General features: G+C 42.8%; 1 protein-coding gene and 1 long non-coding RNA gene across 2 annotated transcripts; one reads left to right on the top strand and one right to left on the bottom strand.

Annotated features, from left to right (window-relative positions):
- Nucleotides 1–12,754: 12,754 nt before the first annotated feature.
- Nucleotides 12,755–24,046, bottom strand: CHIA (chitinase acidic). The gene is given in 12 exon segments (XM_040457561.1): nt 12,755–13,130; nt 13,924–14,065; nt 14,152–14,271; nt 15,010–15,195; nt 15,478–15,601; nt 15,783–15,907; nt 18,655–18,820; nt 19,487–19,543; nt 21,300–21,438; nt 21,441–21,499; nt 22,025–22,058; nt 23,512–24,046. Coding segments are annotated over 12 exon segments (1,467 nt in total). The 5' UTR covers nt 23,546–24,046; the 3' UTR covers nt 12,755–12,849.
- On the top strand, nt 20,915–39,688 carry LOC121018708 (uncharacterized). The gene is made up of 5 exons (XR_005785296.1): nt 20,915–20,963; nt 21,311–21,397; nt 23,382–23,475; nt 37,761–37,909; nt 39,375–39,688. It is a non-coding gene; the product is annotated as an uncharacterized LOC121018708 (long non-coding RNA).
- Nucleotides 39,689–69,651: the final 29,963 nt, after the last annotated feature.

Below are 69,651 nucleotides of genomic sequence, written 5' to 3'. Positions count from 1 at the left end.
TTAGATCCAGTATCCCTCTCCTTGAGCTCAAGTGTCAGAAAAATGTTCAACAACAGATTAGGATCCTATACTGAAGACATTTAGACTTGAAATCCAATCACACAAAAGGGTTAAAAGGTAGGAATTCGTTTTTTTTCTTACAAGATGATAGGATGCATATAAACAAAGCTTCTGTAACATCATCTGTGTCAGCCCTGAAGCCCTGTCTTGGTACTAGTTCTTTCTAGAATCATTTTCCACTCTCCCAGGGCTCTGACACACATTTGAGATACTAACATCTGAGTTTTTCAGATATATTTCTTAACAGCCTTGGTCTAAATATTTTTCTTGAATTGCAGGGGATATTTTTTGGGTAACACCCTGTTCTCTCTGGGATGCAAATACATGCAGCAAATATATAACAGCAACATGGGTCACACTAAAATCAAAGCACATTCAGCCATTTCTAACCTTGTTGATTGACTTAAACCTCACAGCTGTCCTGGCGCCAAAAGTATATCCTTTTCTACTGGTTGGGATCCTAGAGAGGTTGTATGCCAATCCATACATCTTCAGGTAGTGTATTAAAAAAGGAAAGAAAGAAAACACATAATGAATATTATAGTCATCAAAACAGAGTGAACTCAAAATGTTCTTATCTGAATCTTCTCTGCAAAAGTTGCTGTTTCTTTTTTACTCCTGTGAGTGAGGACTATAGAAACAATTATATAAAGTAAGGCAGATACATCTGCAAGGAAACGTGGCTGGCTACGAAGAGTAAATGACTTGTGCATTCCAGTGAATCCAATCCTGTGGGCCCCACAGAGCTGAATTTGCCCTAATCCCACCCTTGGTCAGATTACATTATTTCATGACCTAGCAGCACAGCAAGGTACCAAGGTTGGACTAATGGGAGGCATTGGTTCAGAGGCGTTTGGAGGTGGAAATGGAGTGAGTACTACATAAAAGACTATTTATAGAGAGGCTTGTGGTTGGTGGGTGTTGATAGTGGAGACAAGGGTCCTTTAATTTCGACACTGGATCTGACAGCTGGCCTTCGAGGGCGAGGGCACCTTCCTATGCGGCCACCTCAAAGATCACGTGTTTTTCTTCCATGCAACCTGGGTGTCCTCGAATAGGGAGCTGAGACCCACGCAAGGGAAGGTGAATACTCACATCTTCTGCTATGTAACATCCAGGCCCTCTGTGGGGCGCTCCTCGAAGAGGGATAAACTTGTTCCCCAACAAGTTTGGGGGGTAGTATTGAGGAAAGAGCTTCCTCTGTTGACATGTTCCAAAGGAGTAGTTATCCGGCGAATCTGAAGATCAAGAAAGAGGAGAAACTCCACATGAGTTAGGCATCTGGGTCTAAGTGAGCGCTTAGGGAGCGCGTGGGGTGTGTGGAGGCCAAGACCAGGACTGGGCCGGATAGAGATCAAAAATCAGACCGAACCCCGTGGAGGGGAAGAACTGCATCCTCTCGCCCGCCAGCCTCCCCACTCTTCCCTCCTGCCCTCTATCCTTGACTCCTTTACCAGCCTCGCGCACCCGCTTTGCTGAAGCACATCGCGTGCGCAGCCAGACTGGCATTTATGTACAGCGTTGCTAAGAGAACGCAGAGGCGCCGCGAATGCAAGGGGAGCGGCTCCGCGCGCGCCTGCGCTGCTGGGCGGGAGCCGCGTGCGCCTGCGCAGCTGCGCGGGACCCTCCCCCTGCCGCGCCTTCCCGCGCACCCCTGGGTCCCAGAGCAGTGTGAACTCTGCGTTGGGCGCAGGTGCAGGGAAGGGTTGTGGGACTCGCGGCTGCAGGGGCTGTGCAGGTGTGGGATTGAGCCGAAAGGCTTTGGAAGTTGGGCCACCCGGCGGGGATGTGCTGCTGAAGAGGGCTCCCAGGGCCATGCCTACGGCAGGGGAATGGAGGACTAAATGGAGTGTAGCCTAGACAGTTCCCTATTAGGCCCCTTTTAGACCCAGTTTTCCCCGCAGGTTGCCCCCTTCTACCTCTAAGTGGGGCACGCACGAGGCTTTAACACGGTTGGCAGCCTTGTGTGGAGCAGTGGGACTGCAGAGGAATCACAGAAGTGTCTGATGGTTTTAAAATCTTGAGCAGTCACTTCAGTGTTTTAAGTACCCGGTTCCTCATGTCCAAATTGGGAATAAAAACTCTTCCTTACAGGGTTGTTGGCAGGATTGGGAAAACAGGATGAAAGCAATCAGGTCCTGGTACTTGGTAGGTGACAATTGCAAGAGATTATGAAGATAGTTTCCAGCCCCCTCATGAGCGCTCCCATCCTAACCCAAGAAGAAACGTCAGAGTGCTTGTTGCCTTTACCTTTGTCCTGAATGTTTACACTAACCTGTTTTGAGTTTTGGATAGCTTTAGGAGTTATCACATGTGGTTGGTTCGTGCTACCCTTTGGCCTCTAAAGATGACCCTGTAAGCCACACGTATCTCAGGCTAGAATTATCTGCAGGGATGATTTTATACATCTAATGCAGGGTTGTTTTTGGAAACTTGCGGAAGCATTTTGCTTGTTAAAAACTACTGTGGGGATGCTCCTGGTCACTGGACCAGGGAGGCTGGCCACCTCTGCAGTGCATTGCCCAGTCACAAAGTAAATTGTCACATGTCCTACATAATATTCAGATATCTTGCCGGACTTTACAGAAATAATTGGTTGTGCCTGACTTATATATAACAGCACTAAGAAAATTTTTTACAAGTAATAGTGCAGAAAGCCCAATAATAGAGAAGAAGGTTGTGTGAGAAACAAAGCTTATAAATGGAACAACGATATGGTCTCAAAATTATTGTATAATTTACTCTAAGCATTCTGTCTACTCGAAATATAATTGCAGTAACACTGATGATAAATAAAATGTAAAAATATTGGTATTGATTTGATCATTTTCACTTTCATTAATATTTCAAGTAATCTTAATATTTTTTAAAATTTTTTCTTATGTTTATTTATTTTTGAGATAGAGACAGAGTGTGAGCGGGAGGAGCAGAGAGAGAGGGAGACACAGAATCCAAAGCAGGCTCCAGGCTCTGAGCTCTCAGCATAGATCTCAACATGGGGCTGGAACTCACGGACTGTGAGATCATGACCTGAGCCAAAGTTGGACACTCAACCGACGGAGCCACCCAGGCGCCCCATCAGGTAATATTAATATTTTTAGGTACTCACAGTATTTTTGAAATTCGTGTTTACATTATTAGTGATATGAAACATGTCTTGCAAAGTACTTGGATATTTTGGCACCTAGTTTTCTCATTGGTGGACTAGTTTGCTTCAGACGAATACTCCAGCTAAGAACAGGTAGAAAAGCTGGACTAAATAAAAAAGATATATTTGGAGGCATCCATGATACACCAAGGAAGGAAGAATATAAAGGGCCAAGACTGCAAAGACAGGGGGAAGTCCAAAGTGGTGAGCCACAGTTAGTACTGATGTTCCCTTTCAACATGGGCTAATCAAAGAGTGGCCGAGAAGCACAGGGTCTGAGCGGAAATTTGGACATGTGTGTCTCTGAAACCTGGGGACCAAAAATTAGGTTGGCCGTGGAGGATGGGAGACTGGAAAACACCCTGGGCTTTTAGTTGGGACCCTATACAGATAAACCACGGGAATAAGGGTAAATAAGAAATAGACCAGCTCTCAAAAAACCCTGAAATCCAGCTTCATATCTATATAGTCTCCATACTGCTTTAAGGTGATCTGCTTGTACCCTTACTGCATACCAGAAAATAAATAAATAAATAAATAAATAAATAAATAAATAAATAATCTCTGAATAGAAATCATCCAAATCTTCAACTAATTTCTTATGATTTTTTTCATGCAAAATGTTTGGCATTCAACATAAAACAGCCACTCATACAAAAAAAAAAAAAAGAGTAGAAATAAACCCAAAGGAAATCCAGAGATTGGAGTTCTCAAACATGGACTTTAAAGTAACTGTACTTGACTGAGATTTTAGAGTAAGCCTCCAGACTGCAGGGTACACATAGGAAGAAAGAGAAAGCAAGGTAAGAGGCTAAAAGAAAAAGTTGATCAGACACTAAAAACAAAGTCAATAAAGATCTCTTTCTCAAGAAAGAGAAATTTTCCCCATCAATCTTCCTGTTTATGTTACTAATATAACACGCAACTGGGTCCACCAGTTTGCATCCTGATTGATGCAAATTTATCAACTTTTCATTATTGCCAATCCAAACACAATACAATCAAAGATGACCGTCTAAGGTCACCTGGGTGGCTTAGTTAGTTCAGCGTTCGGTTATCGATTTTAGTTCAGGTCATGATCCCAGGACATGGGATCAAGCCCCACATTGGTCTCCACGCTGAGCATGGAACCTGCTTGAGATTCTCCTTCCCCCCCTTCCCCAGCTCCCTCACTCTCCCCTCTTCCCTGCTCACTCTCTATAAATAAATAAATAAATAAATAAATAAATAAATAAATATTACTGTCGATGTGCTACATATATCTCCTGCATAAGCAACGGTGTGATGGTAAAATTGAGAAGTGAAGGTAGAACTTCAGGTAGTTCTGAGGATTATCAAGGATTTGATGTTTGAATGATGATGAAGTGCAAAGGAAGCTTTGCAGGTGGTTATTTAGTACTGAAGAATATTTAGGCAAAGTTTTATATTGTGGCCACTTTTGATGAAGACTTTTAAGAATTCAGCAGTTCCCATCATATACATGTCTAACCATAGTTATAACATCAAAAGGATGCCTAATATTTATGCAGATTGTTCTAGTTTTATGAGACAGTTTATCTACTTTCCTCATTTGGCTATGTATGAGGCCATTATAAGAATTATTATTCTGGGAAACCACCCACTCTGCTGCAGTGGTCTAATTGAATGGGATAAATACATTTGATTTTTGGTATAATGTTTTAAGTAGATTTTTGTCTCATTTAAAAATATATTGCATTAAGTAGTAAATCAGTTCAGCAAAGGGGCTGAAGCTGATAGTTATATTCAAGAAAATTAAATGATAAATTGGAGAATTTTATTTTTTTAATGTTTATTTCTTTATTTTGAGACAGAAGAGAGAGCAAGTGGGGGAAGGGAAGAGAGAGGGGGAGAGAGAATCCTGAGCAGGCAGAGCTGGCTGCAGGGCTCGATCTCAGGAATCGCGAGATCATGACCTGAGCCGATATCAAGAGTTGGACTCTTAACCGACTAAACCACCCAGGCGCCCCAGAGAATTTTAGAAGCAATAAAAAGGAATCAGATAAAAATTGTGGAAATAACAAGTGCCATCTCTGAAAGCAAGAATTCAATGCATGAGTTTAAAAGCAGATTATAAAAGCTGAAAAAACGAAAGAAATAGGAAAATGAATCAGAAGAACATATTCAGACTGGAAGCTTGGTGATGCAAAAGGACAGAAAATACAGGGAAAAAAGTATTAAAGATGAGAAACAATGTAAAGTTTCGCTTCCATGCAGATTTTTTACAGTATAGTACTGTAAATGTATTTTTTCTTCCTTATGATTTTCTTAATAATGTTGTATATTCTCTAGCTTACTTTATTGTAAGAATACATTGTATAATACATATAACATATAAAATACATGTTAATCAGCTCTTTATATTATTTGTAGGGCTTCTAGTCAACAGTAAGCTGTCAGTTACATTTTTGGGCAATCAAAAGTTATATGTGAATGTTCAGCTGCGCAGGGAGTGATCACTCTTAATCTCATGTTTTCAAAGGTCAGCTGGATGTATATGTATATATATATATACGTATATATATATGGAGAGAAAAAGAGAGCGTGCATGTGATAGAGAGAACATTTAACAATTGAAGAACTGGGGTAAAGAGGTAAGAGAATTCTTTGTACTGTCTTTGCAACTTTAGGTTTGAAACTGTTTCAACATAATACTTAATTAAAAAAAAAAAGATACCATTAGAAAAATGAGAAATGAAGCCAAGATATGGAGGAAGATATAAGCACAAAAACATTGAGACCTGCAGTGTCCATCCAATGCAGTAGTCACTACCCGTATTAACTATCAGCACTTGGAATGTGGCTAATTTAAATCGAGAGGTGTGTAAGTGTAAAATACACCTCAGGTTTTAAAGACTTCAAGTGGAAAACAGAGTACAAAATATCTCAATAAATGTTTTATTGGTTGCATATTGAAAGGATAGTATTTTGGATCTGTCAGATTAAATAAAACATAGGAGGGGCGCCTGGGTGGCGCAGTCGGTTAAGCATCCGACTTCAGTCAGGTCACGATCTCGCGGTCCGTGAGTTCGAGCCCCGCGTCGGGCTCTGGGCTGATGGCTCAGAGCCTGGAGCCTGTTTCCGATTCTGTGTCTCCCTCTCTCTCTGCCCCTCCCCCGTTCATGCTCTGTCTCTCTGTGTCCCAAAAATAAATAAACGTTGAAAAAAAAAAATTAAAAAAAAAATAAATAAATAAATAAATAAAACATAGGAAAATAAACTTCACATGTTTCTTTTTACTCTTTTTTTACTGTGGCATTCAAAATGTAAAATTAAACACATTGCTCACATTATATTGCCATTGGATAGTGTTGATCTATGATAGAGTAAGATCAGATTACCAATCAACATGAAATTACAGATCATAAGGAGAACAACTTAATAAAAAATTACAGATCAATAAGAAAAAACAACTTAATAAAAAAAATAGGTAAAATACTTGAATGGGAAGCTCAGAAAGAAGAATATCCAAATAATCAGTAAACATATAACAAGTGCTCAACTTCAGCAGTCATAAATGAATTACAAATTTAAACCACAATGTGCAACCCACAAGATGGCTAAAATTATAAAGACAGGTAACACTTGGTGCTGCTAGGATGTGAAACAACTGGAAATCTTGAATAAGCTTTTAGTGTGAAAGGAGATTGATACAATCACCTTGGAAAACTCTTTGGCAGTTATTTACCAAAGCTGAAATAGACATCTCCACCACCTAAAAACTCCTGCTCCTTGGTGTTTACTCAGCAAGAATGCATACAACTGTGTACCAAAAGACAAGTAAAAGAACATTAAAAGCAACATGATCCGTAATAGTCCCAAATGGAATAACCAAATGTCCATTAATGGTAGAATGGAAAATTCAGTTGTGCAATGCTCATTCGGAGGAATACTATATGGCAACGAAAAGGAACAACACCCTGCACATTCACAGTGGTGAATGAAATAATTTAGACACGAGCATTTACATACTGTATGAGTACACTTACATAAATTCAAAAATAGGCAAAACTAATTTATGTGTTAGAAGTTAGAACGGGGGTACCTTTTAAAGGAGGGTGGAAGGAAAAACAGAAAGGGTATGAAGAGGGCTTTTGGGGTGATAATGGTGTTCCATTTCTTTTTTATTATTTGTTTATTTAATGCTTATTTAATTTTGAGAGAGAGAGAGAGAGAGAGAGCGAGCGCTTTATCAGGGGAAGGGCAGAGAGAGAGGGAGACATGGAATCCAAAGCAGGCTCCGGGATCTGAGCTGTAAGCACAGAACCTGACGCGGGGCTCGAACCCACGAACTGGGAGATCATGACCTGAGCTGAAGTCAGCCGCTTAACCGCCTGAGCCACCCAGGCACCCCAGCGGTGTTCCATTTCTGACCTGAGTACTGCTTATACTGAGGAGTTCACCCTACATATCTCACTAATGCCCAATACGATTTGGGCTTTTTTTGGTATGCATGATAGAACGATAAAATAGTATATTTTAAAAAATCTGGCAATCCCAGAGGAAGCACATTAACATGACTTACTTCTTTCAAAAAATAACATAGGCATACCCCTTTTCCTTTTTTTACTTCAATAGTTTAATTTGTCAAGTATTATCCCTATATTAACTAAAGCTATTCTTATTATTATCAGGAACCAGGAAGTCTAGAGTGTTATCACTTTTCCTAACAAGTTTTTGTTCTGGCATCCACTTACAAATCTGCTTTATTTGTTTTCCTAAACTGCTTGTATGAATGGCATTTAGCCTTCTTTCTTAATTCTAGACTTATTCATTATTTATTATATGGTGCAAGAGTCTGACTACTTCATTGTCTTGTAAAGTAGTTATATCTGGGCATTTATATATTGAAATGCACATGATTTTATTAGAAATTATTTTTTGCCCTTACAATTATGGCATCATGTTATTTCTGAAATTGTGTGTGGTAGGTTGTGTTATTCATGAATTTAATTTTAGGATAATAAAGGGGGTATTACAAAATAATTTGTTACTCAAAGCAGGACTTGGATCCGAATAGAATTGAGATCCCCTGATGCAGTGAATAGGGATTCTGCTGGAGTGTGGGTGTGTCTCCAGAAGGTAGAAGGAAGAGAAGAAAATAGACTTTCTAAATCCACTTTCCAGACTTTCTTAAGCACCAGTCTTTCTTGTCTGGTAGTAGAGGAATGAACATAGGCTTTGAGACTCTCAGAACTGGTTTCTTATAGGTACTGGTATGCCATTTACTGGCTACATGACTTTTGGAAGTTACTTAGCCTTGGTTCGTCTGTAAAATGGCACTAATCATTTCTTGCCTCTTTAGGCTGCCATGAGAACTTAAGAGATAACACGGGACACATCTTCCACAGCAAACGTCTGACTTATAATTGGCATTTAACAGATGTTAATGCACTTCCAATCTACCACCTCCCTGCCCAGGGCTACAGCTAACTCCAGGAGTACCTTTGTGCAAATTAAAAAAAATTAAAATGTTGCCTTTTCATCTGAGTGGGTGCCATCTTTTATCAAGGCTCAGGACTCGATGAGAGGACCACTGCCACAGCCCTGCCTGGATCAGGGCTCTTATATCATCCCACGCATATCCCAGCTCCTTCCAGTTAGATTCCCATACGGAAGGAATGAGTTTTCATACAGTATTAGAGTTTAGGAACATGATTACCATAAGCAAATTTCCAAAGAAATGGCTGGGTGATCCATGATGTGATTTGGTTGTCTTTTATGTTCCCAAATGGATCAGATGGCATAGACTTTGAGTATCTCCAAGAGTATCTGGGCCAGATGTTCCCCTCGGAGGGACTTTCAGCCAGCCTGTCCCTTTCATTTACCAGCTCCATGAGTCACCACTGACACAAATAGACTTTAACCAAGAAAATGAAGGGTGTGACTAAGACTGGCTGCTAGGCAGCAGCCCCACCCTTGAAACCCTCCAGAAGTCATTGTGACATTGCTTTCTGAAGGGCAACATTCTGGTGAGAAGGCTACATAAACATAAAGACCACACTTCGAAAATCAGCTCTGCTAGGGACACCTGGGTGGCTCAGTCAGTTAAGCGTCTAACTTCGGCTTAGGTCATGATATCACAGTTGGTGGGTTCAAGCCCTGCATCAGGCTCTGTGGGTTCTGTGTCTCCCTCTTTCTCTGCCTCTCCCCTGCTCATGCTCTGTCTCTCTCTCTTTCAAGAATAAATAAACATTTAAAAAATCAGTTATGCTAATTATTAATTGCATAATTTAGGGCAAGTTTTTCTCACAAGATCTCGATTTTGTCACTTATAATGTGAGGACAATATTCACCACACAGGAGATAACCTATACGAAGTACCTAGTCTCATGCTTGGAACACTCATCTTGATAGTTCCTGTTTCCCTTCCTGCCCTCATGGATTTGGTTATTCAACAAATACTTATTAAACTCTTGTAATATATGCCAGGCACTGCTCTAGGCAATGGGGACATAGTAGTGTACTGAAATCCTTGTCCTCCTAGAGGTTAATTCTAGCGGAGGAGGCAGACAATAAAAATGGTAAATATATAAAATGTAAGATATTGCAGGTACCAAGAAAAAGCAAAAGAAGCACAGAAGGGGAAAAGAAAAAAGGAGGTTTCAATTTTAGGTTGTGCAGCCAGGAATGGCCTCACTGAGAAGCTGGTTTCAAGGAAGGGCCTGAAGAAAGGGTGGTCCAAAGGCAAATGGAGATCTGGGGAAAGTGCTGTAGCTTGTGCAAAGGCCCTGAAGCAGTAACATACCTGGACTATTTGAGACACAGAAAAGAGGCTGAAATAGTTCCAGGGGCAGGAGTGAGATGAGTCCAAGGAGGTGAGATAAGAACCGTCGTCGTGACTCTAGAGCTGGATTGAGCCTGTCCTCTTCTTGCAAGTAGTAGGTATGCAGTAAACATTCATTTGAATTACTAATTGATATGTAAATGTAGCAGGAAAAAATGGGGGGGGGGGCAGGGCACCATTTTTTTTGGCTGCAGTAATTTCTGCATTCTAGACACGGTGACAGAATCAAAATCTTTATGGGAGGGGCGCCTGGGTGGCTCAGTCGGTTAAGGGTCCAACTTCGGCTCAGGTCATAAACTTGAGTCTCGTGAGTTCAAGCCCCGTGTCGGGCTCTGTGCTGCCGGCTCGGGGCCTGGAGACTGCTTCGGATTTTGTGTCTCCCTCTCTTTCTGCTCCTCCCCTGCTCGCACTCTGTCTCTCTCTCTCTCTCAAAAATAAATACAGATTTTTTTTAAAAATAAAAAAAAATCTTTATGGGAAAATAGTGGCATTGGAAAAAGATATTAGTCTGGGAAACCATTCTAATCTAGCAGCTGGCCACTGTGTTGTTCAAAGATGCTTTTCCTCAGAGTCTATGGCCCCTTTCATGTCCTTCACCAAGACCGGTTCCTTGCATCCTCCTGTCCCCTCAGTGTTATTTGCCATAGCACTGACCTAAATAGAAACTCCTTCCAAAGAGACCGCCCAAATTCCTATGTTCTATTTTACTCTAGACTCTCTTATTCTTTGGTTAGAGATGCGATTACATTAATAATAATACTCAATTTTACTGACTTCTGCTTTCACTTCCTTATTGACGACACTCTCATATTTATGTTTCTGATCTCCAAAGCATGTCATGTAAGCGCTCAGAAGTCAATACATCAGCTATCATCACCCACAAGTGTGATTTTCCCACATTCTATAACCCTATGCCAGCTCTGTCTTCTCAGTGGTGAATTTAGAGCATATCACCACCTCTCCATCCCTGCTATAAACTTCCAATGGCTGCACAGCTCACTTACAATAAAATCCAAACTTCTAACCATGTTGCAAGACCTGGTGTGATCTGACCCCTGCCTATTTCTTTCCTGTGCCCACTACCCTGGCACAACCTCGGTCTTCTTTTTTCTAACGTGCCATGTTCATTTCCACCTCAAGGACTTTGTACTTGCTGCACCTCTGCCTGAAATGCCCTCTTCCCAGATCTCAAAATGCCCAGCTCTTCTTGAATGTCAAGGCTTGTCTCATATGGGACTGCCCCACAGAGGCCTTCCTGTACTGCCCAAACTGAAGTACTTCCCACCCCTTGTCACTTTCTGTCACTGTTACACTTTTTTGCCTAACACTCTCACCGTCAAAATAACAATCGTCATAGGGGTAGAGTCCCTATCTTGTTTACCACTATATTTTTAATACCTAGAACATTACCTGGCACATAATAATCAATAAGTGTTGTGAGCTCATGATTATGTGGTCATTACCCAGAAAGCTATATGTGCCTCATCACTACCACCAAGGTGGCCACCAACTATGTGAACACTGAGGCCTGTATCAAGGGAGGCAATAAAGTATGGTAGTCAGGACTCTGAGCTGCGGAGCCAGCCTGCCGGCTTGGGATCTGGCTCTGCAACTTGGCTGTGTGTTCTTGGGCAGGTGACCTTTGTGCCTCAGTTTCCAGCAATTAATGTTATCTTCCCTCACAAAGTGGCCGGGAGAATTAAATAATAAAATACAGCTAAAACACTTAGAACAGAGTTTAACATACTGTAAGCCTGCCAGAAAAAAGTAGTCATTATATTGTTATTATAGATTCTTTTCGTTGCAATAAAGGAAACAAAGTTAAGCCAGCTTAAGCAGCAAAGAGGAATTTATCATATAGTGACAGGGGTGCTTTACCAGAGTCTGAAGGCAGAAAGGCATCTAAGTCTCAGGAAGGATCTAGAATCAAAAGGTGGAAAGCCATCTGTAAGTGTTCTCCAACTGGCATGGTGGCTTTTCTCTGTAGCTCCCCTTTGGTCTTCTTCTTGCTGTGTGCCCAGGGCAACTTCCCTTCTCTGCAGTCTCTCACTATATAGCTCCTGAGTTTACACATCCCAAAACAAGCCACTCTCAGGGTGTGACAGCCATTCCTTGTCGGTTGCAGACTTCAAGTGTTGATAATCAGATTGGCCCTCTTGAGTCTGATGTCCATCCTAGTCAATCAGCCAAGCCAGGCAAGGAGACCATGCAGTGTAAGCACAGCAGTTGGTGACCACTGCCATGGTTTCAAAGAAGGGGAAAATCTCCTGATCAAGGGACATGGCTGGCCCATGGGGTAGGCAGACATTTCAAAAGGAGTCTATGTCACAGATCTTCCCAAAGCTGCCAATTTAGAAGGTGCCGGGCCAGGTTTGGGATCTTAACAGTTGTGAACACAATGCCCCCTGCTTCTGCTTTTCGAGCAAGCCACACAGGCCTGTGCTCCCTGGTCTCACAGAGTCACTTTGGCTCTTTCCGGAGGACAGTCACCAGGCTACGGACCTATTTTCTTCATGTCCTCATCCCATCCCAGCACCAAACATCCAAACATTTCCTCCCTCATGACAGCCTCCAGCCTTCACACAGATCAACTGAGGCAAACAGAAGACTGTGGGGTTGTCGCTACCCCCCCCCACTTCCTTACACACTCTTTTGCTCTCCAACCCCTGCACAGCCTGTATTTTCACATCTAGAAAGGTTTCCACCCAAATCACTTAAAACCAAGGACACTCATGTTTTGACTGATGGCTTTTATTGCAGAACTCTAGGCAGGAGCAAGATGCACCAAGCAAGGGAGACTGTTCCGAACCCTCGGGAATGGAGGCACAGGTCAGGTTTATGCCCAGTTGCAGCACTCACAGCTGGGGTCAAAGACAAGCCCCACCTGGCAATTCTGCTGGTACGTGACTCCATTCACGTACTTTCTGTGCCAGAAGGCATTTCTGTTATTCACCACGGGGTAGAGGCCGTTGGCTTTGCCAGCACAGAACCCACTACCCACAGAACTGCCTCCAGAGCTGCTTCCGGAGGAGCTGCTCCCGCTTCCACTTCCAGTCCCACTTCCGCCACTGGGAGGAGAGGTTATGGGCTCAACTGGCTTAGCAGGGCCGGTGCAACCCAAAATAGCACAAAGCAGATTAGTGGACCTGGAAGGGGCACCCAGATTGCCTTGAGGTGAGGAGACTAGTGGCCTTGAGGCGAAAGTCTGGAGGTGGAGTGCTGTTAGCTCAGGATCCCTGCCAGCGAGATCACATGATTACTCCATATTCAGGAATTAGGAAGAGCTATAATTTCAAGCCACTCCAGTTTTAAATTGAAAACGTTCTCTCTTCTTTATGATGTCAAAATCATTAAAAAAAAAAAAAAAAATCACTGAGCACCAGTATGTACCAAATACTTTCCTAGGATCTGGGTATATGTGGCAAGCCAATAACCTCTGGGAGAAAAGTCTGGAAAAAAATTAGGGACGTGGTATTTGTCCTGAAGTACAGACTAGAAACATGTGAGCAGTGCTGAAGGCTTTTGTTCAGTCTCCAGGAGGGCTGAGGGAGGGGTTCGTATTAATGACCTCCATATTAATAGGGTCCCCTATTAATGAGGGAGGGGTTCATAGAAAATAAATGCTTATATATTGAAAGTCAGCCTAATTTCTTGAGGCTTTCCTTTAAGACTTAGCCGACCTGGAAAACTCACCCAGGTAGGTCTGGCTTGCCATAAGAGCATAACATGGCTGACCTGGAAGTTCAAGGGTAGGGAAAGAATGCAGCACCTGTGTTTCAGCTGGGCAAGAGCAGTGAGGTGAAATGGGAAGTGACTCCCTGGACAGTGGGGGTGGGCAGATATTAGAGCTGCCTTTTGAGTTACAGAAGGAGCATTTGTCTACCCTGGGCATCCTCCTGTTGTCACTTACTTGCACTCTGCAGTCCAAGGGCTTTCTTCAGGGTATTGATCAGGGGGAACTTGCCCTGGTTGCAGAAAGTGCCTGTGAAGTCATCAAGGTCTATGGCCCAGACCATGGCACCTCCAAAATTGTTCTCCTTAAGCCACTGAGCCTGCTTAAGGATAGAGGACAGCAGAGGTCATTTTACTTCCCTGGACTAAGGCTGGGCCCACAGCATGGCAGAGGGGCTGACCTTACCTTGATATCGAAGCTCTTGACATTATCATAGCCAACCCACTGGTTGCCCTGATAGGCATAAGGAACATCCTGAGGGGTGTCCCATGCCTGAGTGGCTCCATTTTTCAGGAAGGTACAGATCTTTAAAAAATCAAGAGATTCAAATCTTTTAAATGTGACTCCCACGAAAGAAAAAAATAGACACTTGTTTCCTTGTTTTGTTTTTCTCATGTCTCTAATTGGGCGATTTTTCTGTTTTCTAGTTATGGGTTGTTATTTGCAGTAAATAAGATCAAGTTGCTTTTGAAATACTCTCGTTATCCCTACTCTTAATGCTTAATTTTGGGAGCCCACATATGATATGAGAGATATAGTTCTTTCATTCTCTTAGGTGCTAATATAAATGACCTTAAATCTGCAGTCTGATGCTTGAATATTGCACATTATAAGTGCTCTTCGGGCGCCTGGGTGGCTTGGTCGATTAAGCGTCCAACTTCGGCTCAGGTCATGATCTTGAGGTTCATGAGTTTGAGCCCTGCATTGGGCTCTCTGCTGTCAGCACGGAACCCACTTTGGATCCTCTGTCCCCCTCCCTCTGTGACCCTAGCCCGCCTGTGCGTGCGCGCTCTCTCTCTCTCCAAAAACAAATAAACATTTTTTAAAAACTCTAAAAAAAATAAGTGCTCTTCAGACTGGATTAGGTAAGTGAGTTGATTATTTAAACACTTGAAGCATTTAGAGTGATAGCTGTGTTTTAAGTAGATAAGTAGTGGACTGAATGAGCGGTTCAAGCTTTCTGCAGATTCTAGCCCTAAGGCTACCGTTCAGCACAGCCCATGGAATTCACAGAATTTCCATTGTACAGCCCAGTCTGCCTACCTCATAGTAGGCCCAGAACCCAGACTGCCTGGTAGAGGGCCTAGGAGGACCAGCACCAGAGGTGGGGGCACCAATGCCAGTGTTGGAGGGGTCACTCAGGATGAAGGTGTGGCCGTAGGTAGGGAATCCAACGATAAGCTTCTCAGCTGGGGCCCCATTTTCCTTCCAGTAGTTCATGACGTAATCCTGCAATGGCAGTGGGTTAGCCAGAGGCTCCACCCACCTGATGACCCAATGCTTAGTGACATTAGTCCACTGTTCTAACAGGCAAAATTGTACGATGTTAATAACGGATAGGTAATATTTCTTCAAAACATTTTGGTGAAATCATAGTTAACGGGATATGATCAGCCACTAAGGAGCATAGTTATCCAAGTGAGACATTTGCAGAATTTTCTTTGTCCCCGAATCTCCATGTGATTTACAGCCTCATCTCTGGTCTTCATGTGCATGCGTGCAGAGACTTACCACATTGAGGTAGGCGTTGCTGCCCTTGTCAGTAGGGTATTTGTACAGGGGGCTGTTCTCTTCAGTGTAGCCCTCCCAGGAGCCAGGGAGGTCATAGGTCATGACATGGAGGTAGTCTAGGTACCTGGGGTGGGGTAAGGGATTTAAAAACATTTCTGATGGTCATCTTCCACACATATGCAGGCAAGCGATACCACTTCCAAAGCCTCCTAAACAAGGTCCCTGCATAGCAAGTCAGACTAAGGACAAGTCTACCTTGCAAAAGAGAGAGCTACAGGAGTTTGAGGATAGGGTGAATCACTCACTGGGACAGCTGGGGGATCTCATAGCCAGACTGGATGTTGGAGATGCCAGCAGCTACTGCAGCAGTGACCATCAGCCTGGGCCTGTTGATCTGCTTGGCCTCCTGCTCAAAAGCTTCACGCATTTCCTATAGAATAAGCAAGCACTGTAGGTCATCTATGAATCTGATTTTAGCTCCTTGAATAATCATAATAGGTATGTTTGTATAATGCTTTTCTTTTTCAAGATGTTTCCATGTGTTTTATCTTACTTTTTAGTCTTTCAATATCCCGATAATGTACATAGTATTGATGATACCAGTCCATTTGTGGTATCTAAGATGAATAGAAATTAGACATTTTCACCAAAGTCCCACAGCAAGTTAGTAGCCAGGTCATGACCAGAATGCAGGTCCCAGATGACCAGTCAGAGCTCCACTTATATCACTATACTTTGAACTCACAGTTGCTGCAGGAACTCATATCCAGCTTTTAGCGGTATAGATGTTGCTTCCCTTCATCCAGTAAATGAACTACTTTGTAGGACTGACATCCCGTCAAATGAAACGCTGATTTGGCCAGTAAGGGAAGTGGCTACAGCCAGGTGATAGGTTCCCATTCAGCCCTAGCACCTTTATTTTGTATGACTCTAATCTCATTCGGAGGACTGGGTTCAGTTTTTATAACTGTGTTCTTAGGGTGTGCCAGAGTGTGTTCCATGGAAGGGTGGGTCTGAAAACTGTCGTGTGGTACTGGTTAAAGGAAGAAGGATGTTTAAACTGGAAGAAGAGAAATTGTAGGTGAGATGTTGTAGCTCTCTGCAAATATTGAACTGATAGATTACAGAAGGTGTTTTTTTCCTTGGTTACTTTAGTGGGTGGAGCTAGAACCAATGACTGGAAGTTATAAATTATGATTGGAGGCATGTTTCGGCTAAGAATAGAGATGTTCTTTCTGATCTCTCGAGCTGTTCAACAAATAAGTAGGTTGACTTTTCAACTAGTGAGTTACTTAATATTGAAGCCCTTGGAGGCTGGCTGATGATCTGCTGTATGGAATAGTATAGTAAGAATCTCTGCTTGCCTAGGTGGCTCAGTCAGTTGAACATCTATTTGACTCTTGATTTTGGCTCAGGTCATAACCCCAGGGTTGTGGGATCGAGCCCCACGTTGGGGCTCCATGCTAGTGTAGAGTCTGCTTAAGATTCTCTCTCCCTCTGTCCCTCTTTCCTGCTATCATGTTCTCTCTTTCTCTCTCTAAAATAAATAAAATGAAAAAAAAGTTAAAAAAAGAAACTCTCTATTTTGAGAGGGTAAGTTTAAAAATTATCCTTGGATCTTCTTACTCCATTCACTTTTCCTTGGTGATCTCTTAATTATCGTCCTCTTCTGATGACTTCAATACAGTATATCAAGTCAGGTTCTTTGTCCTGAGCTCTAGATTGGTCTTCATTCAGTGACTACTGGGCATTCTTATAGGAGGTCCTATAGACTCCTCTCATTCTTCATGTCCAAAGACAAATTCATGAGTCCTCCTTGTTCCAAATCTACTCTTCTTGTATTTACATTTTAGTTAATAGGACAACAAGCCACTCCTTAAAGTCAGAAACTGGAAGTCCTCTCTTTTCCACTTTCAATCGGTGTCCAAATCCAATTGATTGTACCCTTGCATACTTGCCCTTTCTGTCCTCTGTTCGGTTCCCTTGGCATCTCTTGCTTGACTTACTGCAGTAGCCTAACTGTATCCCTGCCTTCCTACCTCCTTTGAATTTGTCCTCCATGGTTAAGCCAAGAGTTGTCTTTCTAGAACACAAGTTTCATCCTATCTCTCCACTACTTTCAAAGCTGCCCCATAGCCTTGAGAGTAAAGTCCAAATTCCTTAACATAATGTACAAGTCCCACATGGTCTTATTCCTGTGCACGTGTGGCCTCACAATCGTCCCTCTGTCTTCATCTGTGCAGTCCCCATCTTCGCTTCGTTGCTAATACTAGTTGTTTTCAAGACTGAGCTCAAGCGTCCCTTTCTCTAGGAAACTCTTCCTGATCCTGCCCCAGAGCAGAATTAGGTTGCCTCTGTGCTGCTTGATCAAAGCATACTGTGATTGTTGGTTGTTTTCCAACCTTCCACCTCATTTCATGTTCCCTAAAGCCAAGGATTATCTTATTCTTATCTCCAACCTGACACCTCACCCAGTGTCTGGGACAGAGTGAGTAAGTGCTCAGTAAAAGCAGACAGTCTAGTAGTGTAATGGTTAGAAGCAGTGGGCTCTGTAGCCAGACCGCATGGGTAATTATGACACCTGCTAGGCGTGAGATATTAAGCAAGTTACCTAAACCTTAGTTTCCTCTGTAAAATACAGATTATGGTACTTATAGTATCTAGATCATAGAATAGGTGTACAGGTGAAATGAGTTATAATTCTTAGAATAGTAGAATAGGGTAGAATAGTGCCTGGCATGTAGCACACACGTGTTGTTGTTATCCTTATGAAAAGCTTCGAATGGGGGCGCCTGGGTGGCGCAGTCGGTTAAGCGTCCGACTTCAGCCAGGTCACGATCTCGCGGTCCGTGAGTTAGAGCCCCGCGTCAGGCTCTGGGCTGATGGCTCAGAGCCTGGAGCCTGTTTCCGATTCTGTGTCTCCCTCTCTCTCTCTGCCCCTCCCCCGTTCATGCTCTGTCTCTCTCTGTCCCAAAAATAAATAAAAAACGTTGAAAAAAAAAATTAAAAAAAAAAAAAAAAGCTTCGAATGAAGGCATGCTATCTAAGAATCTTTGGGATGCGAAGATTCTGTCATTCTAAATTCCAGTTTAGTTGCACTTGGGAACCACCGGATTATCATTGGAAGGAATAGGTTGTGAATCTTCTTGGGCTGGAGATTGCCACATCTCTCCTCACCTGCACCGGGATGGTGAAGAGATGCTTGTCCTGAGTGGGGCTCGCACAAGAGCCAGGGTACTCCCAATCAAAGTCCAGCCCATCAAACTCATACTGGTGCAGGAATTTGATGACTGAGGCAGTGAAGTTCTGGCCGTTCTCAGGAGTGGAAACCATGGCAGTGAAGCTGCAGGAGACCCAAAGAACAAACACAGGGTGAAGGAATGCCTTGGCGGTCCCAACACCTTGTAGTAAAATCAGACTTTTATATTTCTGCCTCAGAGCTCTTCACGGAGACCCACAGCCCAGATGTACGTATGCTTCTGGCTTTCTCCTGTCCTTTGTAATCAGTATTCCGCCAGCCATGGAATCTCAGCACTCCATTTATTTTGTGATCCACCCGGCTCTGAGCTTTCTCCTAGGTTGCGCTTGTTGCTTCGAACACATGGTTACCCAGCTCACTGTGTTCTCTCTCCAGATAGCCCCCCAAGTTCATATACCTTCAGAAATTGTTTATTTGCTGGCTTTCTCTTCTCTTCCCCCAGGAGGTAAATAGAAGTACTATAACACCCTTTGCAGGGGTTGTGTTTTTGAAATACTCTAAGAAGAGGTGGTTTTGCAATCTCTGTAACTAAACCCCTGTGAATGGAATCTCAGAATATCCATCTAAATGTAAACATATAAAATAAATTGTGTTCTACCTTAATATTGCTATTCTGGTAGAGTAATTCATTCCAGTAGCCTGTTTGTTTAATGTGGATCCTTCATACCCTGTCTTAGATTGTGAAGTCTAAAGAAACACAGCTTGTTTTCAATAGCAAATGAACGCTAGGCTCTCCCACAGAGGACTTACGGGGCAGTTCCAAAGTTCCAGCCTCCGATGGCCAGGAGAGTTTTCAGCTGGCTGTTCCTATAAAGCAAAGGATAGAAAAGAGAAACTTCAAGATCCATGAGTCCTTCTATTTAAAATTACATCGCTTTACTATTGGGTCTGGTCATATACTTTGATGTTGCCTTGGTAAGATATTCTGTAGGATAATTTTCCTTCACTACTGAAGACTTTCTTTATAAAAATTGTGTTGTTATTCAATACTTAGTATAATACTAAGTGAAATAAGTCAGTCAGAGAAAGACAAATGCCATATGATTTCAAACATGTGGAATTTAATCAACAAAACAAATAAACATAGAAAAAAGAGACAAGTAAAAAACCAGACTCATAACTATAGAGAATAAAATGGTGGTTGCCAGAGGGGATGTGGGGGGCTGGTGGGGAAGATGGGTGAAATAGGTAAAGGAGACCAAGAGTACACTGTATCATGATGAGCACTGAGTAATGTATAGAATTGTTGAATCATTATATTGCACACATGAAACCGATATAATTACGTTAATTATATTTCAACGACAAAAAAAATTGTGTTGTTAATCATAAATGCACTCAAGGGATGTCTGGATGTCTCAGTCAGTTGAACATCTGACTTTGGCTCAGGTCATGATCTCACGGTTCATGGGTTCAAGCCCCACATTGGGCTCCATGCTGACAGTGTGGATGGGGCCTGTTTGGGATTCTCTCTCTCCCTCTCTCTCTGCCCCTCCCCTGCTTTTGCTCTTGCTCTCAAAAATAAATAGACATTAAAAAAAATAATAAATGCACTCTGAAATCTTTAGGGAAGTCCGAATTATGGGACTGGATTTTGTAAAATTAGGAATCGAATAGCAATAATATATATAAAACTTAAAAGCATAATTGAATCATATTCTATTCCATCAGATGACATATTGCTTGAGCTTAATTGCTTTCTCAGCCTCCAAGATAATGAATATAAATCAATTGCTTAAAGTTATGTACACTTCCTGGAATAGCAGTTCTCAAACAGTTCATACAAGAATGGAGTGCAAGTGTCAGAATGGGAAAACATTAAAATTCTGAGTTTATAGCCTCTTTCTCAGAGATTCTGATTCGTTTGGATTGGGAGAGGGTTTGGCATATTTATCAGGTGCCCCATGTGATTTTGATTCACAGTCCATGGATCATACCTCAAGAAATACCACTCTAAAGGAGTTTATTTCCTGTTTATCATAACTTAAATTCTAATAGCTACATTCAAGACAATACCACTACTGATTGTAGCAATGGCCTATAGCCTTATTTCTCCTAGAAATAGCTAAATTGAGCAAATCAGAAATTAGGAGATACTAAGGTTATCGTTTCTTTGTTTTGTTTCATTTTTACACAAATAGAACTTTAAAACTACAGTAGACACTTCTGATTTTTTTCAGTTCAGTGATGTCTGATCTTCAGTATCTTCCACCTCCTGCTCTCTGATGTGAGTAGCTAAGATGGCTTGCAGTTTCTTGGGTCATTAAAAAAAAAAAAGATATTGACAGGGAATCAAAGACACAGACCTGATATATTTTGAATATCTTCTAGAGAAGGCAATGTGTTATGTTATCTATATGTCTGCTACTTAAAGTATAGTTCCTGGACCAGAAGTATCAGCATCATCTGGGAGCTTGTTTGAAATGCAGAATCTTGGTCTCCACCTCAGTCTTGCTGTCTCTGAACTCATTTTAAGAAGATCCCACATGAGTTGTTTCCACATTAATGTTTGGGAAGAACTGACCTAGGAGATAACCAAATTAGATATCTCCCTCTCTCTTACTTGTTTCTCAGGCCGTTGAAAGCTTGATAGAAAGTCACATCATCCCATTCAGTGGTGGTGATCTCGTTGTTCCGCATCCCAGCAAAGGCATAGATCAGGTGAGTACAGAGGCAGGGGTCAATGTCATCAGGTTTGAAGCGCCCAGGCCTGGCTGGTACTGGGCCCAGTTAGTGAAGTAGCATGTCAGCTGGTAAGCAGAACTTGAAAGTGGTAAGAAGTGAAAACAATGACCTGATATAGGTGCCACTGAAATGCGCTGTGAATTTTGGCCCTGCCTCTGTTTCCCTCCCTTTGCCTCAATGCCTGATCTCTGTGTGGTGGTGCTGAATGTAAATACCCTTGCAGATGAGTTCAAAGATTCTAGTTTGGAAACTAGTGACTGACTTGGAGTTGGTTATTTTCCACTCCAACAGATTCATTTGGGGATCTTAAGCCTAAGAACCACTTATGAAAATATGTCTGGTAGTCCTGTGAAGCCCGGTGAATACCAATTTATAATGCCCGGTGGTCATGCTAAAGAGAATAGCAGTGACAGCCAATCCAAAACAACAGATTTTCTCAATGTCAAACCCATCTGTCTGTGAAGTAGACAGTAGTTCCCTTTCCCTCATGTGGCCTATCTCTTGATTTGCTTAAAAAAATACATTAATCGACAATTGCATTATGAGTAATTTATAAAGATTTGTGGTTTATGGTAGGAAAAGGTAAAAGACAGAGTTCATGACTTACCTAGCTGAGCATTCAGCAGAAGGGCCAGACCTAGAGTGAAAGAAAACACATGTGCTCTGTACCAATTGTCTATATCCTGTAGAATCTAATTCTGAGGCCTTGGGTGCCGTCTTATGTGCCATAGGTTGTTATAGCCCAGTGACGCTTGTGGATTATGCCGAAGAGTAGGCTTTTCAGTGAAGGCACCAATAGATTGACACTTCCCTCCTCTTAGTCAAAAATGGCCACGGTGCTCTCTTCTTCCACCTTCCATGTCAGTAATAAATGTCACTGAATGCAGAGTTCAAAGTCTACTATCTATGGAAAATGTACTTACTGAAATTACCCAGAATGTACTGTACTCAATGAGTACACATCCATCCATGCTTCACCTCCCTGAACTGGGGAGTACAGCCTTCCATAGACAAGGCTCTAAAGCAGTGAATTCAATATCTCCTGGAGCTTGGATTTTTTTTTTAGAACCACCTTTTAGGAACCCTTACGGTAAAAGAGAAGAACCATGAACTGTGAGGCAAGACTCCAGATGCCTCTCCCCAGATGCCTCTGATTCCACCAGAGCACTTCGGACATCATTGAACTACAGTTTTCATTTAGAAAAGGTCCTGAAACTATAAAAAGTTTGTAAATCACAGCTCTAGAACAACTAATAAACTATGGCTATAGCTTGGCTCTAAGCAATTTACTCACTTAACCCCTTTAAATGACTGAATTTCTAGCTGACATTTTTATGATACATTAGCAACTCAGTAGGATAGTAGGGGAGAAAAGAGAAGTAACCCTCAAAACAGCAGAACAAAGATAACTTGCATAATTCTATCTCCGTTCCTACTAACTTTCATCCCTGGAAAAGTTAGACCAAGGACGCAAGCATGTAAATAAAAATAATAGCAATTAAAATGAGGCGGCGCAGGAAGATGAATGGAGAACAAGAAACCATTGATAAGGGATGAGAAAGTCAGACAAAGCATTGGAAGAAAACAAGCCTTTCTTTTTTTTTATTATTTTTTTTATTTTTTATTTTTATTTATTATTTTTTTTTATTTTTTTTTTCAACGTTTATTTATTTTTGGGACAGAGAGAGACAGAGCATGAACGGGGGAGGGGCAGAGAGAGAGGGAGACACAGAATCGGAAGCAGGCTCCAGGCTCTGAGCCATCAGCCCAGAGCCCGACGTGGGGCTCGAACTCACGGACCGTGAGATCTTGACCTGGCTGAAGTCGGACGCTTAACCGACTGCGCCACCCAGGCGCCCCAAACAAGCCTTTCTTTTAGGAGCATGCCCATGGTATCAATGAGGGTAGAAATGTTACTAGAGTCAACTGAAATTAAGAGAATATGATTTGTGTATGTCAGGATTCTCTTGGAAATTTAAAATGATGAAAGAAGAATGGAAGAGCCTAGGGGCGTAATGCGAAGGCTATCAGATCCAGAGAGAAGAAGAAATCAGGTAAGAGTAAGGCTCTGTCTCTGACTGGAGACTCACCTGTGAGGAGAATAAGCTTTGCCATGGCTGTCATTGGTACTGGTCTGGCAGAGAGAGCCTGGATTTGCTTTTTATACCATCTGAGTCCCAGGTTATCACGAGGGATTCCAAGTGGAGAGCAATGAACTCAGATGTGTATATAGCTAATCAGTAAATCAACAGATCTCCGCTCCTACAGACACTACACCTTAGACCTGCAACCTACGCTCCCCCACAACCACCACTTTCTCTGCTCAGTAACAACAAAGCAATGCTATGACCACTAATAAGGTGGTGGGGACCATCACAATGGAAACCACCAGCTTAATAGCTTTTATGGCAGTTCCCAGGGCTGATAAGCATCTGGTTAAACATTCTGATTACGTTTTTGTGTTGTGGACATTTAGTGCCTGGCATCAAAGCATGTCTTTATTGAAAAGTAAATAATAAAAACCCTTAGAAGTTATTAGCTGTTTTAAAACCTTTTTTCCTCATGGAATTTTTCATGTATAATTTGTACAATCAGTACAAACTTTCCATCTTTAGGTGCTACTTTCTGAACATTTTACCCACACCTGTTCTTAGGAATGACTTTGTCATGACTATATGATAATTTTATCTAAGAAGGTATGGTTTCCAAAATGTCCCCTCTGAAGGTCAGCAAGAACTCACTAATGTTCCATAGTTCCAAATTACATCCAGAAGATATTAAAAAAAATATTTTGTGTTGCCGATGGGTAGAGATGACGGTGATGATATTGAAAGGAATCTCTTTTAATAGAAATATTAACAATTTGACTATGTCTAGAATTTTATGTTTGGAATTAATTCCAATCAACGTTTCTAAACATTATCCACTACCATTTATGACAGGATGGTCATAAATTTCCATTTTAGCCAAAATGGTCTATTTGTTGTCCCCAAACATGTCTTGTGTGCCTTTGCTTATACTGTCTCTCCACTCTTTGCTGTAATGTCTTCTCCTTCTTCTCACTGCCTGCCCACTCTTCCAATTCTTCAAAGCCTAGCTCAGACCCTCTCTTTGAAGCTCAGTGATCTTGTCTTCCTCTGAAATATCTTAGGTACTCTAGTACATATTGTCTGTACCATGTATATGCTACTGTCTTGTACAATACCCGGAATGTAGTTGGTGGGCATATGGGTGCCCATCATGGGATATCAACACCTTAGCCCACTTACTGAGAATGCAGACTGGCTTCTCTATCACACTTGGAAACAAAATTGTGCGTATTCACCCAACGATAATCCGGTCCTGAGTGCTTAGTTTCTCCTTGCAGGACCAGAGAAGGTCTAGTAGAAATGCTGCCATGGGGGTGTTGGTTGTGAAAATAATAATATCAACAAATACTATGTGCCAGAGATTGTTCTGCATGTTTATATCACTAAGAACTTATTTTTGCAAGCGACTAAAACAACTCTAACAAGCACAGATTGGTATATTGGAAAAATACGAAGAAGCTCACAGAATCAAAGATAAGAATGTAGGGCTGCCTCAGAGAAGACAGAAATCAAGCCTTTCTTGGGGGAGTGGAGTGGGAGGAGGCCTTAGAAAAAACCCTAATTTTATTTTTTATCTATGCATCATTCCACACAAGAACCAAAGTCCCAGGAGAAATAGTCTGTGTAGCTTTGAGCTTGTATCTGGCCCTTGATTAGGGAAAAAACAGGGCGCTTGGATTTAAATTTCCATCAGGAATGATCACAAAATGGAATTGTAAAAGAGTGGGGACAGTGAATACTGAGTGACTGAAAAATAATGAATGTTCATCAGAAGGTTCTACTTCATTATTTCATCTAGCCCATAAAAATGATTATTACTGTCACCCCAATTTTGTAGATGAGAAAATTGATCCAACAAATCGTAAGCACCAGATCCAACAATCAGTGCCAAGGTAGTTGCCTCCAGAATGGAAATCTCCTAGTATTTCCACTGCACTGCCTCCTTATAGTAAGTAGGCTAGTTGGTGGTCCAAGTTGAACTGGGAAAGGCATTCCCTCAAGGCACCCAGGAGAATATGGTTGGGATAAAGAGCCAGAATTGTGTCAAATCAAGGTTAAGTTAAGGATTTGCAAAAATAGCAAAGCCAGTAGTTTCGGGGTTATCATGTTTGGCACTATCAGATCTGCTGCTGTTCAGATTTAGTGAGATATTTTCTATTGAATTGGGTGCCTCTTATCCTACATCCGTGACCTGCAGATAAAACACCCCTTCTTACTATCTCCTTAGGAGCTCCAGGTGAGTCCTTATCAAGCTTGCATCCCATCTGAGCACTTGAGTGTTGGCAAGAATTATAAGATTTAGAGAATAATAAAGGTTTGAAAGGGCTGCATTGTGTATCCTTCCATGTTATTCAAAGTTTTTCAATAAGCATTATTTTTAGACTCTCAAATTGTACCATACACATGAGTTTAGATGTTCATTTAAAGAAAACTATTAAAATGAAGACCCTTGTTCCACTGCCCAGCTTAAAAGTGATAATATTGGGGCGCCTGGGTGGCGCAGTCGGTTAAGCGTCCGACTTCAGCCAGGTCATGATCTCGCGGTCCGGGAGTTCGAGCCCCGCGTCGGGCTCTGGGCTGATGGCTCAGAGACTGGAGCCTGTTTCCGATTCTGTGTCTCCCTCTCTCTCTGCCCCTCCCCCGTTCATGCTCTGTCTCTCTCTGTCCCAAAAATAAATAAACGTTGAAAAAAAAAAAGTGATAATATTATCTTTGAGTGTTACTCTGTATGTCCTTGTACAACACTGTACTCAGTGTTTGTCATTCCCCTGAAGCGAGCGACTCTCCTGAATTTTGTGGTAACCATTTCCTTGTTTTATTTATAATTTCACCAAATATACCTATATCCCTAAATAATATATTCAATAGTTTTATAATTTTTATCATATTAATAATATCCTCATTAGTTTTAATATGTTCATTAGTTTTGACTCTGTTTAAGTGAAATAATGCCAAGTGTATTCTTCTATTTCTTGCTTTTTTAGCTTAGCATTAAGTTTTTGAAATACATCCACATTGTTACAAGTAGCAGCTGTTTTCTTATTTTTGTAGCTGTATGGTATTCTATTATGGTATTCTATTAAATGAATATGCCTCGATTCACTTATCCTTTCTGTATAGAGCAACATGTGGGTTGTTTCCAGCTTTTCCCTCTCTATGCTGTTACAGGCATCTCTTAACATGTCTCTTGGTGAATATTTGCAAATTTCTCCAGTGTTTATATTGAATAAGATGGCCGCGTGAAACAGAACATGCATCTTAAAACTTGCTATTTAGCTAGACATCTTTTCTGAAGTATTTGTATCAGTTTGCACTACCAACAGCAATGTAGGAGAATTCCCATTACTCCACATCTTTGCCAAAACTTGGTATCATCAGATTTTAAAATTTGTGTCGTGGTAGATAGTTTTTGTTTTTATCTCTCAAGTGACTAATAGGGTTGAGCATTTTTAAACATTTTAAACATTTATTATCCACTTGTGTTCCTTTTCTGTGAAATGTCCGCTCATGTCTTTTGCCCTTTTTTCTTTTTTTTTTTTTTAATTTTTAAAATTAATTTGAGAGAGACAGAAGGAGACAGAGTGAAAGTAGGGGAGGGATAGAGAGAGAGGGAGACACAGAATCTGAAGCAGGCTCCAGGCTCTGAGCTGTCAGCACAGAGCCTGATGCGGGGCTTGAACTCGTGAACTTCGAGATAATGACCTGAGCCGAAGTCAGATCCTTAACCCACTGAGCCACCCAGGAGCTCCTCTTTTGCCCACTTTTCTGTTCGGTTGCCCACTAATCTATTAATCCTTTATAGGAGTGCTTTATATATTTACAATTGTAGTTATTTCTTCTCCCATCAGGGTCTTGTCTTTTCACTTTCTTCATGATGTCTTATGATTTTAAAAAGTTCTTAATTGTAATGTAGTCAAATATATACAACTTTTCCTTTATGGCTTACTTTTGTGTGTACGTGTATCTTATTAGAAAACAAAAAAATCCCTCCCCACCCTGAGAATATAAATATTCTTTTTTATTTTCTTCTAAACTTCTAAATGTTGCCTTTAAATTTAAGTCCTTAATTCATCAAATTTGTTTTTGTGCATAGTGTATGGACTAATTTTATTTTGTTCTGTATGGGTAACTAGTTGTACCAGCATCATTTATGTATAAGCCATCTTTCTTACACTTATCTGTAATACCACTTCTATCATAACTCAAATCTGTCACATGTATTGTTATCTAGTCACATCTCACCCTACCACCCCCACCTCCTTTTACACACACTGCTCTTATATCATCAGGAATGTCTTAGTCATCATGGCGCTTTATGTTCCCATTTCAATTTTATAATTCACTTGTCAACTTTCATGAGAAACATCATTGGAATTTTGATTAGAATTACATGGAATGACACTGGGGAAAATTGAGATCTTTGTGGTACTGTCTTTCTATCCATGAATATGGGTTGTCTCTCAAACTATTTACACCTTTTGGGGCACCTGGGTGGCTCAGTTGGTTAAGCATTTAACTCTTGATTTTAGCTCAGGTCATGAGCTCACAGTTCGAGGATCGACCCCCACATCAGGCTCTGTGCTGACAGTGCGGAGCCTGCCTGGGATTCTCTCTTCCCCTCCCTCTCTGCCCCTTCCCTGCTCATGCACACACACTCTCTCAAAATAAAATAGATATTTAAAAACGTTTACATCTTTTAAAATGTCTGTTAAAAAGTAATATAGTTTTCTCCATAGTGGTTTTTCACATCATTTGAAAAAGGTGTATTCCAAGGTACTATATATATTCTGTCTCTATTATAAATGGTATCATTTAAACTTCATTTTCTGTTCATTGCTTGTGTATATAAATGCAATTAATTTTTATATACACATTTGAGTCCAGCAACATTATGAAGCATGCTTATTAGTGCTATTAGAAAATAGCATGCTATTTTCTATGCTTTTGTTTTGTTTCCTATGTAGTGACTCATATCATCTGAGAACAATGGCAGTTTTATTTTTTCATTTCTAACATGCATAGCTAAAGAGCTACCACATAAAAAAGCAATGAGAGACTGGCCCATGCAGTCAGTCTAAGTACGAGTGCCAATTTATTCACATACAAAGAGGGACACAACTGGCACAATGGTACGGCCAGTCAATTGCGTAGATCAATTGTGGCATACAGCCACACCTGCCTGGCATAGCGGTTCTCCATGGAACAGAACAGGGTACCAAAGTGGACTCTAGAATCATAGACTGGGTTTCCAACCCTGGTTCTCCTTCTTCCTAGGTGTGTACATTAGACAAGTTATTCCACCTGTTGGCCTCGGTTTCCTCACTCATAACCTCTGGATAATAATAGTTCTTACAGGGTCATTGTGAGGATTAAATGAGATCACCTATGTAACTCACCTTGCACTGTACTTAGCACATCTTAGGTATTTAATACATTTTAGCCATTATTAGTCTTCCCAAACTGAGGATCTGAAATCCTTGGATAGACAAGGCGCAATTATGGTTGCTGGTGGAGTTGGCACACTAGACTTTGTGTATGGATTAATGACATGTTTCAAATATGAATTTGTTAGTTGTCTAATATAGATTTTAAATAAAATACCAAGTTGTGAGAAAATTCTACTTGCTTTTTGCTGTATTTCCTCAGCTGGCAGAGGAAGAAAACTACTAATCCTGTACTACTATCCTCTGTATGTTTGTAGAGAGGAGTATATAAATTAATTTTTTTTTAATTTTAGAAATGGTCCTACTTGAAAAAGGCTACCATTCGAATCTGGCAGGGAGGAAAAAAGTGTTTCAGAAGTGGTGAATTTCCTGCTCTGGAGATGTTCAAGTACAGGCTGGAAGATATCTAAGGTCACCTAGTAAAAGACTTTAATGGTCATGGACAGTAGATTTGCTGACTGTTAGAGCCTCTTCTAACCCATTTGATTCTTACTATTCCTCCGAGAGGGAGGCAAGCTAGACTTTATTGTTCCTATATACAGATGAGGAAATGGAGAATGAGAATTTGATGAAATTAAACAGTCAGATGTGTAGCCTGAACTGAGGCTCAGAGTTGCTGACTCCTAGTCCAGTATTTATCTTTCTTCTTGATGAATTTTATTTCTACTAATGCAGCCTAAGACTGTATTATCTTTTGCAACAACTTCATTGTGTGGTTGTTTCATATGGAGTTTATTACACAAAACGGACTCAAATATCACTCACTGTGTGCTTGGGAAATAGATTTTTTTGTAACCCTATGCATATTTTCATTATATACATCATTGTGTTTTGTGTCACTTGTTTATAGTCTACATCTCCTACTAATAGGTAAGCTCCTTGGAGGCAGGTACTATTTTTTATGCATCTCCATATCTCTATGATTTAGATAGTTCTTGGAATTTCAAAGATGAGACTACAAGTGATGTTGAGGAGGGCTATGATGCCTACCCCATAGAAAGGTGACTTCTTTGTCACCTTTCAAAGGTGACAATTTGTTGTTCCAAACAAGAACAAATAATGGACACAGAGTCCCAGAAGGGAATAGTGGAAAGCTAAATGGTTGGGTGAACTTTCTGCAGGGTGCAGGTGTCATTTTGTTGAGATTGGCTGAAGAAGATGCTCATTCATAAGGACGAAGATCCCCTCATGGGTACAGTATACCAGCCAGAAAGTGTCATGTATAGCCAGGGTCAACCAGTCATTGATTGTTCTCCTTACTGGTAAACATAAGCATTCTGTGGAGCTGAACAAGGCCATCATCGGGAGATGCACTACAAAGGTCAAACTATAACTGAGTAATGACTACAACATTGGTCCCAAGTCAGCTCTATTGACCACGGAGCCAGTAACATCCCAGAGGGAAAGAAATCTCCTGCATGGCCTACTAGGCCTAGTACCTACAGTCCTTCACTGACAGGGGCTTACACTGGCAGATACTGGGTGGGATAACTGGATTGGATAACTCAATATTTTAAAAGGATAGTGACATTAGGAGATACCAGAATGGCTCCTGGCTCCTCCCAGTTGCACCTACTTCTGGACTATAGATTCAATCAGAGAAAGACAAATACCATATGATTTCACTCACATGTGGAGTTTAAGAAACAAAACAAATGAACATGGAGGGGGAGGAGAAAAACCAAGAATCAGACTCTTAACTATAGAGAACAAACTGATGGTTACCAGGGGGAATGTGTGTGTATGTGTGTGTGTGGGTGGGGAAGGGGGGGTTTAAATAGGTGATGGGGCTTAAGGAGTGCACTTGTGATAGGCACTGGGTGTTACATGTAAGTGTTGAATCACTAAATTCTACACCTGAAACTAATATTACACTCCATGTTAACTAACCGGAATTTAAATTAAAAACTTGGAAAAAAAATAGATTCAGTAGCATGAAGAGTAACAAAACGAGTCCACCATCTATGAGAGTTGCATTTAAGAACTTGGGGCAACCTGATTGATAATTCTCCTAGGAGGATCTAATGCAAGACAGTGGGAATGCATCACCACCCCACATCCTATGATTTTAGAGGTTTCCTTCCTACCTAGCAAGGGATTTTTTTTCTACCTCCATAAATATCAATGGCATTTTTCTCATACCTGGGACCATCACCTAGGTGGGAATCTTGAACCAACACTTTCCCATTTCTGTGGTCATGCAATAGTTGGAGCCCTTCATTTGCACCAGCACCAGGGTAAGAATGGCTTCTCAGTGCCCACATGGCAGAGTATTGGACCCTGAGCAAGGGAAAGGTCATAGGCCAAGCTGCAATTGGGTAAACCATCAACAGTCAGGTAAAGATAGCAGAGACCCAGGCTATTCTCCACCTGTCCCTTAGTGCAGTAGTCCTGATTTCACAGTTGCTAAGACAGGTTTGGGGGAACAGAAAGAAATAGCTGTGGGAAGGGATATCTGGATTGGGTCCCCAAATCACAGTTGTGCAGCACCAGAAAACTTCCTGTCCTCAGACTCCTAGGTTCCTAACAGATGGCTGAGAACAGATGGACTGTTGCTGGGAATGGCTCTATTTAGGATATTTATACCATTGGGAGAGCAATCCAGTTAGCATACCAGTTGGAGTGAACACTAGGCTTAAGCAATTTGTCTTTGTGTTGACGTATCTGCATTCTCTCTCTCTCATCCTCTGTGGGTAATAAGAAACATGAAATAGCCATCAGATTAGGTTTGGACATTGTCTTAGTTTTCTCGGGCTGCCATAACAAAATACCATAATTGGATGACTTAAACAACAGAAATTTGTTTTCTCATAGTTCTGGAGGTTGGAAAGTCTAAGATCAAAGTTATGTCAGGATTCAGTTCCTTGTGAGAGCTCTCTTCCTGGCTTACAGACAGTCACCTTCTGGCTGTATTGTCACACGAAAGAGAGATAGAGACAGAGGCAGGGGCAGATCTAGTGTCTAGGGCACAGTTCCCTTGGATCACAGCTCCATCCTTGTAACCTCATTTAACTTTAATTACTTCCTTAAAGGCATTCTATCTCCAATACGATATCTCCAATGAATGATCCTCTCATGACCGTCTTATTCTTAGGTAGCCCACAACAGTCTAGCAGACTATAAATCTAGGTCTGAGAGAGAGAGAGAGATCCTGGGCCTTAGATGTTGGGGTTTTTTACCTTATTAATAACTGAAGAGCCAAACTCCTCCTGGTGAGATTAGAACATAGGCTCTAACAGCAGAACCTTGGCTTTCAGCTCCACCCACTATCTCAGTATCCAGCGATTGGGAGAACACTTGGCTTTCCCTGGTGTGATCTTAACCCTTGTGATTACAGCACTATTACTGGGTGGAAACTGGCTGAGGTCCTGATTCACATGTCAGCTCTCTGCCAGGATTAAACCCTAGGCCATAGGCTGTAGTTGGTGTCCAGAGGCATAAGGCCAACTTCTTCTCCAGGAGGCCAGCCTTCAGGGCATTGGTGAAGTTAATCATCACTCCTCAGCTGTCTTCCAAGAAAAACTTACAAAGAACCATCATAACTGAGACATATCTTGGTTAAATTGTTGAATTCTTCAGGCACCACAAAGAAAAATTTATCAAATAACTTAAACTGTATGGGTTGATGAAGCGGTAGGAGGTACCCACGGACCCCAAACATCCCCACAACAATATTCGATGCCAGAGCACAATGGAGCAATGCCTACTATCTAAGGCTAAGTTTACCTGGAAGTAGTTCATGTGAGAGTAATTTATTTTGGTTGTGGAATCCAGGAAGCAGGAATAAAAGATGGAAGAATGAAACAGGGGAAAGGGGAAAGACGAATACAAAAATATATTATTAAGTAGACCATTGCTAGGGGCAACTAGCCCCAGTCCCAGTCCCAGTCCCTTGGGACTGTCTTAGAAGTCTTATGAAATATGTTTCTAGACCATCCAGAGAAGGAAAGTGGCAAGACCATGATCCCCTGACCCCCCAGGGATGATATTAATTCCTCTGCATGTGCAAGTTGTCTGTGCTCTGGTGGAAGCCTATGTCTGAGAAGCCCCAGGGGGGAAGCCCGAAGTGCATGGCGCACACAGGTGTGAAGCGAGGTACTACGACTCCATGAAGGTGATTGAAACTTATTCAGAGCTGGTTGCTTCAACCGTGACTGAAGGAAGGTAAAAGGGTAAAGCAGAGAGAATTTGAAATGGTGCTGAGAGGTTTTGTCTACACCTACAGAGTTCTGAAGAAGAGAAAGTATCGGCCTGTCCTGTCATACTCTGCCAAGGAATTTTGCAAGTATGAAAAGAACAGGCAGGCATTCTCATGTGCGAAGGGACCCAAGGACTGTAGCAGCCATGGTGCTACTTACAAAAAGAGTTCAGCTGCAAAGTCAGTCAAGAAGAACAACAGTACAAGACAAAAAGTACAAGACAAAAAGTACAAGAAAAGCCATAGGAACAGAACTAGCTCAATATGCAACGCCAGAAAAATTAAAAAAAAAAAAAAAAGAAGAACCAATACAAAATTTTGAGGAAAAGAGTGAGCCCAGAGTTTGTTTTTTTTTTTAATTTTTTTTTTAACGTTTATTTATTTTTGAGACACAGAGAGACAGAGCATGAACGGGGGAGGGTCAGAGAGAGGGAGACACAGAATCTGAAACAGGCTCCAGGCTCTGAGCTGTCAGCACAGAGCCCGACGCGGGGCTCGAACTCACGGACGGCGAGATCATGACCTGAGCCGAAGTCGGCCGCTTAACCGACTGAGCCACCCAGGCACCCCGAGCCCAGAGTTTTATGTCTAACAAGCTATTGATCAAATATAAAGCCAATGGTCAGGCATTTTCACACCTGCGGGAAAATGGAAGACCACAGCTTCAGGCCTTTCATGGCAAAGAAAAATGAAACAAAGGAGGAAATGAACTAGAGAATCCAGTATCAGAGAAGCTGTAGTAAAAGTACTGGTCATGAGCATTTCATTCATTTAAACCTAAGAGTTCTACTATAAAAGAAAGGGATATTAAAACTATTGCGTAAATGAAAATAACATAAAATCTGGAGGTGACAAGTATCGGAAGAGTGTTAGATGGTTAGTTTTCACACTCTAACATTGAAGCAGGAGCTTAAACATATAAGTCCAGCTCCTAGTTTCCATTCTCCTTTCCTTCTTAACCCATTTCTTTGCTTTCTTTTGAGGCACATCAGATCGGTTTGTGTATTCTGTCTTCAGTTGTTTTCCTTCCATTCTTTCTTGAACCAACTCCACTCAGGCTTTTGCCACTAAGCGGGGTATCACCTCTGTTCTTCGTGATGACCCACGTGTTGTTGAATCTAGTGGTCAACTCACAGACTGCATTTTACTTGACCTATTGGCAGTATTGGACACTGTTGTTCACTTTCTTCTCTTTCCAGACACTTGACTCTCTTGGTGTTCTCCCTCGTGCATCCATCCTTCTTGCATCTTCATTACTCTTTGCTACTTTTTTCTGATGCCTCTGGATATTGGAATGCCCAGAGCTCCGTCCTAGGACTCCTTGCTTTCCCTTTCCATACTCACTCTTTTAAAGATTTCATCCAGTCTATTGCCTTTTTTTTTATTTTTAAAAAATGTTTATTCATTTTTTAGAGAGAGACAGAGCATGAGTGGGGGAGGGGCAGAGAAAGGGGAGACACAGAATCTGAAGCAGGCTCCAGGCTCTGAGCTGTCAGCACGGAGCCTGATGCAGGGTTCGAACTCAACAACCGTGAGATCATGACCTGAGCTGAAGTCGGACACTTAACTGACTGAGCCATCCAGGGGCCCCTAGTCTATTGACTTTAAATACCAACTACATTCCAACCTCCCAGACATTCATGTCCAACTGCCTTCTCAACATATCCACTTAGAAAGCTAGTAGGAATCTTAATTCAACATGTCCAAAACTGAATTCATGACGTACTCTGAGAGCCCACTCTACCTTCAGCCTTCCTCATTTCAGTCAATGGCAACTCCATATTTGCAGTTCCCTGGGCCAATATGCTGGAACTATCCTTGAATCCTCTTCTACCCTAGCCATACTCTACATACAATCCATAAAGAAATCTGTTTATCTAAAGAAAAAAAAAAAGCTTTATTTATTTTTTTGAGACAGAGAGAGAGAGAGAGGGCACAAGTGAGCAAGGAGCAGAGAAAGAGGGGAAGGGAATCCCATGAGGGGCAGAGGGAAAGAGAGGGAGAGGGAGAGAGAGAGAAGTGGGTCTCACTCGAAGCGAGGCTCTTGTTCACCCAAAGTGGAGCTTGAGCTCACCCCATGCGGGACTCAAACTCACAAACCGTGAGATCATGACCCGAGCTGAAGTCAGATGCCTAACTGACTGAGCCACCCAGCACCACCCTCCCCTAAAAAGCTTTAAAACGCAGGCTAAATTCAATTGCTCCTGACCACTGCCTGCTGCTGCTACCCTACGCTGAGCCATTGTTTCTCTCCTAGATTACCGCAACAGCCTCCAAACTACATTCTCAGCAAAGCAGCCAAATTATTTTAAAATAGAGGTCACATCATTTGTCTACTTAAAAGCCTTCAAAGTTTCCTGATTGCTTCAGAGTAAAGGCAGAAGTCTTTATAATGCTCTCTAAAGCCTTAAGCCAGGGTCAGCAAGCTACTGTCTGAGAGCCAAATGTGACCAACCTATTGCTTATTTTCTTGTACAGTAGCCTGGGAGCTAAGAGTGAGTTTTACATCTTTCAATGTGTAGAAAAAAAATAAAAAGAACCTTTAGTGACACATGAAAATTATACAAGATTCCAACTTCAGTGTCCATAAATAACATTTTATTGGAACAGAGCCATGCATATTCATTTATGCATGGTCTCTGGCTGCTTTCACCACTATTACGACAGCAGGGTCGAATAGTTGCAGTGAGACCATATGGCCCGCAAAGCCTAAAATATTTACTAACTGGCCCTTTACAGAAAAAGGTGGCCAACCACTGCTTTAAACAATCTGCTCTCTCTTGACCACATCTATAACTTCCCCTACGACTCCTCTCCCTTTGCTCCCTTTTCTCCAACCAGACCGGTCTCCTTGCTGTTGTTCCTTTGCTACATCAGGAATTTTTTCTTAGGGCCTTTGTACTGATCTTTCTCTCCACAATACTGTCCCCCAGATAGCCACAAGGCTAACATTTTTGCTCTCTTATATATTTGCTCTGGTAATTTGTGAGCCCCGTGTAAAATGAAAACACACAACTCCAGGTTCAAAAATGATTAAGGATCCAAGTGACGTTAACAACAGAGCATTAAAGCAAGCACAGTGGTCACGCGCCTAAGAAACTGGCTGGCCGCCCTATTTCAAACAGCAGCCCCTCCCCTAGGAGCCTCCAGGCCCTCTCCTCTCCTCTGCACTTTTTATAACACTTTTCATCATCCAACGTACTACATGGTTTATGTATTTATTATATTTATTATTTAATATCTGTCTCCTCAGCTAAAATGCAAGCTCCATATGAACAGGGATCTTTCTCTCCTTTACTGCTGCATTTCAAATACATAGTATTGTACCTGGAATATAGTAGGTGCTCAGAAAGTAAGTGTAATAAATTTTATTGAAAAAAGTGTATGAAATCCAGCAATTACCATGGTTTTATTTATTTTATTTTATTTTATTCTTATTTTAAACTCAAATAAAACAAAATATACTTATTTATTAAAAAGAGCATTTCTGGGGCACCTGAATGGCTCTGTGAGTTAAGCTCTGACTCTTGATTTCAGCTCAGGTCGTGATCTCGCAGTTTATGAGTTCGAGTTGCATGTTGGGCTCTGTGCTGACAGTGTGGAGTCTGCTTGAGATTCTCTCTCTCTCTCTCTCCCTCTCTCTCTTTCTCTCTGCCCCTCGCCTTCTCTCTCTCAAATAAATAAACTTTTTTTTTTTTTTTAAAGAGCATTTCTACTTGTGATTTACAAAATTTTTTCTGTCTGGCCAATTCTTCTTTCATTTGTACAAATATTGGCTAATAGGTACATAATATTAATAAGTACTCAGAAATATAGTTGATGGAATTAGCCCTCTAGGAAACTGCTGTTGTATTTTGTAACTGTGTAGTATGTTCAACTCCTAAGTTATGGACATGTATTATTTTGACAAAAACTAAAATTTAGATTTTTAAAAAAGATAAAGGCTGAGAATTGAAAAAAAGTAGTATGAGTCCTCAGATTGAAAGTGACCATTTAGTATCAGACAGAAGGGGAAAAAAATAAAACCACACCTAAACATAAAAGTAAAAATAAACTAAAATAGTGGAATTGCAGAACTTCAACGAAGAGAAGTGATAAAGGTTTGGTAAGAAGGGGGAAAAAGTAACATTGATAAAATTGACATAAACTTCAATGAATCCTTTTCTTACTTTCAAAACCCCTCACATAAAGCTCTTCAGAGCGAGTAGAACATTCTGCATTATTAGAGATGCAGTTTTGGTGGTAAACATGGGCAGAATTAGAAAAGAAGCCTTCACCTATGATTCTGTCCTGTTGATTTTATTCCAGGCTGGTATGCTTATTTGTGCAAAATTTTGGGTGCTGAGGGATCTCTGTCTTGCCAGGCCTGCATCCTCCCAGCATTATCTAGACAGAATTTTCTTGAATTCTGCTAGAATAAGAAAGTTGTGCAGTTTATCTGTAATATGCCTACTAACTCCAATCCTTTTATTTCTATAGTTGGTGTTTGTCATTTGTGATCATCCAACATCTTTGCACACTGTACCTACTGTTTGATCATTTCTTCCTTACGAATCCCACTTTCCCAACTAGAAGTCAGAAACTCATGTTTCCTGTCTCACTCACAGCTAGTGATCAAGCCTGTGACCTAGAATCTGGCAATCAGTGTGAGTCCTGGATTTCAAAGTAAGCAGCGTAAGAGATGGCCGTATGCGAGAGAATCCACCTTCTAGGAAGTGCCATGGTGGACGTGACTTGTTCTTCCAGGGCAGCAATGGTAAGCTGCTGCCACCCAGTCCTGAGTGTCATTAGCTGTAGACAGTTGGACACTGTGCTATCTCAACTAGAGCCACCCCCACAGTAGACAAGCACTGTCTCCATCTCTCTCACTTTTCCAGAGATTCTGTGGGTCAAAACATATATTTTAATAAGTTCCATTATTGCTTGGATTAGCCAGAGTATAGCTTATTACTAAAAACTGAGAACTCTGGCCATGAATAAAAAGCCTTCAATTAACATTGTACTCAATGGTGAAAAGCTGAAAGCTTTCCCTGCAAAATCAGGAATAAGGCAAGTGTTCCCTCTTTTGCTCCTTCTGTTCAGCATAGTACTGGAAGTCCTAGCCAGAGACATTAGGCAAGACAAAGAAGTAAGGTTTTTCACAGCAACAAAACAATAAGCAAAATGAAAAGGCAGACTATGGAATGGGAAAAAATATTGGCAAACCATAAATTGGATAAAGGGTTAATATCCAAAATATGTAAAGAACTCATACAACTCAATAACAACAACCCCCCCCAAGCAGTCCAATTTAAAAATAGACAAAAATGTTCAAAGAATCCATCTAAAGGGCCAAAAGGTGCATGAAGAGATGCTCAACATCACTAATCATCAGGGAGAGCCAAATCAAAACCATGATGAGATATCACCTCACACCTGTTAGAATGGCTGTCACCAAGAAGACAAAACACAACGTGTTGGTGAGGATGTGAAGAAATGGAAACCGTCGTGCACTGTTGGCACGAATGTCAACTGGTTCAGCCACAATACAAAAAGTATAGAGGTTTCTCAAAAAATTGAAAATGGAACCACCAGCAATCTCACTTCTGGGTCAAAGGAAGTGAAAACATGATACTGAAAGATATCTATACTCCTACCTTATTGCAGCGTTATTCACAATAACCAGGATAACGGAGACAACTTAAGCGTCTACCAACAGATGTACACAATATACACAAATACACACATACACACAGACACACACACACACACAATGGAACACTATTCAGCCATGAAAAAGAAGGAAATCCTGCCATTTGGGACAACATGGCTGGATCTTGAGGATATGATGCTAAACGAAATAAGTTAGTCATAAAAAGACAAATACTGCATGATTTCACTTACATGAGGTGCCTAAAGTAGTCAAACTCTGTGACATAGAAATCAGGATAGTGGTTGCCAGGGGTTGGGGGTGAGGGAAAAGGGACGGTTGCTGTTCATTGGGTATAGACTTTCAGTTTTTCAAGGTGAAAGTTTTGGAAATCTGTTGCACAATAATGTGATTAAGTTAACCCTACTGAACTGTACATTTATGGTTAAGATGGTAAATTTTACGTTATGCTCTTTAAAAAAAAACAAAAATTTTTAAGAACCCCAATTAATACAACCTCCAGTTTTTAAGTTATTTAAACTCATATTTTAACTTTGCTTTGGATAATGAAGCTTTTTTTGTTTGTGTTCAGTTCAAGAAAGCCTTCTAAACAAGGTCTCTGAACAGCAGGCAGACCAAAGATGAGTGTCTCCTGAACAAGTGACATATGGAGGAGATGGGGAAAAGTCATCACTCACCAGGACATCTGGGGGAATCTCATAGTCAGACTGGATGTTGGAGATGCCAGCAGCTACCGTGGTGGTGACCATCAGCCTGGGCTTGTTAATCTGCTTGGCTTATTCATAAGCTTCACATGTCTCCTGTACATAGGAGAAAGTCTATGAACATCAACTCTTGAGTTGATTTCCATGACCACTCTTTGAATTAAATTAATCTTTCCCATTCTTCATTCTTTAGCATCCTCACTAGAATAGGATCCTTCATCTCCAACTGATACTGTAGGGAGCTAGGTTTTCTGTACAGCCTCAGTGATCTTTCTTAGACTGGTTGTATGCTTTCCAGCCAAAATGATGGCTCCCCTGCACTGGAATAGTAAAGAGATGCTTGTCCTGAGCAGGGTTCCCATGAGAGCCAGGGTACTCTCAAAGTCCAACCCATTAAACTTGTAAGGGGGCAGGAATTTGGTGATTGAGGCAACAAAGGTCTGGTGATTCTGAGGAGTGGAGACCATGGCAGTGAAGCTGAGGGAGACCCAAAGAACACTGGGTGAGGGAACACCTTGATGGTCCCAATACCTGGTAGTAAAATCAGTGTAGGAAGTCATCTCAAAAAAATTCTGGAGCAGTTCTAACGTTTTAGCCACCAAAAGCCAGGAGAGTTTTCAGTCAACTATTTCTGAGGAAAAAGAAGCAAAGATTTGCTGATCAGAACAAATGGAAAGATCATTCATTTCAACATTAGCTGTTAGAGGGATTGATGCAGCCTCTCATACTGGTTTTCTTCGTTCTCATCCTTATTCCTAAATTGTGAGAGTGATTGAAGTAGGTGGCCTGAGGTTGGTATGTTTCAATGTCTCTACAGTTCTAATTACTGCCTTTGGAGTGAAGCCCCTGGCTGAGGACACTGAGTGCTTCATCAATGCCAGCCTTGAATTGCTTCCAAGTGGAAGATTGTTTTCATCTGAGTCCACAAGTACTTGGACTTTTCTAAATTTCCTTGGCAATGGAGCTGGACTTTAATTGACAACCACCTCCTGTGAGCCAGCCATTCCCCTTAATGTTATGCAGAAAAAGCTCCCTAGAGAGTCAAACATAGCTTCAGAAACCACAGATTTCCAGATAACTTTCCTGTTTAAGTGTCAAAGGGAGAGAGAAGATCTGTATGAGAACCTTGTGTATTGCAGCAAACCCATAATTAGCAGGCAATTCAGGAAGATAGCTCTTAGAGGTAGCTCTGTCCCTCCAAGAGAATTAATGAACCTTAAAAATCAGAGCCTTAAGCCGGAAATGAAAGCTTATAGCTAGTAAACTTTGATTTAAATGTATTCTAGTTTCTTCCACATCCTAATAATAGCAATTTCTAATGCTTACTCAGCACCTGTTATATACCAAGTGCTACTCTGAGTAATTTACTTAAATTCACTCATTAATCCTCACCAAAACCCTATCAGGTAAGTCCTATTATTACTTCCATTTTATTCATTTGGAAACTGAAACACAGGATAGTGGTAGAAGTCTGTTTAGCAATTAAAGCTGTTGCCCTGAGTAATAATTTCACCCAGGGAGAAATGAACCATCCACTAGCAGTCGGGAGTCCTGGTTTCTGGTTTAGATTCTGCCATGAACTCTCTGTATCTCTAGGACAAGTCATATGACTAATCTCTGTCTTAGTTTACTGGTCTGTGTGATGGGGTATTAATGCCTTTCCTGTCCACTTCTCAGAAAAGAGTTGTTTCAAAGACTCAGTAAGATGGCAGGCTTGAAAATGCTTCAACAGAGCCAAAGACACCATGTGCATCGCTTCACCATACTATTTTTTATTGTTAACATTCATTTTTAAGGCCACTACCAGTTGGTTTCAGCTTTTGGATTTTTGGGTCAATGATCCCAGTCCTGAAAATGTGATTAGGTAATTTCAAACTCTCTAAAAAATGAATTGCTATTCTTTGTTTGAAGTAGAAAGACAAATGCTGAATTTCCAAATTATGAAGACAAAGAGGAACAATATGGTGGCCCATCCCAAGGATGCATACCTATCTCAGCTGTAAGCACAAGAAGCAGATCTTAAAGAAACATAATAATGAACTAGAGGAAGAGCAGCCTTTGTAAACTAGTGCTTTACTTGTAGTAGGAAACTTTTCCTGTTTTACTCTTTGAGCCTTTTTAATACTGTCTGTAGTCTCCCAACCTACTGAGGCTGATAAAACCTCAAGGTTTCTCCTGGAAACTCACTCCCCTTTGCTTTTACTCACAAGACCATTAAGGTGCCATAACCTTGAGACTTGTGAAGGGGAGTGGGGGTGGGGAGGAGAGAGCGGGGCAGTGGGAAGCCTATCACTTGGGAAGGGACTCTGTCCCTGTACTTTTGCCAAAGGCTATCATCTCAGGCAATTTGTTTAAAAGTTTTTAAAGGGGTAAAAAAAACAAGAGGGAGAGAGTGGCTCATAGGCACAGAGCTGTGGTGGTTCTTGCCAGGGAGGAGGGTGAAGTTGGCCATCTTGCCTCAGTGGTAGAGACTACCTCATCTAACTTGCCTTTTAGACTCTCCTTCTCCTCTCCCAAGACGTAACAGATTCTTCTTTACTGTGATTGCCCCTAAAGTAAATGTTTATCTTGGTAGTGTTCACAAAGCTCAAACCCATTTAAGAACCCATTATTGGCTGGGAAACCACTACTATCTTGATTTCGCTTTATGAGAAAAGATTGGGCTCAAACCCAGGAACCATACCAGTAAGCTCCATTATGGGGTGGCTTACATAATTCAAAATGGTTTATTTACAGTGGACTATAGTCTGTTTGGATAGTGAAGCAACTAATTGACTATTTCACACTTTCTTTGACAGGCAGAAGCATTGGCTAAATTTACATTCATTCATTGTTTGCAGTCATCCATTCATTCATTGTAAGAAGAAAGGTTCCTCTTTAAGCAAAGGGATAGAGGGGAGTAGCCTACTCTGTCTTTTTGCCCCCAAATCTCCTTTCCTCCTATTTATTTGCCTGTTCCTGTTCTTCCTACTTCATCCTAGACTTCTATTGCTGAAGTGGCCCTAGCTTGGTTCCTCTTTGCTCAGGCTCCATCCCACAGGCTTGGCTGCCCCCAGCATAACATACCTGGCCACCAGACCCTGAATTTAAGAGGTGACACTTCCCAGGTGGTTATTTTCCCCTAGGCCAACACTCTTCCTGCTGCCCACATTTTGTAAGTGGTTCCAAATTTCTCCTGGTCACTGAAGCTCTCCCCATAGGAGTCTTTTTGACTTATCCCTTTCCTCTACTCTCCACAACCCATTGGTCACTGAGATATAGTGCTCTTCTCCTTGGTGCCAGAGTGCCTCCTTCTCAGGATGCTCTATTCCACTCTCTACCACCACTGCTCTTAGAGCTTATCATCTGTGGCAGTGTAGTGTGGACTCCCATTTCCTCATTTCCTTTCAAATCTAGTCTGTATATGGCCCCAAGTCCCTAGAGGTGGTGGTGATGGTGGTGGTAGGGACTTTAATGGCTCCCCATTGCCACATAGGGTGAGTCCTTTCTCCTTTATCAGACTCTCCACAATCTAGCCTCAAAGTACCTTTCCTGCCTTGCCTCCCGCTATCTTTTCAGGATAAATCTTGCATATTAAATTATACCATTCTACATGACCCAAACCAGTCTCGTCTCCATGCTCTTGCTGGAGCCATTCCCTCCGTCTAGAAAATAGCATATATTCCTTCTGTACCCAAGTCCCACCACCATCTCCCAAATGCTTTCCACCATGACACCTTTCCCAATCATCACCTCTGGAAGTGATTGTCTTCTTCATCTCTGAATCTCTGGCATTTTGTTTTACCACTCAGATAACTCAGTGCTTATTCTAATGGACCATTTGTAGGGAAGAAGTGTGGAATGAGTGGAAGGGCCATACACGTTGAGGTTCAAAGCCTATTTACTACTACTTGGGTGTGAGAAATTGGGGAAGTTTCTTAATCTCAGCTTCTTAATTTGTAAAAGGGGTATACAAATGTCTACTTTTCAAGGCAGTTCTTTTTTTTTTAATTTTTTTTTCAACGTTTATTTATTTTTGGGACAGAGAGAGACAGAGCATGAACGGGGGAGGGGCAGAGAGAGAGGGAGACACAGAATCCGAAACAGGCTCCAGGCTCTGAGCCATCAGCCCAGAGCCTGACGCGGGGCTCGAACTCACGGACCGCGAGATCGTGACCTGGCTGAAGTCGGACGCTTAACCGACTGCGCCACCCAGGCGCCCCTCAAGGCAGTTCTTAAGCCTTGAACTAAATATATATAAAGAAATAAAGTACATAATAAGCAACCTAAAATGATAACTATAATTATAGAATAGTGCATATGTGCGTTATCTCCCCTCTGCTTATGAACACTAATCAAACCAATGTTGACTCTCATATCACACCTAAGTTCTATTTCCTGTGCAAAATCGGCCCCCAAATAAACATTGAACACCAAATGAATTAATTTTAGTAGGAGTAACCATTGTGAGTATTTTATCTACAAGAGCAGGCTGGTACAAGGGCATCTTTTGGAGCAGGAATATTCTGCCCCAAGTCATACCTTGTAGAAAACTGTCTAGACACGATCTTAGTGCAAGCATTAGGAATTGCTGGATGAATTTCAGTTGAGTTTTGTAGTCTGAGAAGGGCTGCTATAAAACTTGTAGCCATAAAAGTGAGGCACTGATGGGGCACCTGGGTGGCTCAGTCAGTTAAGCGTCCGACTTCAGCTCAGGTCATGATCTCACGGTTTGTGAGTTCGAGCCCCGCATCGAGCTCTGTGCTGACAGCTCAGAGCCTGGAGCCTGCTTTGGATTCTGTGTCTCCCTCTCTCTCTGCCCCTCCCCTGCTCATGCTCTGTCTCCCTCTGTCTCAAAAATAAATAAAAACATTAAAAAAAAAAAAAGTGAGGCACTGAGGCAGTGTGCACATCAGGTACACCCGGAGGAAAGGTAAGTGTGGTTTTTCTTACATTGTGCTCCAGCCCTCCCAGCTCCCCATTGTTCTGTCCTGTGTTTCTCTAGCTGTGTTTCAGAATGTTCCAAGTGTTCCTGTCCCTTACAAATAAAATGAGTGAGCTAGGGAGCACTAGCAGTATAGCATATGCAGAGCTCTGCTGGTGCCTGTGGATGTGGACTCAGCCCTACCTCTGATTTGTTTTTAGTTTCCAATCTGTCAAATGGCATTGAGGTCCTGACCCTCCCAGATCTTAGGGTTCTCAGAGGAGTTCAAGGAAATTCACAATCGTGAACTTTGTGATAGTTTAGTAGTAGAGCTGCTTTCTTTGAAAGTTTTCTCCTCCTGTGTGGGCTCCTGGAAAGCCCTAGGGGGCTATTAGTATTCCTTTGTTCTGGGCTGTCTTTCAATGGTAAAGGCAGAACCCAGCCTATAATTCCAGGGCAGTACTGTTCATACCCCTCAAAGGACTTTAAGAACCAAGATCACAGCAGGAGTAAGGGCAGGGCGAGGGAGGGGGGCAAGAAGCGGATATACCCTTTAACCCAAGTACAATGTTCAATGGATGAGAAAGTGTCCTCGACTTGGCAGTCAGGACATGTCTAGTGTGATCTCTGCCATTAACATGCTGAAGGCTTTAGGTAAAGTCACTTAATCTCTTTGGCCTCCTATCTCATGTATTTGTAACAAATGATTTCAATGGTACCTTCTAGAAACAGATTAACATACTCTCACTCTGTCTCTCTCCTTCCCATGTGCTGTTATATCAGATGCTAGAATACCTAAACCTTTTAAGGAGAATACAGGGGCGCCTGGGTGGTTCAGTCAGTTAGGCATCCGACATCAGCTCAGGTCATGATCTCACGGTTCATGGGTTCGAGCCCCATGTCGGGCTCTGTGATGACAGCTCAGGGCCTGGAGCCTGCTTCAGATTCTGTGTCTCCCCCTCTCTCTGCTCCTCCCCCATTCATGCTCTGTCTCTCAAATGTAAATAAACGTTAAAAAAATTTAAAAAATAGAATACATGGGGAGATTCTCAAATTCCCTATGTATTCTTTACTAGAATTTATTTGCCTCCAAACTAGTTTGCAATCTGAAGATTTTTCCTTCCTGCTTTCCTTTTCACAATTGCTATTCTTTCCAAAGAGGAGAAAAAACAGAATGTAAAATGTGGGTCAAAAAGGATTGTAGATTTAGTTCTTTCTCTTCAGTGAGGCAGTCAGTCAGCAGAGGTAGAGATGTAGATCTTTGTAAGACCCTGATGGGCAAGACCACACCCTTGAGGTTGAGGAGTGTCATCATCAAGAATGTCAAAGCCAAAATTCAAGACAGGGAAGGCTTCCCACTTAACCAGTGGCATCTGGTTTTTGTGAGTAAACAGTTGGAGAGTGGCCACACTCAGACTGCAACATCCAGAAAAAAATCCACCCTGAACTCAGTGTTTCTCCTGTCAAGTGGCATTATTGAACCTTCCCTCTACCAGCTTTCCCAGAAATACAACTTCAACAAGATGAAATGTCCCAAGTACTTTCCTTGCCTATACCCCCACACGGTCAAATGTTATAAGCCACACCAACAACTTGTACCCACAAGGGTGACCTCCCGCACGAGCTCCATGGCCCTGGGGCCAAAAAAAAAAGGGGAGGGGGGTGGATTGTAGATTTAAGCCTAAACATACCAGTAATTACAACGAATGTAAATAAACTAAATACTCTACATATAAATCAAAGATTGATCATCTATTTTCTTATTTTAAAAATGCTTAAGTAATGCTGCTTTTAAGAAGCATACCACAAAGATACGGCAAGGTTAAAGTAGAAGGGTGGAAAAAATATACCATGCAAACATTAACCAAACAAAGTTGATATAGCATACTGCTGTCAGACAAAGCAGACTTTAAGATAAGAAGCATCCTAGAAATAAAGAAGGACATATGATAATAAGTTGATCCAACAAGAATATATAGAAATTTGTAATCTTTATGATATATAAATTGACAGAACTGAAAGTTCACTATGATAGTGGGAGATTTTAAAGAACCTTTCATAGTAATAGAACAAAGCAGAAAGTTAAGTGTCTAGATCTGAGCACATGATTAATTTTAATTGACATCCATAAAACACTGTATCCAAAGTTGCACAATCACATTCTTTTCAAGTGTACATGAGGGCATGAAGGGGGTCAGAGAGAGCTCTCATCACAGAAAGCACATGCGAAGAAGAAATAGCCTAATGAAGAGACAAATTCTGGCAGGTGGGACACATAGGTGTGTGCAGACAGAATGCTGAGAGTGTTACCAAAGGAATGCACATATGGGGAACCATGTAGGAGGTATTAAAAAAAAAAGGCATTCTTCCAGTAAAGGTGAGTCACAAATTGGAAGGAAGAAATGAAGGAGGAGCAGTTCCCATCTTCTGTAACCTGGTGGTTACATACTCTACTCACAATAAATGCCATGGGAATACACCTGTATCAAACCTGTCATTCAATAATGTTCATTCACGTATTTAATAATGATTTAATGGTTGCTTACCTTGTATCAGGTACCATGTGGGTGCTGAGCTATATGAATAAACAAGACACAGGGCTCACTGTCATCAGTGCAGACAGAAACATAAGTGGAAAACTATGACCTGGTGAATTAAGTGCTAACAGACAAATTAGTCCAGAGTAACTATTAGAGCCAAATAAAAAGGAGTCCAGCTTGAGAAGTGGGAAGCTATGCATCTGGATATAAGGATCCCCCCACCTCAAAAATGATCAGAGGTAGGTGAAGAGTCAAGAAAACATTTTTAGAGAACACCGTCTTTAGAATATCCATCATTTGGTATAGAGATACAGTAAAGACAGGGAGAGACGGGGGCAAGGGAAGCCCAACAGAAGTGATAATGCAAAAATTCACCACTGGAAAGAATAAAGCAGCTTTGTGATGCTGATGAGATGGAGAGGTGTCTGGGAAAGAAGATGCTTCTCTACATATATAGCACAAGAGACAGATAATAATGGATTATTCTGGAAAATGGGACTATGGACAAGTGTGGAGCATTGTAAAAATGGCCACAGTGCTTTTGAGCTCTTTGCACCAGGAAGTAGAGATGCTCACCCCACCCTTTGAATGGGAGCTGGCCTTGTTACTCGCTTGCATTAACCGAATGCGGCTGGAGTGACACTGGTGTATTCTGGGCCCAGTCCTGAACAGGCCATGAAACTTTGGCTCTCACAGTCTCAGAATTCCGAGACTGCTACGTTGAGTGGGGCCAGCCTGAGGGAAGATGAGGAACATATGGCCAGTCATGCTAACGGCCCTAGCTGACAGCTGGGCAACTCCCGGAAGCCCATCTAGTTGACTGCCAGCCGACCACAGATGTGTGAGTGAGGCCAGCCAAGACCAGTAGAAAAAGTACGCAGCTCAACCTAGCCCAAACTGCTGACCCACAGAGTTGTGAACGAAATTAATGATTGCTGGGCTTTTAAAATTTAAATTTTATTTTTTTTAAGTTGTGGTAGAAAACATAAAATTTACCCTCTTAATCATTTTTAAGTGTTTGGTTCGGTAGCATTTACTATAATCACATTGTCATGTAACAGATCTCTAGAACTTTTTCATCTTGCCCAACTGAAACTCTATACTACCCACTGAACAATTTCCCATCCCCCCTTCCCACAGCCCTTGGCAACTACCATTCCACTCTCTGGTCCATGCTTTTGACCACTCTAGATATCTCATGTAAGTGGAATCATACAGTATTCATATTGCTGTAACCAGCTTATTTCACCCAGCATAATGTCCCCAAGGTTCACCCATGTTGTAGCATGTGAAATTGTGTCTGTCTTAAGGCACTATATTTTGGGGTGGTTAATGATGCAGCCAGAGTTAACCAATATAAAAAGGGTGGTCTCAAAGCTGAGTCATTAAGTCTGGGGTAAGGACTTTCAATCAGGTGAAAATACTGGTTTAGATATTCTCTGGAATAGCAAGAGGAAAGACTTCAGAGCCAAACCACAAGCCATACCGGGAGGGAGGCTTAGGGGCCAGGGTAAAGCCCATGAGCTCAATCCTCCTGGCCAGTGTTCCCTGAACTGCCTTTCAGAATGACATCAACAGGTGTTGTGTTCATGATAAAAAGGGTTCTTTGGTTGGTTATGTTGAAGAAATGCTACTTATGAGAAGCACTCTTAGAAAATCACTTATCATTAAGAGTCCTAAGAAACCCTCTATGCTTAATCTGGCATTGCCCAAACATGTCAATTCGTGGAATTTTTCTCCCAGGTTTGTTACGTTACCATCCTTCAGAACACACCAAGAAGGGGCTAACTATAGACAGTGTTTCCCAAGTCGTTAAACTTACGGCATCTTTTCATCATGTATATTTATTGATATCTTAGAGTACATAGTTTAATAAACATTGCATCTCTCTTCAGTAGAAATATACTGGAAGCCACATATGTACCATTGAATTAAAAAAAAAATTTTTGGGGGGGGAATGTTTATTTATTTTTGAGAGAGACAGAGACAGAGCATGAGCAGGGAGGGGCAGAGAGAGGGGGAGACACACAATCCGAAGCAGGCTCCAGGCTCTGAACTGTCAGCACAGAGCCCGATGCGGGACTTGAACCCAGGAGCTGTAAGATCATGACCTGAGCCGAAGTCGGACGCTCAACTAACTGAGCCACCCAGGCGCCCCATAACTCTGAATTTTTTAATAGCCACCTTTAGAAAAGTAAAAAGAAACTGGTAAAATTAATTCAATACGTTTTATTGAATCTAATTTATCTGTAATATTATTTCATCATGGACTGCTCTACTCATTTACATAATTTATATATAAGTTATTGAGATGTTTTACTTGTTTTTTTTCCCTTAGTTTTCAAAATCCGGGGTGTATTTCACACTTAAACACACATCTCAGTTTGGAGTAGCCATGTTTCAAGTGTTGGGACTATCTGCTACCGTATTGGACAGCCCAGCTCTGAAGAGACCGGCAGAGAGCTCAGATCTGGTTTTTCCAGGCTTCCTGTAGGTTTGCTTGGATTGGTTGTAGTTTGGACTTAGGCCCACCCTTTCTTCTGAGGGATGCTATAGAGAGCATCCATATATAAAAGAGGCCTGGTGTTTATTGTAAGGATGTTCATCCTAACATTATACGGTGTTCTCTTTGTAAATATCCTGGGGGAAGTAGATTTCTGCTCCTGGAATCTAAAATAGTGGTGTGTTTTTTTTTTTTAATTGTCTTGTTTTTTTTTTTTCTTTATGATTTTCTGGACATTATAAATTGTGTAACTCATTTCCTATTTTTCATTGGCTACCATAAATACAGAATGGCCACATATAGCATTTCCCAAAATGTGTTTAGTCTATTACTAGCTTGCAAAACGCTAGTGTTACTTAGAACACATTTTGCGAAATGCTTCAGCTGATGGAGCAGCCACCTGTCAGATCCAAATGATAACTCTGTTAGGGATGTAAAAAGAAAAAACAGAGTGAAGGAGTGAGGAAATAGAGACAGCGGAACAAGAAGGGAGCAAGTGGCAGTGGGGTGGGCACCCGGTCCCACAGACTTGCCTGCCTCGCATCTGGGCACTTGGAACTTTTGGCCAGGAGATTTTAAAAACCCAGGGCCCCACTTGCCCTTTGTTGCTGGGGATGGTGGTAACTGCCCCTGGTTGCACCGTGGTGGCCTACATGGGCTGGCAGGAAGGGAACCCCAAGAGCTAGGCCAAGTGGCCTTGAGCGTCTTCAGACACCTGGACATCCGGCACCCAAAGAGGGTATGGGCACTTCACTCGTTTTCCAAGCAGGACCTGATGCTCCCTCCAGCTTACTGGAGGTGCAGTATTTCCCTTGGATTCTGGCCAGCATTTGTCTTGCTTAACAGCTCAATCCACCTTAGGGTTGTTGGATACGCCTACAGAGGATTTGAGACACTCTTCACAACCTGTAGCAATAGATCACCCACCAGTGGGTGGATGAAGGGCGCAGGTAGCCGCGAGAATTGTGAAGTGCAAGAGGTGTTGGTCACGGACACCTCCAGAGCACCGAGTGTCACTTTACCTTTAATTTCCTCTTTCCGGGGACAGAGATGGGGATTTCATCACTGTGCCCTCGCCACCCTGTCGCGCGTTCTGTCCCATTCCGCTTTGCCGGCAGGCCAGCTTCCTGTCGCCACGTCAGCTCTGTAAGCGGAGATTTCGACGCCAAGGCCATCCCCTCAGCCCAGCGCTCCTCCACTCGGACATCCCTCGAGCGTGTGTGGGGTGGCGGGACCCCATCACCTGCGGGAGAAAAGGGGTGGTGGGGGCCGGGACGGGAGGGTGAGGGAGCGCAGAGTGCCAGCAAGTGCGCTCTCCCGGCGCGCCGCTAGGGGCGCTCTGGCTGGGCTCCAGTCCTGCGGGGGACAGAGGGTAGGGGTCGGGGAAGATCGCTGTCGCGGCCCCGCTCAGGGCGGAACATTCTGCGCAGGCGGGAAGGGTGCGGAGGGCTGGCTGCGCGCGGGATGGCACCGAGTGGAGTCGCCACTCGAGGGCGACACTCGATTCTCCCCGCGCCGCCTGCGAGGTCCGTGCCACGCAGAGAGGGCGACCGGTCTGGAGCAGCATGATGGCTCCAGGTTCTGGGTGGGGTGTACTGAAGTCGGAGGAGGGGGTCCTAAATCACAGGGTGGTTCCACCGGACCTACTCCACTCGGCTTTCCCCTCAGTTCTGAGTAAGATCCAGAGACCGGAGCCTGGGCTGGGAATGAGGGGTGGTCTGGGGTATAGTCTGGCCAAAGGAAGGCACAGAGTGTGGGGCAAGGTCAGGCACTCCCTGGCCACCCTACCAGCTTTGAAATGCCTTTTCCTGCTGAATGACTTTAGGCAAGGCTCTCGGCCTCTCTGCGCCACTTTCCTCTCTGTAAAATGCGGATAATCACCATGACTACTTCAGCGGGTCCTTACGAAGATTCAAGGAGTTGATGTTTATTGAGTGCTGTGAGCACAGGGCCTGCTTATAGGGTGCCGTGTACGTGTTGGTTAAATAAATAAAGCAGAAGGAAGGGACTTGGAGCTGAGGACTGGGGAATACCAGGGTGATTTCCTTCCTGGCCTAGCCAGGGCAATAAGATAAGGGGTGTGTGGACTCTCAAGATGAAAAGAGTAATCCAAACACATGGACAGATGGCTAAAGTGCAAGCCGCAGGGATCGCAGGGGAATCTGGGGAAACCCTGGGCCAGAGATGCTGGGCTGTGCAATATTTTCAAGTTTTCTTTTTATAACTCACTTACAAAATAGCTGGGTCAGCACTTGGTACAAGTCTGGGGTCTTCTATTTTGCCGACCTAAGAGAACATTCAGTGTATAATGGAATGTCTGGCCAACAATTCTGAATCCCTTCACATAATTCATCATCCACACCCAGACACATCCCAACCCGGACACTTCCAAATCCAGAAATATTTAGTTTTGATTGTTTTGCTATACGAATAAACTTATCAACTATTTCCATTAACACTATTTTCAAAAATATGTTTTTCTAAAAAATAATATATATCTGCACAGTAAATCAAAATTTAAAGACCTGAGTAATTATTCTAGCTATATATTGCAGCCACTGTGGAAAACAGTATGGAGTTTCCTCAAAAAACTAAAAATAGAACTACCCTATGAACCAGTAATCACACTACTGGGCATCTACCCCCAAAATACTAAAACACTAATTCAAAGGGATATATGCACCCCTATTTTATTGCAGCATTATTTGCAATAGCCAAATTATGGAAGGAACCCAAGTGTCCATCAATCAATAGATGAATGGATAAAGAAGATATGGTGTGTGTGTGTGTGTGTGTGTGTGTGTGTGTGTGTGTGTGTATTATTTGGAATGGAATCCATTATTGGATTATTGTATGGAATATTACTTGGCAATCAATAAGAATGAAATCTTGCCATTTGCAACAACGTGGATGGATCTAGAGTGTATTATACTAAGTGAAATAAGTCAGAGAAAGACAAATATCATATGCTTTCACACATATGTGCAATTTAAAAAACAAAACAAAATAGCAAAGGTAAAGAAAAGAGGGAGAGAGAGACAAACCAAGAAATAGACTCTGAACTATGGAGAACAAACTGATGGTTACCAGAGGGGAGGTTGATGGGGGGTTGGGTGAAATAGGGGTGAAATAGGGTTGGGTGGCTCAGTTGGTTGAGCGTCCAACTTCGGCTCAGGGCATGATCTCGCAGTTTGTGAGTTCAAGCCCCGCGTCGGGCTCTGTGCGGACAGCTCAGAACCTGGAGCCTGCTTCAGATTCTATGTCTCCCCCTCTCCCTCTGCCCCTCCCCCACTCACACTCTGTCTCTCTCTCCTTCAAAAATAAATAAACGTTAAAAAATTTCTTTTTAATTTAAAAAAAACAACAAAAACAAAAATCTGAGTAATTATTCTTGTGACACATTGACAAACTTCAATCAGTTTCTTATCCATATTTTTAGCATGGCATCACAGGCATTTTTCTGAAGAATGGCGTTTTCAATATTGTGTTATTGTTTTTAATTTTTTTTCATAATATTTCCTGAAATCCTTTTTGAAGTTGCTCTTCATAGTTCATTATTTTAAGATGCTGATACCATTTGTGTTAGTTTGGTAGGGCTGCCATAACGATATACCACAGATATGGCTTAAACAACAGAATTTTATCGTCTCACAGTTCTGGAGGCTAAAAGTCCAAGGTCAAGGTGACTGCCAGATTGGTTTCTTCTGAGGCCTCACCGTGGCTTGTAGACAGCTGCCTTTTCCCTGTGTCTTCACATGGTCTTCCCTGTTTGTGTGTCTCAGTCCTGATCTTCTCCTCTTATAAGGACACCAGTCATACTGGACTGGGGTGCACCCCAGTTATCTCATGCTACCAGTCACCTCTTTAAAGGCCCCATCTCCACGTAGTCACATCCTGAGGCACTTCAACATATAAATTTTAGAGGGACACAATTCAGCCCACAACACAGCTTCTACTGATTTTTGTTTGTAGGCCAGACAATTTTTCATTGGGAACAACTCTCTCCAGATGTTCAGAGGAAAGTCTGCTCAATGGGGGGTATCTTCAATTGTAATTTTTTTTCTATTCAAGTGTTTAAATAGTTCAACTCAAATATTTTCACAGATGCTATTTTCTTTTTACCTCCATCCAGGGAAACTTTTTTGGAACAAATATATATCGTTTCAAGTTTATTTATTTATTTTGAGAGAGAGAATGCATGCGCTTAGCCGAGGAGGGACAGAGAGAGAGAGAGAGAGAGGGAGAGAGAGAGAAGCCCAAGCAGGCTCTGCATCATCAGTGCATCAGTACATTAGTGCATAGCCGGATGTGAGGTTCAAATGCAAGAACCACGAGATCGTGACATGAGCCAAAATCAAGAGTTCGACACTTTACTGACTGAGCCACCAGGTGCCCCTAAGCAAATATGTTTTTAAGACAAAACTCTTAAGTTATCTCTATGACTCTTTTGAACAATTCCCCAAATTTAGATGCTGCAAGATCATAGGCCTTTTCATTCAGTTCCTTAATAATCTAATATAGTAATAAATGTATCTAATTAGAAATAGTGGCTAAAAAAATAGTAGCTCCATCAAAAGATCGAAATATTTCAATTTTTAGAATTTCACAATTGTATGTTGTATAGCATTTGAGTATCTATTTGAGTTGTTCAGTGCCTTTTTCAGGGGGAAAAATCTTTTTTTTTTTCAAATCACCTTACTAAAACCTCAGAAGCTCAAGTGTTTTGGAGCCTCACCCATTGAATACTCTGACAAAATATTTATAACTGACTTGGAATAAAACGCAACCAAAATTTAGAGGGTTTGTGTTTTGTTTTTTTTTTTTAAGTTCAGCATCACTGTGGAACACTTCCAAGTCACTGAGAAGTAATTCTTCAATGGTCCAAACATTTCTAAAATCCAAGAGACAAAAGGCAGCAAAGAGAGAAAGCAAGTATTGCCACCCTGATGGACATTTTTCTTGTATTTCAACATCAGTGTTGTAAAAAAAACAAACAAACAAACAAACAAAACAGCCATAGAGCAAATAAAAATGTTTGAAAATTTGACAACTTTTATTTTGCATGATAGGATATCATGGGTTTTTTTTTGACACATCAATGAGTGATTTGTGGCCTACGCCCAATCCCCAGGGTGTTTCTGTTTTGTATGTTTTTTTTTTTTAATTTAGAAAGAATATTGTTTTTACATCATGCTGTGCTCCATTAATACTTGACTTTATTATTACCACAAAAAAAATTTTATTTTCTTTCTTTTTTTTTTAACATTTATCTATTTTTGAGAGACAGAGTGTGAGCAGGGGAGGGGCAGAGAGAGAAGGAGACACAGAATTAGAAGCAGGCTCCAGGTTCTGAGCTGTCAGCACAGAGCCTGACGCAGGGCTGGAACCCACGAACCGTGAGATCATGACCTGAGCCGAAGTCAGATGCTCAATCGACTGAGCCACCCAGCTGCCCCAAAAAACATTCATTTTCAATGTTGAGCTTTAAGCTGAATTTACAATAGCCTTTACAATAACATCAGATGATTTATCTTTGACAAAATGAACCCTCAAAAGCTTTACTTTTATTTCATGAACTGGGTGAAAAAAATTCAACCATTATTACAAGTAACTTACGTGATTTTTTTATTTGAAGCATCTGATGATTTTGATATGAATTTGACATTATTTAATAACTTGTGGGTTTGTTCTGCAAATAGAGCTCCTCTTTTACACATGTATAAACAAAAAACATGGAATAGAACAAAAGAGAAATTAATTTGGCACATCTATCATTAGACCTACCTAAATGAAAATGTATGCTTTATGGGGTAATACAAAAAAACACCTTTGACAATTACCTTTATTAAGTCATGGTCTTGAGGTCAAATCCTCTTAGAGTAACTAGTACTTCTGGGGGCTCCTGGGTGGCTGGTTGGTTAAGCGTCTAACTTTGGCTCAGGTCATGATCTCGCGATTCACGAGTTCGAGCAGGGCATCGGGCTCTGTGCTAACAGCTCAGAGCCTGGAGCCTGCTTCAGATTCTGTATCTCCCTCTCTGCTTCTCCCCCACTTGCGCTCACGCTCTTTCTTTTTCTCTCTCTCTCACTCTCTCTCTCAAAAAATAAACATTGAAAAATTTTTTTTTAAAAAATTAGTACTTTTCAGGTAGATGCCGATCCTTGTTCAGCAGATTGGTGTCTTTTGGGTCTTATGCAATATCAAACAGCACCAGGGGGGAGAGCAAATGTCAGCTAACATCTTACGCAAGTTATACATTTGTCTGGACTTTCTTGGAAAATGGAAATCGAGTACTCAGTTTGTCCTTATATAGGCACTTTAAATTTATTTTTCTTAGGTCATTGCGGACAAAAGCATTTACTTACAAAATAAAAAAGTATTATCCAATGATAAAATAACTAAGTGGCTATGGATTTATGCCACACCATAACTGACAAAGCCCATAGCAAGAGCTTTCAGACTACTTGACAAGCTCAGTGGTAAGACTGCTTGGCTTCTGTCTCCCTATTCGTATCCCACACGCTCTTAACCTACAATTTCCCACATTTGCCACTGATCCCTCCACTGGCGGGGCCACCGAGGACTGTGTACATCTCTTGGGCTATGTATGGTTCAGGCCATGGCACAAGTGGCTGGTCACCAGGACCTCCCCAACCAATCCTGGAGACCAGACAGCTGTCTCTAGCCACTTCCACCTAAGCAACTGCCAATTTACCAGCAAACATCCTGCCAGTGGTCATGGCAAGAGGCTATCATTAAGCTTTGTCAGAAAGGGCCAGGAAAGGAAAACTTGCTTATCGCTAGTGAGCATTTAGATGTAACCATGTGTTCAAGTGCCTGCCGTCTGTCCGGGTTTTGTCAAAAGAGCATAACAGCAGAACCCTCCACCCCATGTCCATGGGAGCTGGTTAGTGGGGAAGCACTTCCTCTCTAGTGAGCTGCATTCTTCCTCAGCTTCTTCAGCTTGGTAACCAGCTTGAGGACAGGTAGTGGCCATGCTGTCCCCAGGACGCTGGGAGCAAGACCTCGCACCCTTGCTGTAATGTGCCTTTTCTTTGAACTTTCTTGGTGCCTTCCCCAAGGGAACTGCAGGCTACATTTGGGTGTGGTGTGACAATAAAGACAGTAATGAGGTAATTTCTTTTTAAGTGAGCTAATTTTGGAATCAGTGCTGACGGTCTTTGTTCCCGTGGAGTGCTCAGACTATCCTGCTCTTGCACTCAGTCCTCAAATAACCAGTATGGCTCGTGTGGGGTTGTTGAGCCCTGGAGTTGAGACATGAGTAAACTTGCTGATGGAAGAGTTCCTGAAGGAACCTCCTGGGGGGCTGTTCCACACCTTGGTGGTTCCTTCCAGGAAGGAGCAGACCCGGGGGAGGCACAGGAGGAACAGTCCTGACTCAGATGTTCCCTGCTCTGCTTGGGCCACCTTTCCCTCGTCCCTCCCCTTTTTTTCTCCGCGCCTCACCAATCCTGCTGGAAGTAAGAGTTCATGGTTCCAGTTTCACCCCCAGCTCCCCTGCTTTACTCCAGTCTGGTTGCACAGTGAAGAGGTCACTGGCAGGACACTGTAATTTCATTTGACCTTTACGTGATATTCAGAGAAGTTAAGTCATTTGTCTAAGATCACCTAGATGGTAAGGTGAAAGAGCCAGGATTCAAACCAAACTTCTCTTTCCCATGATGTCTTCCAGCAGGCACCCAGGTCCTGAGAGCTTGACCTTAAAATCTGCCCATTGGATTCCCAACTGGACCAAAGGGTCAATTAACCCATCCAGTCAGCTGATCAGGCATTCCTGGGTTCTGCCGCTTACTAGTCTGTGGGCTAGGGAAGGCATTTAGCTTCTCTTTGGTTCAGTTTCCTCCACTTTAAAATGTTTTTTTTTTTTTAACTGCAGTGTTCTTAACTTCATAGTGTTTGTTGTGAGGGTTACATAAATAACAAGTGAAAAGCATCCGGCATAATGCTTGACACAGTTGTCACCCAGTAAATACGCTAAGCATTTAACTGGCACAAGATCCATTTTAGGTTAAATTGGTGGCTAGCTCATAGGATGGTGTGAGGCGAACTCCTGGGGACAGTGTCCACGATGAATCCCTCGTGGATGGCACCTCCCGGGACACGTAGAATACAGTGCTGAGGATCCGGTAAGAAAATGATGCAGAAAAAAAATGACAGCAACTGCCTGTTCTGGGAAGAATGAGGCTAATAGCTCATCAGAATCAGCTGATAGCTGATAAATACTCTTATTATCCCCATTTTGCTGATGAGAAAAGTGGGGCACAGAGAAGGTAGATAGCTTGCCCCAGGTTGCGCAGCCAGGAAGTCAGTGGCAAAGCCAAGAGGTGAACCCAGGCTGTCTGATTCCAGATTGTGCTCTTCTGCTTCTGGAGAACGTGATGATGACCAGAAGAATGAAAACACTGAACCAGTTAGAAAATCAGAGAGGTGCCCCGGTAACGTCTACCTTGTGGTAAGAAAATCTGAGCACTGGGGCAGTGTTTAGGGGTGTCTGGGCACTAGGTTCCCCCACCCCAGCAATGCTTGTCACCCTGTTCCTCAGTATGCACATCTGGTGTTTTCTCAGTCATAAGGGAATATTCAAAGTCCCTTAGAAAGAAATCCCCTAGCATCCAGCTCTCACTCCCCTTTGGATCACATGGCCGTCACCAAGCCTCTCCTCCACAGAAATTCTGCTGCTGCCACCACTTCGAAACATGACCTTAGGTTCCCTGCGTCCCCGTTAGCTCCTTCTGCAAATTAGGCCTGTATGACCGCCTTCGGGTGCTGCAAGGATTAAATCGGTTTGTGAAAGTGTTGTTCAGAGTTTAGGTTAAAAATCATTTTCCTCAAAAACAAGAACAAAAGCAAATCATTTTTCTAGAAAGAAAGGATTAGAAGTGAGGGAATCAGGGGGAAATTTATGGTGATATTAAGGTGTCTGAACCCAGAAGGAGCCTTAGACCCAAACAGCCTTAGTCCCTGCTTTGGGCACCGTGCTTTAGAGGAAGAATTGCAAACTTTTCTATAAAGGGCCAGATATTTTAGGCTTTGCAGGCCATACCCTCTGTCTGTGGTAACTTCCCAACCTCCAAGTTCCCCACCACTAAGGAAGGAAAGCAGCCATAGGCAATATGTAAACAAATTGGGAGTAGCTGTGTTCCAAAAAAATTGTAATTACAAAAACAGGCAGTGGGCTGGATTTGACCTGGGGGGCCATAGCTGCCTATCCCTCTGCTTTTGGTGGGTCCACTCTGGTCCTCCAGCAGCTGTACCCCCACCATGAAACAAAGACTCCTCTAAGGGCAGGCACATCCACCTGGAATTCACATCTCTCCTCTTCTACACCATGACCCAGATACTCAGGATTCCTGCCCAAATAGCCTGGTTCCCACTTTCAGGGTCTGAATAGGCCTTTTCCTTGGTCCCATCATCCTCAGTGTGGACTCCAAAGCTGGCATACACATGTCTGGCCCAGAGGATCTTGTGTGTGTGTGTGTGTGTGTGTGTGTGTGTGTGTGTGTTGGGGGGTGGGCGTGGGGTACAGACGAAGCATGGGTGCAAAGACTGAGGTGCCCCCAAGTATGTGTGTGAAGCCTCTGCTCTGTGGGAGGCTGAAAGGGAGAAGTGGGGCGTGGCCTGTGGGCTGAGAGCCGAGGACACATGCTGCCCCAAGCTGGTGCAGAATTCTCAGGAGCCTGAGAATCCTGAATTCAAGCCTGATCTTCTAGGTTGTTGTGAAATCCTGTTTGTTAATGTAGGAGTATAAATCAGATTTTTAACAGTTAGCACTTTTAAATATTTAAACACACGATACACAAGCCTCCATTTGTACCCCAGCTCTGGGCCCCACAAATAGTAGGGACAGGATAGCCTTACACCACAGGGTCAAGATTGCACAAATGAGGCCACACTTGCTGGAACAAAATGATTTTTTTCTTCCTCGTGCCTCAGGGAATGAGCCAGCAGCTACAGGAGAGCAAAGCCAGGCCCAGTCCAAGGTCTGAGAGGAAGTGAAGGGAAGGCCTAGAGAGGGAGATTTGGAGGGCCCCGTGTAGCCTCCAAGAATCCTACACAAGAATTCCTGGAGAAGAAGCATGTGGTAAGGTCACCCTGCCTACTGTGGTATAAGTTAAGTCTGGAAACAAAAAGATATTTCAAAGCCCAAGTTAGTAACGTACGGCCTGAATGGAGTCACTAAACCATAGATGCTCAGAGCTGGAAGGCAGCTGCCCAGCGGTCTAGTCTAGGAGATCTCAAACTACTCTGGGTTTCAGTCCTCTCCAGCCCTCTGCTTCTCTGCTCTGACCATTTCGGCTTGGCTGGCAGGTCAGCAACAGCTCCTACCTACACAAGAGGCCATAGGACCCCCGGAGCCCAGGGGTGACAAGGGCATCCAAACCACCTGCCTCTAGGGCAATAGGTAGACTTGATATGCAGGAGCGTATCAGCAATGACCATGGGAACTCCTGAATGTCTGGACTAAAGTAAGATCAGCTGTGGGTGGAGGGACAGAGCATTAGTAATGATGGAGATTGCATTTCTCATCAGTCCAGCAAGTTAAGGGCATAGGATCAGATTTATTCTGATTCAGAAAATTAAAACAGACTGATGTATTTTTAAGGAAATATTGTAGTGGAGTCAGTGTTTGCTACACATGTAAAGAAAGCCCTTGACGGGGCGCCTGGGTGGCTCAGTCGGTTAAGCAGCCGACTTTGGCTCAGGTCATGATTTCACGGTCCGTGAGTTCGAGCCCCGCATCGGGCTCTGTGCTGACAGCTCAGAGCCTGGAGCCTGTTTCAGATTCTGTGTCTCCCTCTCTCTGAACCTCCCCTGTTCATGCTCTGTCTCTCCCTGTCTCAAAAATAAATAAAATGTTAAAAAAATTAAAAAAAAAAAGAAAGCCCTTGACTCAGACTGTGCTCAACAAATGGTAATCAAAATGACTACAGTTATTATTTCAAAAGTCTGTGGGAAACCCATCAAAAGGACAGAACCAGCGTAATCGATAAGAAAACAAGGCAGCAGGTGGCAAAGGAACATACGAATGGGAAAGTCCGAATATGTGAAGACAGTCAGTCTCCCTCAGTCTCCTGTGTCCTGCTCTTCCTAGCTCACTGCCTACTTCCAGCCCATCCTGGATTCTGTTACCTTCAGGGTCATGATAATTGTTTGCAGAACTTCTTCTTTTTTATTTTTTAAGTTATTTATCTTGAGAGAGAGGGAGAGCACAAGCAGGAGAGGGCAGAGAGAAAGAAAGAGAGAGAATCCCAAACAGGCTGTGTACCATCGACCGTGAGCCCAGTCCCATGAACCCTGAGATCATAACCTGAGCCGAAATCAAGTGTCAGATGCCCAACTGACAGAGCCACCCAGGCACCCCTGCAGACTTCCTTCTGAAACAAGTCTCATTCTGGTTCCGAGGTGTGGATTCTATCCCAAGTCAGGTCTTCCACTCCGTTGTTACATTGTCTATTCTGACTCAAACCTGAATTGGAGACATTCCTTACTAGACTTTTGCTCTTTCCCAATCACACAGATATTAGTATGTTCTAAACTCAAAGCCCCACCAAGGAAGAGGAAGAGAATATGGGTGGAGGGGTTGGGGTCTAGAAAGGAAGTGAGACTTTCAATGACTCAGTACCCAACAAGTACTGCAAACTTCATGGAAAATCTACACTTTGCAGCGAACTGCTAGGAGCTTATAAAGGATGCCTCTGATCTGCCTCGAGGAACTTGCACTCTACTTAGGGAGGCAAATATATAAATACAACAAAATATAATACTATAGGGAATGAAAGGCTAAATAGAGCATCAACCTTTAAAATGTGTAAAAGAAACTCAATTCAAAATATGTGGAGTATTTATGCCAGCCACTTCATAAATATAAATATGATTTGGTTCCAGCTTTCTAATACCTTATGTCCTCAGACATACCTTACGTCCTTATGTCCTCAGAACAATAAACAAATTGTTCCTTTTTGCCCCGTACTGGAAATATGGAAAAAAAATATAATTGTAGCAAACGTGCATTGCCACCAAACCCTAAAGGATATGAAAGTGTATAAAGCAAAAAATGAAAGTGACTACTCATTCTCTAAAGAAACCACTGTTAATGGTTTAGCATATAGCATTCCTAGTTTTCTTCCTTCTCTCTGCCTCTGTATACACATGCACACGCACACACACACACACACACAATTTAAGATAAACCATCGTATGTGTCATCAGTTTAGATAGATTGGTTTATATGCCCTTTTAAGTGGCTACACTCTCCCACTGCTTTTAGTTGGCTCTACATTTCACAGTAACAGACAATAATGCCACAAGATGAGCTGGTATAAAAGAACAGACACTTACTATTTCTATACTACTCTAAAATGAGCTTCAGTTTTATATTCCCTCCCACAGTGTATGGAGTATGCCTGTTTCCCTCATTCTGACAAAAGTGGGTGTTATCAGTGTTTTATATCTTTTATATTAAAAAACAGTGCCTTCTTATTTGAACTTCTATTAAAAGGAAAGGTTGAGCAATTATTTGTTCATATATTTATTGACCAAAGTATTGCTTCTCCCAGTTCCCTGCCCATCCCTAAGGGGTTGTCCTTCTCTCTGCATTATGTAAATTGATCTTTCCTCTCTCATATTTATCTTAAATTTACTCATTTTTTCTTCATGTTTTGTTTATATTGTCTTTGTGCAATTACAAATGTTTTCATGGAGTTCGATCTGTCAATCTTTGTTTTGTGATTTTTTTTTTTTTTTTTTTTTTTTGGAGAGGGAGCAAGGGGGCGAGCAAGGCAGGGGCAGAGAGAGAGGGAGAGAGAGAATCTCAAGCAGGCTTCACGCTCAGCGTGGAGCCCAAAGCAGGGATTGATCCCACAGAACATGAGATCATGACCTGAGCCAAAATCGAGTCGGGCACTTAACCGACTGAACCACCCAGGTACCCCTCTGTCAATCTTCATTTATAGCTTCCGACGTAACCCCAGGAAGGAGGACATGGGCAGGAGCTATGGAAGATGTAGGAGGAGGGAGCAAAGGACTGAATCCGAGCAGCACAGCAGTATTAATGGTGAATGGAATGGGGCGGGGTGGGGTTCTGGTAGGGATCAGGCCGGCTTCCTCTGGGCAGCGAGTTTTGACAAGCGAAATATGTCAGTCAAAGACAAATACCACATGATTTCACTTATATGTGGAATTTAAGAAACAAAACAAAAGAGCAAGGGGAAAGAGAGAGAGAGAGAGACCAAAACACAGACTTAACTATCCGCAACAACCCCCCCCCCCCCCCCCCCCCGCCCCCCGGGGGCGGGTTACTTACGAGGTGGGGATTAAGGAGGGCACTTGTGAGGAGCACAGGGTGATGCATGGAAGTGTTGAATCACTATATTGCACACCTGCAACCAATATTACACTGTTAACTAAGCGGAATTTAAATTAAAACTTTCAAAAAAGAGAGAAAGTGAGTTTTGAGATAGGCTTAGAAAGAGGGTCTGGGCATTGACAAGGTGCAGAAGGAAAGTCAGAAGCGTACACTGTAGCCAGTCCTCAGTGAAGTTTCGAGGGCAGAAATGGTCACCCTGGGTACTCATGGGGAACAAGAGTGACTGATGGGCCTTTAGGGGCATCATAGCAACTAAGAATCGCCACATGGGTGGAGATGTGAGGACACCCATTTTTGGTTAATAAGGGAGGATTTAAATGCCAGTCCTGGGTCACCTTGATTTACAGGGGCCTGGGAAGGCAAGATCTAGCTCTGTTTTAAACCCAAGGGGAGACCTGAATCCCTAAAGGTGGGGAAAACTATACTTATTAACCCAAGATTTGGTCAGAAACCATATGCTTTAGTGATTTGTCTGAGGTGAAAATTCAGAAGACTATTCTGCTAAAGGAGGAAATAAAAATGAAATATGTAACGGAGGCACTGCCACTGTCCAGACAGAAACCTGGGTAGAGGCCTGTGCCTCAGAAGCACCCCCTGCCTGGACTGGGGGAGAGCCTGCACCGCAGGAGGCCAGGGGGAGCAGCGCCCTCTGGTGGTGGTTGGCGGGAGGCTCAAGACCTGGTAGACTCCTGGGAGGGTGCTGTCTTCCCCTTCCTCAGTCTTTTCTTGGGATAAGGATTGTCTCAGGAAAGTTGGGTGGATGGGTAGGGAGAGAGGAATGAATCTATAACCTAGCTCAGTGCGGAAATAGGTATGGACCCCAAAGCAGGAGAACACCAGGGAAAGTCAAATGGAAACATGCAGAATATGGTGGAAGAAGCACTCTAAGTATGGCCAGATAGATTTTCCTTGCTTGTCCCCACACGCATGCATTCCTAAGGCCTGGCACCTCCCCAGCTTGCTTTGTGGGACCCGGTTCAGGCCTTAACTTGGTTTAAGAGAAAGGGGCTCTCTGTTCACGTGCCTCTAGGCAGAGGAAGGGATGGGCTTTTTCAGCCTATGTCAGCCTGGGAACACATAGGAGGCCTGAGAAGAAAGGCCCATCTACAAGGGAAGAGAGGCCCATCTACAAGGAAAGAGAGGAGACAGCGGGTTCACAGAGACATATTTGCTCCTTGGTGGGAAGAGTACACCAGCAAGGCACCCAAAGAGCTTAAATGGAAAGACCCAGCCCAAAACGAACTAGGGAGGAACCAACAGAAAGAGATGCCCAGATGCACACCTCGTCCAAGAACCCCTTCTGCATGAGAAGTCACTCTCCAACCTGAACTAAAAGTCTCTTGTACATCCTTCTGGACTTTGTGTGTGAGACTGGACTCTTTAGTAAAGTAGTTGCATAATGGACTCTAACCCTCCCCCCCTTCCTTTGGAATGCAAGGTCTAGACTGCTTCTGGCTCCCACCATGTCATCAGGACGTGTGCTTCAGACAAAATAGGATCTCACTAAGTGATCGTTAAGTAAGCAAGTGCATGAATAAATGAATAGGTGGTCCATCTGTGTTCTTCCAGCCAGCCCCTGTACCCAGTAGGTCCATGGCTGGTAGTTCATTGTTGATAAATGGATGAATGAATGAGTGACCTCTTGGGAGCCCAGATTTGGTGGTTACTAGACTGGTGGTAGGCTGCAAGATGTTGCATATAAAGGCTTGCCGGGGCTGAACCACCTGTGAGAAATTTGCTCAGATACAGGATGTGGGCTGAGAGTTCTTATGTTCCTACTTTCAAGGGTGGGTTTTGGGCACCGAAAGTGCCTCTGCTTTGATAGTGGGGCCAGTGCGGGGGCTGCCAGAGCTGCAGAACTGAGAGCTGGGGGAGGAAGGAGGAAAGGGAGGATGTAAGCACCAACCAGAGATGAGAAGGAAGCCACGGTCAGGGGCTCATGCCGTAGAAAATGGGGCCAGGACCCTGGAGAGAGCCTGAGATAGTCATTCATCACCTACCCATGGACCTGCCCCAACTCTTTGCAGACAGAGGCTAGAAAAGGTCTTTAAAGAGTGGGAATAATAGGGTTACCTTTCCTATGGGATCGTTTGTGGACATTAAATGTGACTGTGTGTGTGAAGCATAGTGTCTGGCTCAGAATGTACACTAGATAAACTTCCAATACTGTTTCCCAATACATTCTGGATGCTCACTTCAATTTTCTATCACACCGATAAAGAAGGGAGGTGGAAAGTTGTGAGGAGCCCAAACCTGTCATATCGGGGTGACCATCCTATGGAATGAGCAGCCACTGCCTAACTTTGAGGCCCTGGCTGCAGGGAACCTGGGCTGGATGGCCCCAGTGGTGGTTCCCTGAGTCACAGGTTGGCTTCAGAACAGAGGTGGAGCCAGAACGTGGGTGCAGATCATTCACCAGGAATCGTCACCTGCAAAAGGCCGGGGAGAAGGTAGGACCGGGCAGGGGGGAAGCAGAGTCCTGAAGCAACCCTGACAAAGCTTTGGCCAGCCTGGCTGGGAGCTCCAGAACAAGTGCTGTCTGCCAGAGCTGGCCTGCCTCATTCAGACTAAAATGCCTGGGCCTTTATACTCCCACCTCATTCAGTCACCTCGTAAGGGCATGACCTTGGGAAAAAGCACTATCTGCATGGGAACAGACCCTGGGAACCCCAGCAGCAGGAGCCTGTCTGCCGAGGCCCCCCTGCAAGTCTCTGGAATGAGTACTTGTGGAGCAAAGAGGCCTTTTGTGACCCTCGGCCCCTTGTCACCTGACACACTCAGAAGCAGATGTTTTCTACCTCAGTTATTCTTGGATGAATCCCATTTGCCTAAGTGTTGCTGTTCACAACACAGTTTCGCCAGACGTGGTCTCATCCTGTTGCAGGCTGGCGAGAGGGGCCTTTGGGGGAAATCTGAAGCAGAAATCAAAGTGGGTGGTGGGGAGAACCAGAAAGCTCATCCCTCTGGCTTGTGATGGAGTGGGTCTCAGTCCTTCTAAATGGTCTGAACCACTGGGGCGTGAAAGACATTTCCCAGCTAGTCTGGGGGAGGGTATTGGAGAGGGTGCTGGCTGAAGAAGTCTGTATTCTAAGGAACCGAGGGGAAGGGAGTGTTCAGAGGCGCTAAGCTGGGGAAAGGTGATACAGCTTGAGCGTGAAGATCAGCCTAAGAGCCCCAAACTCCTGGGCATTATCTTAGCTCCAGCCACAGCTTTGTTTTAGGCAAGTTATTTCCCCACTCTGAGGTTCAATTCCTCGGCCACGTGTCAATGGACTCACACTCAACTTGGTGTCCTAGGAACTGACACGGAGGCCGAAATGCACTACACATTGAAGAAGTGTTTACGGCCACTTCCAGGTACGACTGAGTAACCCTCATGCCATAAACTAGAAATCTAGCTTAAATATATGGAACCACGTTTTCAGGCAGTGGGCAACACAGAGTGCGGGACGGTGAACCCTGAGGGAAGGAAAACAAGTGAGGGGTGGCCCCCTGCTACCCCAGACTTCTGCCTTGGGGCAACTCCAGACCACAACGCGAAGCAGGGGAACCTGTAAAGAGGGTGGATCATCTCACTGAGCTGAGAAGGCGAAGACAGGAGTTGGAAGAGGCTGTTTGAAATTGTGCTGGAGAATACCAGAGCTAAGGGAGCGATGCAGGAACAGAACTTCGGAAACCTGTATGGGGTTCCCTTGGATCTTCTGCTGAATGCAAAGCTGTCCCTACACAGCGTGAAACTCCAGAAGAATAGACAAAGAGCAGTTACAAAAACAGACAGACGGACAAACAAGACCACCGCCAGAGAGCTGGATACTGAACAAACACCAGAGTTCGCAAAGGGCTGGGAGGTACTTGATATAAGACTGGCCTTGGGGCGCCTGGGTGGCGCAGTCGGTTAAGCGTCCGACTTCAGCCAGGTCACGATTTCTCGGTCCGTGAGTTCGAGCCCCGCGTCGGGCTCTGGGCTGATGGCTCAGAGCCTGGAGCCTGTTTCCGATTCTGTGTCTCCCTCTCTCTCTGCCCCTCCCCCGTTCATGCTCTGTCTCTCTCTGTCCCAAAAATAAATTAAAAAACGTTGAAAAAAAAAATTAAAAAAAAAAAAGACTGGCCAGGGTGGAAAGTGTTTGTTGAGCAGCTAGGAAATTAAATTGGGATCTCAGAAGGTTCAATGCTCAGTAAAGGGCACATTGGGCCTCAAAGACATCTCTAGACCTTCCCGGACAAAGCTTAAACACAAACTGCAAAATGCTCAAGTCAATGTGTAAGTAAATGCGCTGCCCACAAAATCTAGACATTCGATAACATAACAGTTACAATGTTCCGTGTCCAGTGATAATTATTAGATATGCCCCAAAACAAGCAGAAAATGTGACACAGAAGGGGGGGGGAGGGGTGTGTGTGGGGGGGGGGGGGGGAAGTCTGTCAATGGAAACAGTCCAGAAAATGACAGAGATTAACAAACAAGGGAAGGGCCTTGGGGCAGCTATTGTAACTGTGCTCAAGGATGTAAAGGGAAACATGAATACAATGAAGAGAGAAACCAAGAACAAAAGGAAACTCAAGAGCCACAAAGTGAAATGTTCAAAATGAAAAAGGCACTGGGTGGGCATAAAAGTAGATTCGATTTTGAGGAGGAAAATACCAGTAAACTTCAAAGCAGAGTGATGGAAACCATACAAAATAACAACAAAGCAGGAGCTGAGTCACGCAGGCACCCTGTAGGTCACTTTAAGGATTTTGGCTTCTACTCTGGGTACCTTAGACACCACTGGAGAGTTTTGATGGCAGAGGGATACCATCTGGTGTACCTGTCAGTGGAAGCTCTCTGGTCGCTATATTAAGAATAAGCCACAGAGGGAAAAGGCTAGACACAGGTGGTCTGTTCAGTGAATGCTGCTATATTCTGAGTGAGAGATGATGGTGCTTAATCCAGGTTAATATCAGGACAATGAGAAATGGTTGAAATCTGAGATATCTATATCTATATATAGATATATAGGTATATAGATACATAGATATAGATATATAGATATATTGTTTTTTTAAATTTTTTTTCAACGTTTATTTATTTTTGGGATAGAGAGAGACAGAGCATGAACGGGGGAGGGGCAGAGAGAGAGGGAGACACAGAATGAGAAACAGGCTCCAGGCTCTGAGCCATCAGCCCAGAACCTGACATGGGGCTCGAACTCACGGACCGCGAGATCGTGACCTGGCTGAAGTCGGACGCTTAACCGACTGCGCCACCCAGGCGCCCGATATATATTTTTTTTTAATGTAAGCTTTAAGCCCCATATGGAGCTTGAGCTCATGACCCCAAGATTGAGTGTAGCCTGCTTTCCCAACTGAGCCAGTCAGGTACCCCTGAGATATATTTTGATCGTAGAGCAGACAGAGTTTTTTCATGCACTAGATTTAGAATGAAGAGTGATATCAAGTTGTATACACTGAGCCATTACCCATTTCTTGAGAGCAAGAACTATGTATCAGTTAGGATTGCATTTAGGTATGTGTAACCAAAGGCCCAACGACCTAAACAAATGGAGGCTTATTTGTTTCACATGACTGGTGGGACCAAGGTCGGTCAGCTACTTGAGGTTACCATCAGTATCCCAGGCTCTTGCTATCTTTCTGTTAAGCCATACTTTAACAGATTTTATCTTTGCCCTCTTCTTCTGCCTCATGGTCCCAAGGTGGCTGCTGTACTTCCAGGCATATTATCAGTATTCCAGGAAAGAAAAAATAACAAAGGTACAAAAAGGACCCTGCCAGCTGAGTTTGTCCTTTTTTAACCCAAGAAAGCAAAAGCTTTCCTGGAAGCCACATCCAGCAAACTTCCCCTAATATTTCATTGGGTCATGTCGCCAACCTTAGGAGAATGAGATTACTATGTGTGGTCTAGGCAAATTGCAGTTCATTCTTTATGGCCAGAGTAGGAGGCCTTCTCTCCCTACAGTCAAAAGATTTCTGCTATTAGCTGAACAAATGAGGTTCTACTAGCAGAGTGGATGGGGCATACTTCAGGAAGAATGTTAGAAGAGTGATGGCCGATTTCTACCATCGATTGATTGGTTTTTGTAATTTTGTTTAAAAAAACAACCCTCCCCCAACCCCGTGTTTGGCAGGTATATGCAATAAACATTCCCTGCTACCGTGTGGGCATGATGGCATAGCGGTTTTGAAAGACTTCATAAATAAGCTCCTGAAAGAAAAACTGGAGAGACGTGGAGGGGGAAAGGGTGGGCATGATCGGTCTTAGATTGTTTAAAAAATGTCCTGTGAGGGGAGCAGTGCACTGGGGATTTATGAAGTCTGCGAAGCAGGTAGGCCAGTCCGGCTGTGGGTTTGGCCATCTCATTCATTGTAGGTTGTGTTGAGATAAAAGGGAAGTGCAGAGGGAAGAACCGGTGGAGCCAGGAAGGGAAAGAAATGCATGTTATATTAAAGCTGGGGGCAAAATTCCTTTTAGAGGACTTTTGTTGTTATTGTCAGCAAAAGCACTCGCCTGGCACTCAATTCTGAAAAGCTGGGTCCCAGGATCTGGTTCAGAGAGCAAACCATGACACAAAGAAAGCAAAATTCCTTTTTGAGTTTGGGCTGGTTGCACAAGAGGGGGGGTAAAGGGATCCCGGGGATCTGAAAGGAAAGGGGAAAATTAAGATGGATGGGAGAGAAAGTTCCATAACCGTCAGCCAATGGACATTATACCCTGTCCTTGTTTTACAGGGAAGGCGTCCCATAGCTTTCAAATGAAAGAGCCGGGATTTAAACACAGAAATTCAAAAGCCTGAAAACAACAACAACAACAACA

The sequence above is a fragment of the Herpailurus yagouaroundi genome, unplaced genomic scaffold, assembly GCF_014898765.1.
Source record: "Herpailurus yagouaroundi ecotype Mexico unplaced genomic scaffold, PumYag 77, whole genome shotgun sequence".
Taxonomy (NCBI): Eukaryota; Metazoa; Chordata; class Mammalia; order Carnivora; family Felidae; genus Herpailurus; species Herpailurus yagouaroundi.
Note: the sequence above shows the minus strand (reverse complement) of the source record. Positions and strands in the feature narration are given on the sequence as shown.